At 38.7% G+C, this 72,089-nt stretch overlaps 4 protein-coding genes across 5 annotated transcripts; 1 reads left to right on the forward strand and 3 right to left on the reverse strand.

Annotated features, from left to right (window-relative positions):
- Window positions 1-9,232: 9,232 nt before the first annotated feature.
- On the reverse strand, window positions 9,233-9,565 carry LOC138888279 (secreted RxLR effector protein 161-like). Its single transcript, XM_070170113.1, has one exon. It carries the CDS (start codon window positions 9,563-9,565, stop codon window positions 9,233-9,235), a length of 333 nt encoding a protein of 110 aa, XP_070026214.1.
- Window positions 9,566-11,310: 1,745 nt separating this feature from the next.
- Window positions 11,311-15,704, reverse strand: LOC104213617 (uncharacterized). The gene is made up of 8 exons (XM_070170115.1): window positions 15,439-15,704; window positions 14,936-15,356; window positions 14,251-14,854; window positions 13,921-14,172; window positions 13,489-13,594; window positions 13,219-13,373; window positions 12,929-13,106; window positions 11,311-11,668 (listed from the first exon to the last, which is right to left on the reverse strand). Exons 1-8 carry the CDS (start codon window positions 15,702-15,704, stop codon window positions 11,311-11,313), a joined length of 2,340 nt encoding a protein of 779 aa, XP_070026216.1.
- Window positions 15,705-21,123: 5,419 nt separating this feature from the next.
- Window positions 21,124-22,233, forward strand: LOC138888280 (secreted RxLR effector protein 161-like). The gene is made up of 2 exons (XM_070170116.1): window positions 21,124-21,234; window positions 22,009-22,233. The coding sequence occupies exons 1-2, from the start codon at window positions 21,124-21,126 to the stop codon at window positions 22,231-22,233; spliced, it is 336 nt and encodes a 111-aa protein (XP_070026217.1).
- Window positions 22,234-29,142: 6,909 nt separating this feature from the next.
- LOC104213615 (probable cyclic nucleotide-gated ion channel 20, chloroplastic) lies at window positions 29,143-54,723 on the reverse strand. 2 transcript variants are annotated; one of them, XM_009763147.2, is made up of 13 exons: window positions 54,514-54,722; window positions 52,719-53,238; window positions 51,071-51,262; window positions 49,755-49,853; window positions 48,750-48,887; window positions 48,188-48,436; window positions 47,698-47,958; window positions 43,420-43,565; window positions 42,852-42,929; window positions 36,124-36,253; window positions 33,596-33,842; window positions 30,465-30,627; window positions 29,143-29,413 (listed from the first exon to the last, which is right to left on the reverse strand). In XM_009763147.2, exons 2-13 carry the CDS (start codon window positions 53,220-53,222, stop codon window positions 29,317-29,319), a joined length of 2,304 nt encoding a protein of 767 aa, XP_009761449.1. In that variant the 5' UTR covers window positions 53,223-53,238; window positions 54,514-54,722; the 3' UTR covers window positions 29,143-29,316. The 2 variants fall into 2 exon arrangements, with proteins under 2 accessions (XP_009761449.1, XP_009761450.1); XM_009763148.1 differs by lacking the exon at window positions 29,143-29,413 and adding an exon at window positions 29,693-30,347 and having other exon boundaries at window positions 54,514-54,723.
- Between the last annotated feature and the right edge of the window lie 17,366 nt (window positions 54,724-72,089).

Below are 72,089 nucleotides of genomic sequence, written 5' to 3' on the forward strand. Positions count from 1 at the left end.
CCCTGTTTCGTCTTCTTCCCCAACCTCCATCCTAATTTTGTATACCCCTCATATTTCGTCTTTACAACCCCCATAACTAAGAAGAAAAAGAAAAGGAAGAAGAAAAAAGGAGCTATTGGGTCTTGTAAAAATCATCATTATTGATCTTTTGAAAAAACTTGAAAATTTAATGGAGTCTTGTTGATTTTGGTGTTCCATGACCTAGAAAATTAGTTTGAATTCGTGATTATTGTTGAATAAAAATTTACTTAGGTGATTAATTTTGATAAAATTCAAAAAATACCATTAACAAGTTTGAAGCTTTAGGTTTGAGCTTGATTTTGTTATAAATCGGGCAGAGAGTTGAATCTATAGTTGGGGAAGAAGGTGCTTGTAGTGGAAGAGTTGGTGGTAGTATGGTGGTGGTGGAGAAGATGATGGGGTTGGGGAGATGAGGAGAGGGTGGGGTTTTTTTCTGTATTTTTTTCTTTGGGAAGATGAGGAGTGGGGGTGGGGTAGATTTTTTTTCCAGTTTTTTTAACGATTTATGACACGTGTCAGACGCTGATTGGCACGTGTAATAGCAATCTTTAAGCAGATGTGGTCAAACACTGAAGTGGTGTGTAATTGACACACCTTTAAAAGTTTTGGTGTGTAATATTATTCCATCTTTAACAGGTGTGTAAGAGGGATTTGGGGAAAAGATCGATGGGTAAAGTATGTATTTTGCCTTAATTTTAAAATTTGCTTCATTCTATTCCAATGGGCTCCGCCCGTGAGCTTTTTGATATTCCTTTTTTTCCCCTCCTTTTTAATGTCTCTTTCAGTCTATCTAATTTTCATAAAGCACTATATATCTCTTAGTAGTAATTAGCAATCTATAGATATCATTTTCTATATTACGGATTATAGATACTTTTTCTGTGGTTATAAGATGTATTTGACGTATTGAAGCTATTGTAATCATGAATACAATAGCAAAAATAGGCGTGAATCAGGGAAGTCCAACTAATCAGTTGTTGTATTCGAGTGTATTCGACTGTATTCATGGAGTGAAACATGGGATTACAGCTGGACAGATTATTATATTCGACTGTATTCACGACGTGAAACAGGGGATTATACTTTTTTTAAAATGGAAATTGAATCAATTAACATAATAGACTCCTAATATAACTCAAAAAACTCAATTATAACACACAAATTTTGTATTTTTCAGTTATAAAAAAGATTCTCAACCGAAAAATACTCCAAAAATATAGCAATCTTCAGAGAAATTATATAATACATATGAATACATAAATTATATTAATTAAAAAAACATATAAACACATTCATGGCATATAGCGAGACAATGAATACAATGAAATACATAGAATACAGCCGGATATATTGAAATACAATGAGAAAAAAAAATACTGAATACAATGAAATACATGGAATACAACGAGATACATTGAATTACAATGAAAAAAAAGATAGTGAATACAATGAAATACATAGAAATACAGCAAGATACATTGAAATGCTCTTAAAAAAAAGGTAACAAAATCTTCAAATTGCTCAACCCCAAACTTCAGACGACCTATTTTAGTCGATGATTTTCCGACGACCGATCGGATTCCGACCATGATTCCATAAGCAGCGATGAGAGAAAGAAGAAGAAAACTAGAAAAATCGCTGAAGAATAAATTGCTAGCCTTCGTAACGCAAAGAAGTTAAAGTCCCAGAACTGAATTTTGCTAGCACCCGCTGGTAACGAATCGGAAGAAATTGCTAGTACCCACTGAAGAAGAAATTTCCAAGAAGTTAATGTCCCAAAAAATTCCTTTAAGAAGAAGAGAAAAGATACTGGAAGAAGAAAACAATTAAAATCGGAAAGGAAGAAGAAGAAGAAGAAAAATACTGGAGTTGGCCATGGAGATTTCGTTGCCTTCATTAGGTTCAAGCCAGAGAGACAGCGTATTTTATGGCTTAAGGGTAGGAGGTGACCATAAATAGGTATTTGGCTATAAAAATCAAAAGGTAGTTATAGAACATAATTTTTTAAAATGATATTTATTTAAAATAAATAAGATATCAACCTTTGCTATAAAATATAATTTTTTCTCTCCTTTTTGCCGAATAAGAAAACGACAGCATAGTCTATCAACTGAAAAAGCAATACAGAAAATATAGAAGGATATTATTCGTAGAAACTTAGCCGCGGAAGTACACCCCAAGCAACAACAATAAAAATGAACAAATGACTCAAACAATATTATCGATGAGCACATAAGGTAATGGTACAATTCCACTGATCGGCTGCCAAAATGAATATTGTTACATTATTCCAATCTCCAATCAAGAAGAATGGAAGACCAAACAACAAACGCTCAAGCAAAATACAAAAGAGACTACTTCTTGCCTGTAGGAAGCGAATTGGCAATATTGCTCTTGTCGCCCTTCTTGTTCGTTTCTTTGTCTCTCTTTTCCTATCTATATCTCCGCCTTATCTGAAAATATTCTTCAACGTAGCAACTCCACAAATAGTCATTTTCAAGGATGCTATTTAAAGATTAACCAGTACTTATTTTTGTTTGACCAAAAAGTATGAAACTCTTTGTTAAACTAATTAAGTAAAAGGATAAGGGATTAATTCTAGTTAAAGATAATATCCCTAGATCTAAATTCAGTTTATATGGATAATGTGGAACCACTTTAAAGTAGATTTAATGCAATACATAATAAATGTTGTTGTTATTAATGTGATGAGAGCAAGTAATAAATAACAATAAATGACACTAAATGTAAATAAGGAGGAAGATTCACCCAATAATGAAAGAGGTAAATGATTCATTCTTCTAACAATGATGAATGAAAAGAAACTGAGAGAATATTATACACTTTCTCGGATCTGGTGGAAAGGACAATGGATTGACTATAAGGATCGAATCTCTCTCAGAAAATTGTTCTTTGTATTTATCTAGAGAGCTTACTTTTCAAAATTATTCTTATCAAATGGAATATTACATGCCTTTTGTCTTATCTCTCCTACTATATAGATGATATATTCCCAAAGAACCCTAAAAGGTACAAAAGAAATAATATTCAATGGAATATTCTCTTTGAAAGTTCCAAAGTTATACTAGCCGTTATTTCTACTCCTGCTACTCGACCTCGGCCCTGATGAGCCACTCAACGGCTTGTTCTTGTTAACCACTAATCGACCTCGGCCAAGCTGCCTATAATGAGTTATAATTCTCACGATAATCATCTCTTCGTGTCGAATTTTCTTGATCGCATTTTGACCTATACAGTTAGTCTCTGCGCTTATCGAGGTTGTCTTTTGGTCGACCTCAATGAGCGATCTTCATTAGTCGCAGTTTTGAGAAATTCGAATGGGGAGGTCGAGTAATGATAATCGTGGCCAAGATTATGAAGAGTCCGGTTCCGACATCGACCCTGAAAAGGTACGGATGTTTGACGGGGAGTTAACTTGGGTAGAGGTGAGAACGGAGGGATCTGCTCGTTCCATCGTCATTCCCTTGGACTACAACTTGTTGACGAACACAGAGAGCATAGTTCCTTCTTTGGTTCCTCTTTGAACTGGCGCCGAGAACATGACCTTATAGACGTTTAAGGATGCCGATCTATCGTTAGGCATATCCGGAATGGCTTTGAGGGTACGTTTTTTTACTATTTAAGTTTCCGTACCTTTTTCTCCTTTCCTTTTCATTATTCGTTTTTGCAGACTACTTTCTACTTCCTACCTGTTTATCAGACCCTCATTTTGGAGATTGAGTGCGCCCGCCGAGAAAATAAGAAGAGGGGTTTGTTCAAAATAATGGAGTCTAAGTATAAAGAGTACTGTGCCAAGCATTGTGAGTTGTGCCGCCGATTCAGCATGGATGGTAAATTCCAGTCTCTCAGGGACAAGCTGAAGTAGAAGGACGATGAGCTCATGAGGGTCATCGGCAGATGTAGCGAGCTTTAGGGAGCGCTTAGGTCCAAGGATGAAGAGCTCAAGGTGAGTAGGGGTCGCAGCCGAGTGTATCGATCTTCAGTCTCAAGTGGCATCCCTGCGGGCCGAGCTAGAGCAGAGCTCGATCAGAGCTAACGGCCTAAGTGACAAGTTGATAGAAAGAGTAGCAGAGTTGGAGAGGAACGAGGAAGCCAGATCAGTGTCTTTGGCAAAGGTAGCGGCATTAGAGGATACCATCTGTGTCCTCAAATCTGAGTGGGCGAATGATGCGAAAATGGCCATGCTCAGGGAGGCAAGGTTTGATGAACGGATTGATGGTCTCGAGAAAGAGATTTCAGACCTAAATGAGCAGATCGCCATTCTTGAGGCCGAAAAGGCGCAGCTACTGGCTCAACTGTCTTCATCTCATGTTTCCACTTATCCCGATGTTCCACGGGATTTACTAGTGTTGTGGGAAATCTAATACCACCAAAAGGTTCCCAAGAGATAGGCGACCAAACCCCAGAAAGATTCACCTGAAAAAACTCACTCACGCGCCCCCATGCGCCTACCAAAGATATGCCGGTAGCGACATGTCTGACCCATGCACCGACGCGTGAAGGCTGTTCTGGCCAGAATTTTAAAAAGTTTCTTTTGGATAGTGTCATTGCCTTGAAATTTTGAGCCTACCAATCCAATTTAAACTAAATTCCGACCACTTATATATTTTTCGATGTGAACAGTGATTTTTCCGTCGTGAATAGTGATTTCCGGATAATTTCTAATTTTTCTGGCATTAATAGTAATTTTTAGAAGGGTTTCCGATTTTTCGGGTGTGAACATTATAATGTCATTCGTATTAGAAGTCGTTGACTCAAAATCCGTTGGATCTAATGCATTAAATCCAATCCAGATGGTTTCTGATAGAATATATGAGTCCACCAAACTATATACAGACCAAGTCCTATATAGGTTTCCACAGATAACGCTAATGCAACATTAAGTAAATGGAATATGGAACTTTTACGTGGAAAAATCTCTGCTCAAGTAGATAAAAAATCACGACATACACTGGTAGGATTTCAACTTCACTATGAGCAAACTTTAGATTACAACATATGCAATCTAGGAATTAAACTCTTAATACCTCACTAACTTTTAATACACCTATTACAAGACACTTTACAACACACCTATTACAAAGACTTCAACTCATAACTAACTCTAGTCACGATACAAACACTGAAGGTTTATAGTTTACAAGGGGTTCCTAATTAAAGCTTAGATAAGCAAAGTAGGAATTAGAATGAAGAACAACTACAAAGTTACAACTCAACTAAGGACATACAAGAGACTTGTTGTAGGAACTGGTCCGTAGTAGTGTTGTACTTTGTTCTTGATGCCCTTGGGAATTGAATGCTTGATAGACGAATGGTTGGAGTGCTTAAATGAATTCACAAGTATTCAAGTGATGTTTTGTTGTAATGCTCTTTGTTAATACAACTTGGATGACATCACTTGACTGATGTAATCACTTGGCTGGTCAATGTGGAGTGATTGATGTATTGTACTGCACTGTTTGTGTGTACAGTGCAGGCAGTCACTTTCTAGCTGTAGATAGTTGACTTCATACTACTGTCAGTGAAACATAAGGGGATCAGGTCCATGTGTTGATTCTTTATCTTTTGAAGTCATAGCAACTCACATTAGCTCGAGTCTGTTGATTGAGTTGTGTACCACGTATGTCAGGTCTTTTATCTGGTTCTTTGACAGTAAGTTTATTAGATCATCAAAACATAAAGCTAAGGTACTCTAAACCCATCAATTTTCCCCTTTTTGATGATGACAAACTTAGAAATTGATAACCATATGCAGAGCAAAATAAACCAGATAAAGTAATAGGAACTTGTGAAGTTTCCCCTGACTTTATGTTTCCCCCTTAATCAGATCTCCTGCTTCAATTATGCCTTCAATTATATTTTCCTCTTTTGGCATCATTAAAAGTACACAAGCAAGCAATCAACATAAATAAGTATAGCCTAACTAACTCATGCCATATATGTGCACACCACATGATAGAAAAGAGAAACAGAGGAACATAAGCATTTATAGTAAAAGAGGTGAGTCTTCATTGATTTTATAAAACATAAGCCTTTGCTATTACAGCAAAGGCAAATTTGAACTGTTAACAGCGGGAGCAGTACAAGTGAATTCTATCCATACCACAAAAAAACAACTACCATTATGTCATCAAACAAAAGAGATAAAATGGAAATTGGTCACTGGTGCATTAGCCTAGGGGACACTAGAGAGAGAGGGCTTAGAAGCTGCTGCAAGAGTGTTGAGAACGAGATCAATTCGAGCATTTGTCAACATTTGCTCTGCGAGCAGTTTCTCCTTCAGATTCTCAACCTGTTGCTTGAGATCAACATTTTCTATGGTCAAACGAGCAACCTCTGCACTTGATGAACTGGAGGATCCTAGTGCCTCTTGAGCCTGACATAGCTGAGTCTCTAGAATGGCATTCCTCGCCTTCAACTTTCTAATCTTCTCAGTAGCACTGTCCTAGGCATTGATAAGTTGTGAGATTGTCGAAGTACTTCCTACCCCTCCACCTTTTTAACATATTCACATTCCTCTAGAGTAGTGTGCGAGAAGATCTACTTCTTGATCCCCATCTTGGGCTATCCCAAAGGCACATTAAAGAACTTGAAGACATGCGTGAGAAGAAATCCATAGGGAAGACCATGATTTCCATCTTTGAAAGTTGTCACCTTTTGTATGTGCTCAATTATTATGGCTGGCAGATTAACAAATCGAAAATCATCCAGTGCTTCCATTAGATACATATCAGACTTGGATGTGATAGACCTCCTCTCAGCGCGAGGTAGCAGGATCTTGTTTACCAACTCAAACAGGAGCTGATACATATGAAGCAAAGTTTTCTTATGCACTCGTTCCCCCCGCTAGACTGATCCCTCCTTTACTATAGCATGCCTAAAGTTAGAGCCCCAGACATCCTTAACAGAAGACATACCGTCAACAGGAACCTTAAGTATGTCTCCTAGCAGAGCAGAGTCCATGACAATGTCAACTCCATTTACCAATGCACAGATATGGTCAGATTCAATAGTAAATAGGTCGGCATAGAAACTTTGGACCTCATCCTCATAAACCTTGGGCACATCCACTTTGAACAGATGTCCCCACTGTTGAAATTCGACCATTTCAAGTATTTTCCTCATACTAGCCATATCAGATATTTCTAGGTCAAATGTGCAACCCCACAGAACCTTTTGGTATCTCAACCTTTCTTTACTAGACACATTTTCACGTTTCACTTTCTTTACAGAACCGAATTCCTTCACATTCTCCAATTTTCTTTTACCAGACTTCACACTACACTTACTCTTTCCACTTGATTTCACTAGAGTATCATCATTAGACAGTGACTCTTCAGCCACCACTTGCTTCAACTTGTCACTACTTTTCACTGACTTTTTACTAGGCATTCCTACAGCCTCCTCTGAAGCACTTTCAGCAGATTGTTTTTTTTCTGAGGTCTCTTGACTAAGGAACTTGGTTACTCTTCAGCTTCCTCATCCACTTCCACTACAGGAATGTTCTCGTCATAAACAATCTCTCCATCCTTCACCAGCCTCTTTTTCTTCTTCTAGCTACTCCTTTTACTCTTCTGCAGGGCAGACTCAAGAGCCTCATTTTTTTGCAACCTCATAATAGGTCGCTGAGGAGAGAGCTAAGGAGTGGCTACTGGCCTCCTTCTGGCAATGAACATATCTAGGGCAACATTATCCCGATCTTCTTTATCACTGGACCTCATAGTAGGAGCCACTACTTCAAAAGGCTTAGCATCAAAGTGAGGAGAAGGAGCAGGGTTGAAACTGACCTGGGAAGAAAATCCCTGACATGTTTCCTCAGGAAAGGTGTCAGGTCCTTCAAGAGGGGTCCCAGTAGTTTCTTCTGGTGCAGGTTGTTCAAAGAGCACCACCGTTCCTTCTCTCACCAACGACTGAGTCTCTTCCCCCTGAGACTCAGGCATAGTAGAGGTAACCTCATACACTATTCCTTTAGCAGATATGGCTAATATGTTTTCTATGGCCTCTCTTTCCTGAGATTCTATGGGTGCGACAAAATCCCATACTGGAGTACCTGTAGACTAATTAACACTAACCTCATAAACCTTTTCTACCTATGAAGTCTCACTTTGTTCTCCATCTTTGCTTTATTCTTTGAGAATCTTAGGCGATAGAGAAGAGAGACTATCAATTTTAAGGACTTCTCAGTTCTCAACACTTAGATGAAGAGTGTGTTCTGAGGGTGTGGTGAGAGAGATGGAGGGTGAAGGAGAATCAGGTTTAGGTGCTTCAATTTCAATAGTGGTGGAAAGGGAAATTTTGAGAGGTGTTTCTTTAAGAACGGAGGAGTTGGGGGTTTTCTCTTCAATGAAAGGGAGAATTGTTTGTTCTTCAGCCATGGAGGATGATCAGTTTGAAAATTTTGGAAGGGATGAGAAGGAGAGAGATAATCGTTCAAGGTCTGGAGATGAGAGAGTTTTAAAGAGGAAGAAGGCAGTTATGAAGAAGAGAGAAACGGGTTCTGAAATGGCGGTAGATATTTTGGGAAGATGCAACGTTTCAGAGGGAAGTGAAGGGATTTAAATGAAAAGACGTGACATACAGGGTCTAAAAAGGTTTATGATGTGGCACTCAATTTTTGTTTCTTTTTGAGGTATGTATGAGAAAATCACAAGACTACTAACATATGGTACAAGAACCAGGTTCTTGACCGGTCTTTCAAAAATTCTCAACCCTCTTTTACCATTCATGCAGTGCTTCTGCAGCTTCTATAATCATCATGTGTGTCTACCTGTAACGATATTGAAGTGAGTTTGACTTGGCCGAAAAACACTTTAGCTAACTTTACCTAAATGTGATTTTCATAGTTATGGTAGGAATCAAGTTCTCAATTAGGCTTTATTAGCCCCAATTCTAGCCTGTTTCTCTCAAAGTGTTCTATACTCAGGGCTTTGGTGAAGATATCTACAATTTGGTCCTCTTTGCTGCAGAACTTCATACAGATAAGCCCTTTTCCACATTATCTTTGAGAAAATGATGTCTCACATCAATGTACTTGGTCCTTTTATGTTGGACTAGATTTTTGGCCATATTGAGTGCACCTGTGTTATCACACAGAAGAGGCACACAATTAGTGTACACTCCAAAGTCTACTAGTTGATGTTTGATCCATAGGAGTTGAGCACAACATGAAGCTGCAGCAACATATTCTGCTTCAGCTGTTGAAAGCGCTACTGAATTGCTTCCTTGTCCCCCGTGAAATAAGACATGATCCTAGGAAGTGAGCCATTCCAGATGTGCTTTTCCTATCCACAAGATAACCTGCATAGTCAGCATCAGCATACCCAGTAAGATTAAAATTATCACCTAAAGGGTAGTATAGAACCAGGTCTTGTGTTCCCTTAAGATATCTCAGAATTCTTTTGTCAGCCTTCATATGAGATTCCTTGGGATTTGATTGAAATCTTGCACATAGTCCAACACTAAAGACAATATATGGCCTGATGGCAGTGAGATAGAGAAGAGACCCAATAATTCCTCTATCCATGTCTAGTCAAGTGGCAGTAGTAATGGGAGTGTCAATCACTTTTGATACTTCCATATCAAATCTCTTTAGAAGCTCATTGATGTATTTCTGCTGACTGATGAATGTACCCTTTGTGGACTGCTTCACTTGAAGACTCAAGAAGAAATTCAACTCACCCATCATGCTCATCTCAAACTCACTTCCCATGAGTTTTGCAAATTCCTCACATAGTGAATCAGTTGTTGCCCCAAAATGATATCATCAACATACACCTGAATGATGAGAAACTTTGTCATTAACATATACCTGAATCAGTTGTCAATTTTTCCTCTTGTAAAACCATTTTCTAAGAGAAACTTTGACAACCTTTCATACCAAGCTCGAGGAGCCTGCTTCAACCCATGCAGTGCCTTGTCCAATTTTAACACATGTTCAAGGTGTTCATGACATTCAAAACCTGAAGGTTGTTTTATATACACTTCTTCCTTGAGGAAGCCATTCAGAAATGCACTTTCGACATCCATTTGGAACAAAGTGAATTCCATATGTGATGCAAAGGCAATGAGGATTCTGATAGCATCCATGAGAGAAACCGGAGCAAAAGTCTCATCATAATCAATTCCTTCCTCTTAATTATAGCCTTGGACCACTAGCCTTGCCTTGTTCCTTGTAGTGTTTCCATGTTCATCGAGCTTATTCCTGAATACCCACATGGTTCCTGTGATGGTTTGATCTGAGGGTCTAGGTATCAAGTGCCATACATTCTTCCTTTCGAATTGATGCAGCTCATCTTGCATGGTTGCGATCCAGTCTGCATCTTTTAAGGCTTCCTTAATGTTTTTGGGTTCTATTTTGGAGAGAAATGTTGAGAAGACAAGTGAATTTCTGGATTTTGATCTGGTTTGGACTCCTAAATCCAGAGGAGTAATTATGTTGTCAAGAGATGAGAGCTTTTGTGTTTCTAGTTGGGCACTTGAGCTTCATTTGTAGAGGAGCTGAGTAATCCTGACTCATTCTCTTGTATCCTTCTTTCAACAACATGTGGAGTACTTTGAACTGCATCAACCACTCTTTCTTCAGCTTCTGTGGTTATAATTGTGGTACCTGGTTCTCTCCGGTTGATGAGGAAGAGATTGTATTGTCTTCACTAGTCTCTTTCACTTGACTCATCATATCTGCCTTTCCATTTGCCATATCAATAACTTGACCTGGAAGTAGCATAGATACTCCATCTTGATCATCCTTGTTGCTTTTCTACCAGGAGAAGTAGGACTCATCAAAGATTATGTGTACACTTTCCTCAACACACTGAGTCTACTTGTTGTAAACCTTGTAGGCTTTACTCTGAGAGGAATATCCCAAAAAGATCCCTTCATCACTCTTTGCATCAAAATTTCCAAGCTGATTCTTTCCATTATTGAGAACATAACATTTACACCCAAATGTTCTTAAGTGAGTCAGCTTGGACTTCCTTCCATTCAGCAACTCATAGAAAGTTTTGTTCAAGAAAGACCTGATCATGCACATGTTCACCAAGTAGCAGGTAGTGTTGAACTCTTCAGCCCAGAAGTTCTTAGCAATCCCATTATCGATCATCATTATTCTTGCCATTTCTTCAAGGGTTCTGTTCTTTCTTTCCACAACTCCATTTTACTGTGAGTTCTTGGGGCTGAGAAGTTATGGGTAATGCCATTCTCGTTGTAGAATTCGTCAAACTTAGCATTGTCGAATTCTATCCCATGATCTTATCTAATGCATGCTATTTTTCACTCCATCTTCACTTGAATTTTCTTCACAAAGGCTACAAAAACCTCAAAGGTCTCATCTTTTGTTCTAAGGAATAGAGTCCAAGTGAATCTGGAATAATCATCCACTATCACAAAAATATATCTTTTTCCTCCCCTGCTTTGCACTCTCATAGGACCACATAGATCCATATGAAGGTGATCAAGTGGTTTTGAGGTACTGACATCCTTCTTTGTCTTGAATGAGGATTTCACATGCTTCCCTCTGGCGTAGGCATCACAAACTTTGTGCTCCTTGAACTTTGACTTGGGCAGACCATGAACCAGGTCCTTCTGAACTAGCTTATTCAGTAGAGAGAAGCTTGTATGCCCCAGCCTTCTGTGTCACAGTTCAGCATCATCATCAACTGCTTTCAAGCAACTCAGATCACTGATCGCTGCCAACTCGACACTACACTAAGGTAGGAAGAGCGGGTCGCAATAGATTTTACCCGATATGAGGGTCGAGATCGATTTCCTCAGGGCGCTAGTAGTGGAGTTGGATTGTCTGTTTATCCTAGAGATGTGTTTGTGCTCCTAATTTCACTTCAAACACTTTTTGAGTTTTTGTATTTATAACTACTATTATAAAACTAAGGATTGAAGCTAAATTATTGTAAGAGAATATTGCCAAGTTGTAATTAATGGGAAGAAGGGCACTAGGGTCGTAGCATCACCTAGGTGGCTAATTGACGGGTAGATGTTACTAAGGATAGATTGACATATTTGGGGATTATACTATAACCGTTGCACAATTGCACCCACTCTCACACCTCTCGGTAGAGAGAGTGATTTTTCCCGGCCAATGAGACCAAACAACTAGGGTTCAAGTAGGGTGATTACTCTCTCGAGATTTAACCCATTAATTGGGACTACCATTTCTCATGGGTCCATCCCAATTCCTTGTTGGGTCAATTTTGGGGTCATAGACTTTCTTTCTCAAGAAGAGTTAAACCCACTAAGCTTGAATCAGTGTTTGCAACCACCAATTCTTGAATAAAAATATAAAATCAACCCAAATAGCAAACACCCAATATCAATCTAACCATAGATAGCAACACCCATCAATTACCCACACTAGGGTTGAGCCACAACCCTAGCTAATGGGTTTAGCTACTCATGCTAAATACAGAAATTGAAGAAATAGATGAACAACTAAACATAATAATTAATTACTAGAAGAAACTACAATAATCTATTGTTAATGTAAAGCAAAATATGCCAAAAAATGGCTACAACACCGAGTGCAGCTATCGTCTGAAGTTCCCCGATAAAAGAGAGCCCTAAAAAATAGTAAAATGTTCTATTTATACTAGGCTGGAAAAACTGGACAAAAATACCCCTGCCGGGTCAGTGCGGGCCGCACAAAATGGTCTGTGGCCGTACTGGCTCTTAGACTTCAACTGTTTGATAACTTGAATAGGGGGACGCGGACCGCGTGGAAGGGTACCGCAGCCGCGATGGCAACTGGCGCGGTCCGCGCAAGCGTGATCGTGGATCGCGTGACCAAAAGTGCACTTCTCTAAACCTCTGCTCCGCGGACCGCGTAAATGGTACCGCGGCCGCGAAGCCTGAATGCGGACCGCATAAATGGTACCACGGCCGAGTAGCTCTTAGCCTGATTTTTCCCTTCTCTGAACTTCCTAGTGCGGCCGCGGTTGCTTTTGCGCGATCCGCACTAGGCCCATTTTTCCTCCATTCACTTGGTCTTGATACTAGAGCAGGTTTCACTCCTTTTTGAGCCGATATTTGACCTTTTGTCAATTTGTCACTCAAACCTGCATTCAAGCACAATTTGTGAGCATTTTGGGACTAATTTGTAGCAATTTATAATCACATCATAGGTAAGTAGGGGGATAAAACACGTTAAAATCCGGACTTATCAATCACCACTTTGTAGGGACTCAAAATCAGCAACGTAGATATTCTTGTATCTTTTGACCACAAGTACCACTTCACCAGTTAATAGATTTGTAACTGTGCATATCTTTGACAAAAACTCCACCTTGTTTCCTTTATCACATATTTGAGAAACACTCAAGAGACTGTACTTAAGACCATTGACATAGTACATATTCTCAATTGAGTGAGAGAGTGATTTTTCAATCTTTCCAACTCCAAGAATGTACCCCTTTTTCCCATTACCAAAGGATACACTACCTCATTGTAGGGCTTTTAGTGAAAGAAACTCCATGGTATTCCCAGTCGTGTGCTTTGAGCATCCACTGTCCATGAATCATCGTTGACTGCTTCCTTTCACTGTTCCCTGCATAAGAAAATCAAGGGTTAGATTTAGGAATCCAAGCAAGTTTGGGTCCCTTTTAATAAACAAGAGGATGAATAAATCCTTTTCTAGTCCATGTAGGTAATATGCGCTTTTTATGGGTGGCACCTGGTCCTCTTTAGCAGTTACTCTTTTAGCAAGAACTTTATTTTTCTGAAGAGATTGAACCCTGCCTTGGCAATTTTCTTTGAAATGCTCATTTTTCCCTTAGTGGGTACACAACCAATTATCAGGTACAATAACATACTTGCTATGAGGGTCATAAGAGGTTATCTCCTTTTGAAACTATGTTCCCTGCCTGTTTCCACCATTGTTAACGTACATGGTTGTAATAGCATCCGAGGACCAGGTCCACTTAAGAGACTTCTCAAGGTCATTTTTTACTCTTTTCAAATCTGCTTGAAGTTGTCTATTTTTCTCAAGTTGAGCGCATAAACTAGTTTTTACAGCATTTAACTCGTTTTCAAGCTTGATATGTGCCTCACTAGCAACTTCTTTTCCTTTATCATAATTTCCAGGCCTACATTCTGCTTTGAGTTCATCTATTGTTTTCTTCAAGTCTATAATCACAACTAAGAGGTCATTTTTTTCTTACTCTAGGGCATCAACTTTCTCCACTAAGTCATTCTTTTCTTTACTGAAATTTTCGATGGTTTCTTTTAAGTCAACAGCTACTACTATCAAATCGTCTCTTTCATGTTCTACACTAGCAATTTTCTCAGTTAGAACCTCCTTTTCATTTTCTAGATTACATATGGTTTCCTTCAGATCAACCACACAAACTACCATGTCATCTCTAGTTTGTTCAGCATCTCCTAACTCTATGGTTAAGGCATCCTTATTATCTACAAGACTATGATATGCATCAATTAATACATTTGCTAATGACATGAGTTTCTTAGGAGAGTAGGATTTCAGATTTCTCTGAATATCCCTGAAATTTACCTCATCATTGTCATCATTTTCATCATTGTCTGACTGAGCCATCAAAGCAAATATTGAATCATATTCATTTGCTTCACTTTCAAAGGCCATCATAGAACTATCACCTGCATCATTTTCTTCTTCAGACTCACTGGAGGAATCTCCCCATGCTGCAAGAGCTTGCTTCATAACATTGTCAGCGACGTTCTTTCTTTTGAAGCGTTTGTCGGGAACCGGGTTCCTCTTGGCTGCTTTGTCAGAGTTGTACTCAAAATGTTCTTGCTTCAGGAGAGGGAAATCCTTGATGAAATGCTCTGGCTTTCCACATTTATGACAGAGGTCATAATTCTTTGGTTTGTTGGAACTGCCTCTCTTTGGTATGCCTCCATTTGTTCAGACCATTTTCTGAAACCTTTTGGTTAAGTAAGCCATATCACTGTCCTCCTCACTTGAGTCATTGCTTTTAACTTTGAGTACCAGGTTCTTTTCCTTCTTTGGTTCTCTTTCACTATCCTTCTTCTTCTTCATTTTGTAGGTTTTCAGATTTCCAATTAGCTCATCTATAGTTAGCGCATGCAAATCCTTTGCTTCAATAATGACATTCACTTTACTCTCCCATGAACTGTGCAAAACACTGAGAATTTTCCTCACGAGCTTGTTCCAAGGAATGATTTCACCAAATGAGTGTAACTCATTTATGATAGACGTGAATCTTGTGCGCATGTCTTGAATGGATTCATCGTCCTTCATTCTGAAGAGCTCATACTCAATGGTGAGCATGTCAATCTTAGATTGTTTTACTTGAGTGGTCCCTCGTGTGCTATTTGTAAAGCTTCTCATATTTCATTGGCAGATTGACAGGCTGAGATCCTGTTGTATTCATCAGGTCCTATGCCACACACCAAAATTTTCTTGGCACAAAGTTTTTCTCCACAACTTTCCTATCTGCATCATTGTATTCTTTCCTGGATTTTGGCATCGTCACTGGAGGGTCTCCGACCTTCTTTGTTGGGACATAAGGACCATCACAAATAACATCCCACAACTCAGAATCTTCTGCCATGATAAAGTCATGCATTCTTGTCTTCCACCACCCATAGTATTGCCCATTGAACCTGGGTGGTCTGTAGGTAGACTGACCCTCTTCAAAATTTGGTGGAGCAGCCATGAGAAGACTTTCTAGGTGTTAACCTGATAGAAAGAACCCGCTCTGATACCAATTGATAGAATATATGAGTCCACCAAGCTATAGAGAGACCAAGTCCTGTATAGGTTTCCACAGATAATGCTAATGCAACAGTAAGTAAATGGAACAGGGAACTTTTACGTGAAAAAATCCTTACTCAAGGGGATAAAAATAATGACCTACCCTGGTAGGATATCAACTTCACTATAAACAAACTTTATATTACAACCTATGCAATCTAGGAATTAAACTCTTAATCCCTCACTAACTTGTAATACAACTATTACAAGCCACTTTTCAATACACCTATTACAAAAACTTCAACTCATGACTAACTCTAGTCACAACACAAACACTGAAGGTTTATGGTTTACAAGGGATTCCTAATTAAAGCTTCTAGATAAGCAAAGTAGGAATTACAATGAAGAACAATTACAAAGTCACAACTCAACTAAGGACATACAAGAGACTTGTTGTAGGAACTTGTAACGACTCGACCGGTTGTTTTAAGAATTTATGCCCTGATTCCTTATTAACTGCATTCCCCGTGTTGTTTCTGCTATTATGAGTTTCTGGGAAGGTTTATTTGGAGTTTCGGAGAGTTTTGGGACACTTAGTCCCTAAAAGAGAGCTCAAACTTTAGAATTTGGACCGTAGTCGGAGCAGTGTGAAGACGACCTTGGAATAGAATTCTGTCAGTTTTGTTAGCTCCGTTGGGTGATTTCGGGATTAGGGGCATGTTCGGATTGTATTTTGGAGGTCCGTGGCTTATTTAGGCTTGAAATGCCGAAAGTTGAAATTTTGAAGTTTCCGGTTTGATAGTGAGATTTTGATCTAAGGGTCGGAATGGAATTTTGAAAGTTGGAGTAGCTCTGTAGTGTTAAATGTGATGTGTGTGTAAAACTCCTAGTCATTCTGACGAGGTTTGATAGACTTTTTAATCGAAAGCAGAAATTTGAAGTTTTGGAAATCCTTAGGCTTGGATTGGAGAGTGATTTGTGGTTCTAGCATTGTTTGATGTGCTTCGAGGGTTGGAACAAGTTTGTTTGATGTTTTAGGATTGGTTGGCAGGTTTGGTTGAGGTCCGGGGGGCCTCGGGTGAGTTTCGAGTGCTTAACGGAAGTTGAATTGGACTTAGGAGAAATATGAAGTTGGTTGAACCTGTCATAACCGCACCTTCGTGTATTGGACCACATGTGCAACACCACAGAAGCGGTTCAAGTATCGCAGATGCAGTTTGAGGCGAAATGGGATTTGACCGCAGATGCGGCCCAGGCACCGCAGAAGCGGTACTGCGAATACCAAGTCGCAGGTGAGGAAATCCCCATTTAATGAAAAGGGGCATCGAGGGGCAGAATCGAGGGTTTAGTCTCAAAACCTTAGAAATTGATTTGGGAGCTCGGGATTGGCAATTGTGAGAGAGATTTTCACCTAGGTGTTTTGGGTAAGTTGTTCTTACTCGGTTTTGATTAATTTCCACGAATCTATGCTTAAATTCATCCTTTAAATTCGAATTTGGGGTGAAAAAATTGGAGAAAAATTCGAAAAAGTTCTTAGACCTAATTTTGGAGTTTTGATCAAGCTTTTGATGTCGGATTGGAGTAATTTGTGTATATATAAACTCATGAGAGTGTGAGGATTCCGAATTTGTAAATTTTACCTGATTTTGAGACATGGGCCCGAGGGGCGTTTTGGTCATTTTTCCTAATTTTACGTATTAGCTTAGAATTTATTAGTGAAATCAGTTACTTGATGTTATATTTACATTATGCAATTGATTTAAATAGATTTGGACCATTTGGAGTCGAGAACTCATGGCAAGAACGTGGTTTCGGGTTGATTTTTGAGCTGGTTCGAGGTAAGTGGCTTGCCTAACCTTGTGTGGGGGAACTCCCCTTAGGATTTGGTATTGTTGATATTTGAAATACCTTGTACGTGAGGTGACGAGTGCATACTTGTGCTAATTGTTGAAAATCCTGTTTCCATTAAGTAACTATAACTGTGTTTCCTTTCCTGTTTATACTACTTGCAATTTAAGTCTGTTGTTAGCTTAGGGAAGCATGTCTAATTGACTTAATTGCTTTACTTGCTCAAACTGCCTTATTTGGATTATTTGCAGCATGCTAGGTTAGAAATATCTGTTTTGCCTTGGTATGAAATTTGAATTGAATTGAGTATTCTTCATGTTGCTGCTGTGTGTTTACTTTGGGACTACGGGATGGTATCCCGAGAGATCCCCCTGCCTGTTTACTTTGGGACTACGAATTTGTATTCCGGGCGATCCCCTGCACATATATATTGATTTGGACTGTAGTGCTGGATACCGAGAGACCCCAGCACATATATTGAGGATACTAAGAGATCCTCGGGATGCGAGCGATCCCCAACACATATATTGAGGATACTAAGAGATCCTCGGGATATCGAGAGATCCCAGCACACATATTGAGGATACTAAGAGATCCCCGGTTATTATCTCTGTGTTGAGATGTATTCCTTCTGTGATTATTTTGTCTCTGTTATAGTTGTTGTTGTTCTTATTACCCTGTGTTACTTCATACTATTAGCATTTAATTACATTGTCGTACTCTATATTGTTTTACCTCATTTTTAGCTATAATCAGTAGGGCCCTGACCTTCCTCGTCACTACTCGACCGAGGTTAGACTTGGCAGTTACTGAGTACTGTTGTGGTGTACTTATGCCCTTTCTGTGCATGTTTTTCATGTGCAGATCCAGGTACTTCGATTCGGCCTTACTACTTTTGAGGCGAGGCGATTTCCTAGAGACTTCGAGGTATATCTGCCACGTTCACGATCGAGGAGTCTCTTTCCATTCTCTCTTTCAGTATTAGCCCTTCTGTATTTACTTTTGTTTAGATATTCGGGAGTTAGACCCTCGTAGTTATTCAACAACTTGTGATTTCATGAGATTTCGGGTTTTGGGAAGTTGTTCAGTTTGAGAGACTATATTGTATATGCCGAGCGACATCTTTTAATATTCACTATGTTAATTCTATAGTTTTTATTTATTTTATCTGTTGTTTTTCCTTTTTCCGCAATTGTTAGGCTTACCCAGTCGTAGAGACTAGGTGTCGTCATGACAATTCACGGAGGGCGACTTGGGTCATGATAGAACTGGTTCGTAGTAGTGTTGTACTTTGTTCTTGATGCACTTGAGAATTGAATGCTTGATAGATGAACGGTTGGAGTGCTTGAATGAATTCACATGTGTTCAAGTGATGTTTTATTGAAATGCTCTTTTTTAATACAACTTGGATGACATCACTTGGTTGGTCAATAGGGAGTGACTGTTGTACTCTGCTGCACCGTTTGTGTGTATACTGCAGGAAGTCAATTTCTAGCTGTAGACAGTTGACTTCGTACTGCTATTAGAAAAACACAAGGGGATTAGGTCCCCATGTTGATTCTTTATCTTTTGAAGTCATAGCAACTCACATTAGCTCGAGTCTGTTGATTGAGTATTGTACCACGTGTGTCAGGTCCCTTATCTGGTCCATTGACAGTAAGTTTTTTAGATCATCAAAACATAAAGCTAAGGTACTATAAACCCATCAGTTTCTTTACTGGATTGTATTAAGTTCCTTCAGTACAAAGCATGTAAACAGACATCTTTAAGGATAACTTCCATTGTTCAAACAGATAGTAGCGTGACTTGTGTATCCCAATCTTCAACCTCTAAGTCTTGGGTCATTGATTCAGGTGCATCTAATCATATTTCTGATAACAAATCTCTTTTTACTAGTATTTCGTATTCTCAATCTCTTCCAACAGTCACAACGGCCAACGGGTCTCAAACCATGGCAACTGCAATAGGTCAAGAAAGTCCACTTTCTTCCTTACCTTTAGATTCAGTTTTTTATGTTCTCGGTAGTCTTTTTAATCTCATAGACGTTAGTTGCTTAGTCAAATCACTTAAATCTGCTGTTTTATTTCTTGATGACCTTGTTTTATACAGGAACACAGTATGTGACAGATCATTGGTATCAAACGTGAATCAGATGGACTTTATTACCTTATCCTTGCAAAATCACATGGACTCACACCTTGTCTTCCTTCAACAACTTGTCCCGTTACTAAATTACCAAATTTATTACATAAACGGTTGGGACATCCTAGTTTGTCAATATATCAGAAAATGGTACCTGACATATCTCACTTGTCCACTCTAGAGTGTGAGTCATGTCAGATCGGTAAGCATACCCGTTCCCATTTCCCGCGATGTCTTGATAATCGAGCAGAGTCACCCTTTACGTTAGTCCATTCAGATGTTTGGGGTCCTAGTCGGGTCAGTTATACCTTGGGATTCTGCTACTTTGTCAGTTTCATTGATGATTATTCCAGGTGCACTTGGATATTTTTGATGAAAAATTGACCCGAGTTGTTTTCTATTTTCAGACCTTCCACGCTGAAATTCAAAATCAATTTGGGGTTTCTATCTGCACATTTCGTTGCGATAATGCCCTAGAGTATTTGTCTTCCCCATTTCAGTAGTTTATGAACTCCTATGGGATTATTCATCAAACATCTTGTCCGTACACATCCCAACAAAATAGGATAGCTGAAAGAAAGAATAGACATTTTATTAAAACTGCTCATACCCTACTAACACAATCTCATGTTCCGCTGCATTTTTGAGGGGATACAATTCTTACTTCTTGATATCTTATCAATCTTATGCCATCTTCAGCTATCCAGAATCAAGTTCCATTCTCTATCTTGTTTCCCCACTTACCTTTGTTCTCTCTTCTACCCCGTATCTTTAGGAGTACGTGTTTTATTTATAACATTACTCCAGAAAAAGATAAGTTAGTTCCTCATGCGCTTAAATGCGTATTTCTGGGTTACTCAAGAACGCAAAAGGGATATCGATGTTATTCTCATGACCTCAAGCTGTATCTTATGCATGTTGATGTTATCTTCTTTGAAACCTAATCATACTTCACAGGTTCAGGTAATCACTTAGATATTTTTAAGGTGCTACCAGTTCCGTCTTTTGGAGATTCAGTCACTATCTCCCATTCATCTTCCTTCATAGCTCCAGTTGCAGCTCCACCACCTATAGATCCAGTTCAACCTTCTACAACTCCACCACTCTTGACTTATCATCGTCATCCGCGCCCAGCATCAGGCCTAGTTGATTCACGTCCTGCACCTGACCCTGCTCATACTGCATACTTGTCTCCTCTTAGTCAACTGATTGCACTATGAAAAGGTATACAGTCCACACTTAATCCTAATCCTCATTATGTCGGTTTAAGTTACCATCATCTATCATCATCCCATTGTGCATTTGTATCATCTTTGTCCTCTGTTTTCATCCCTAAGTCTACATGTGAAGCATTGTCTCATCCAGGATGGTGATAGGATATCACTGACGAGATGTCTGCTTTACATATGAGTGGTACTTGGGAGCTTGTTCCTCTTCCTTCGGGAAAATCGACTGTTGGTTGTCATTGGGTGTATGTAGTCAAAGTTGTTCCAGATGGCCAGGTTAATCAACTTAAGGCTCGTGTTGTTCCCAAGGGTATACTCAGATATTTGGACTCGATTACAGTGATACTTTCTCTTATGTGGCTAAAATAGCATTAGTCCGCCTTTTTCTATCCATGGTTGTTGTTCGTCATTGGACTCTCTATTAGTTGGACATTAAGAATGATTTTCTTTACAGTGACCTTGAGGATGAGGTTTATATGTAGCAACCACCTAGTTTTGTTGCTCAGGTGGAGTCTAGTGGCCTTCTATATCGGTTGCACCGGTCCCTCTATAGTCTAAAGCAGTCTCCTCGAGCCCGGTTTGGTAAGTTCAACACAATTATTCAGGAGTTTGGCATGACTCGTATTAAAGCTGATTACTCTATGTTTTATCGCCATGCTACTTCAAATATCTATATTTATCTAATCGTTTATGTTGATGATATTGTTATTACCGGCCATGATCAGGATGGTCTTAGTAAGTTGAAGCAACATCTCCTTCAGCACTTCTAGACTAAGTAACTGGGCAGATTAAAGTATTTTATGAGTATTGAGGTCACTCAGTCTAGCTCAGGTATTGCGATCTCACAACGCAAGTATGCTTTAGATATTCTTGAGGAGATAGGAATGACAGGTTGTAGACCTATTGATACTCCGATGGATCCGAATTCTAAACTTCTGCCAGGACAGGGGGAGCCTCTTAGCGATCTTACAAGATATAGGCAGTTGGTTGGTAAATTAAGTTATCTCACAGTGATTAGACCTGACATTTTCTTTCCTGTGAGTGTTTCAGTTTATGGATTCTCCTTATGATAGTCATTGGGATGCAGTTGTCCACATTTTTTTAGTACATAAAATTAGCTCAGGCAAAAGTTTATTGTTTGAGGATCGAGGCCATGAGCAGATAGTTGGATACTTAGATGCTGATTGGGCAGGATCATCTTCTGATAGACATTTTATGTCTGTATATTGTCTCTTAGTAAGAGGAAATTTGGTGTCTTGGAAGAGCAAGAAATAGAATGTGTTTGCTCGATCTAGTGCAGAAGCAGAATATTGAGCAATGGATATGGCGACATGTGAGCTAATTTGGATCAAACAATTGCTCAAGGAGTTGAAATTTAGTGAGATTAGTCAGATGGGACTTGTGCGTGATAATCAAGATACTCTTCATACTGCGTCAAATCTAGTGTTCCATGAGAGAACTAAACACATTGAGATTGACTGTCACTTTGTTAGAGAAAAGATACTCTCGGGAGATATTGCTACAAAGTTTGTGAAGTCGAATGATCAATTTGCAGATAGTCTCACCAAGTTCCTCAAGGTCCACATATTAACTACATATGTAACAAGCTCGGTACATATGATTTATATGCACCAGCTTGAAGGGGAGTGTTAAAATAGTTATGTGAATATATGTAATTAGTCCTAGTCCCTTATGTAATAGGAGTAGGTTATGTGTTATGTATACATATAAATATGGCTAATTGTAACATAGAATTAATTAATAATATTTTTCTCCCGTGCATTCTCACAGTCCCTATGGTCACCTAAAATAACAGTAAAGAAAGTAAATTCCTAGATACGAAAGTTCTAAATTTGACAATAGCCAATTTGTAAAAGTATGGGCCTGAAATAATAATAGAAGAAACTGTACACACTGTCTAGAGACACCACCCTTGAAAAAGTATGTGTTTTTGCAGGAGAGTTGAGCATGATGTGAATCAATAGGGAATTATTGTCCCCTAGGACCTCAAAACCCATCCTCTGCAGTATTTCTGATGGAAAATATTGCTATTATCGCATATGCGTGCTAGTTTCTAAAACCCTAAAACAACAAAGTTGCTTTAATGATCAGTACACAACTTTTTACTACCCCGGTGTTCAGATGCCATTACAATTATAACAAAGTGCAAAATAGGAGTAAATTTTGACAGGCAAAGTTTCTGAGCTCTAGTAGATCTTCACCAAGTAACCTTAATAGAGGAAATGATATGTTGCGTAGCTGGAGGTGATATTGATGTGGCATATTGTAACAGCCTAGCCCGCTAGTGAAATTGTCCACTTTGGACGTAGGCCCTCATGAGTTTAAAACGCGTTACTAGGGTCTAAGGCTTGTTAACTTATATACCCAGCATCTCTCTTGTGTTTTGTCGAGCACACACCCCCTCTTATGGACTCAACATCCTCCCTAAGCTTTGCCCCACCGCATGGGATTCACCTAGACTCACCACGAAGGTTTGCCCCACCTAACCAGAATTTGTCTAACACAAGAATGACTCTGATACCATCTGTAACAGCCCAGCCTGCTAGTGATATTGTCCGCTTTGGACCTAGGCCCTCACGAATTTAAAACGCGTCACTAGGGTCTAAGGCTTGTTAACTTATATACCCAGCACCCCTATTGTGTTTTGCCGATGTAAAACTCTGTCTAAATATTACGATACTATTGAGTAATCATTACATCAAAATTAGGGGGTGGTTAAAAGCTTAATTCAAGCTGGTTAGTTAGAAGCCGTTAAAAGTAATTAAAGGGGTAGCTTTCCAAAAGTTAGTTGTAATTAACTTTCCCGCCAAAAAATGTTCCCCTATATAGTTGATTTCCTCTATTGTAATTTTCAGTTTTTTGGATGTTAAATCAATAAAACTAGTCTTCTCTCTTCTCTTTCAATTAATTCAACTATTTGTTGAGCTTAGAGAATCTGTTCAAGGGTAATTCTTCTACTTTTACCCTTTAGGTTTCTCTTCCTTTCACTGTTCTAGCTCGAATTTGTTTGGGTTTGCATCATTGGTATCAGAGCACTCATTCCTTGGATTTGTGAATATGGGAGTTCATAACACTCGAATACACGAATTGAGGAAAGAAGTCGATAGTCTCAAAGGATCGATAGAAGCAGTTACATCATCTGTGTCAGAATTGCAGAAATCAGTGGACAACAGGGTAGCTCAGGCTATGGAGGAAGTTAGGAAGTTGCTGGTGGGAAATTTGGCTACAACTGGAGTTCAAAACCATGAGTTTCCTGTGGAGAACGAAAGGCTAGAGGTGGTAGGCCATCGTCCTAGAGGCCATCAACCTCTTAATCATGATTATCATACATATTTTCCTGTTTTTGATGGCGTAGGGTTGAAAGATTGGCTGTACAAATGTGAGTAGATCTTCGAATATGAGGAAACACCCGATGATTCTAAAGTGAGAGCAGTTTCTGCAAGCTTGAGGGCAGGGCACTACAATGGCACCAATCTTACATGAAGCACAGGGTAACTAGAGATTGGCCTCGATGGGGTGAGTATGTAGCTTGCTTGTATGCCAGATTTGGATCTAAGCTTTTCGATGATCCCATGGAAGATCTTAAGGATCTAAGGCAGGTAAGTTCAGTACAATACTTTGTTGATTTGTTTGATGAACTGCTGAATAGGGTGGAATTATCCGAAGAATATGTTGTTAGTTGTTTTATTAGAGGGTTGAAGCCAGAAATTGGCTTACCTATTAAGATGTTAGCACCTAGGTCTCTAGCTAAAGCCATTAGTTTATCTAGGATTCATGAGCAAACATTGGTAGTACAGAAACAAGTCTTCATGATTCCATCAAATCCCTCCTATTCAACTAAGAATACCCCAAGATTTTCATCTGTTAATTCCCAACCTTCCCAATCAAACACCACGATAACCCACAGATTTAGTCAACCCCTCAACAAAACTTCCAATTCCCAAACCTTATATGATAAACCTACCTATAAAAATGCCAAGAGACTGACATCTGCTGAAATGGAGGAAAAAAGAAGTAAAGGGCTTTGTTACAATTGTGATGAGAAATACAGTTTTGGTCATATGTGTAAAAATAGAAGGCAATTATTTTCTATGAAGGTGGAGGAGGGATTAGTAGAGGTGGAGCTGGAACAAGATGTGATGCTGGATCCAACAGAGTTATTGAGCATGATTGGTCAAGGATTAGAGACTGATGCTGAGGGATCCATTTTGTCTCATGTCTCAGTTCATGCTATGAATGGCTTACATGATTTTAGGACTATAAGAGTAACTGTGTCAATCAAGGGCAAGGCTGTGCAAGTCTTGATTGATACTAGCAGCACTCACAATTTCTTGGATCTCAACACTGTCAAGAAGTTGGGTTGTGTTCTGACTGCAATAGCTCCTTTTACAGTCTCAGTAGCTGATGGCAATAAGGTTCAGAGTCACTATGTTTGCAAGAAGTTGGTGTGGAAAATGCAGGGAGTCTTTTTTGATTCTGATATGCTAGTACTACCTATAGGTGGATGCAATATGGTCCTGGGCATTCAATGGTTGATAACCTTAGGGGATATTTTATGGAACTTTAGGAAGCTCAAAATGGAGTTTACTATCATGGGCAAGAAGATTTCTCTCAGAGAAATTCAGCCTCCTGCTGCCAAACTCATCCAAGTAGGGAGTATGGATAAGTTGCTGGCCAAACTAGGAGAGTTGTGTATAATCTCAGTATGGGTATTATCAGAAGGGAATTCTATGGATACTGCTGAACTATTCTCAGTGGGAGGTCAGTATCAAGATCAAGAAAAGTCCTCAGAACTTGACTTGATTCTACAGTCGGATCATGATAATTTTGAGGATCCTAAAGGACTACCACCTTCAAGAGAGCATGATCATAGAATTGTTCTAAAAGAAGGTACTGCTCCAATAAACAAAAGGCCATACAGGTACCCAGCTATTCAGAAGGATGAGATTGAGAAGATGGTAGATGAAATGTTGAATTCTGGAGTAATAAGGCATAGCACCAGTCCTTACTCTTCTCCTATTGTAATGGTGAAGAAAAATGATGGAACATGGAGAATGTGTATGGATTATAGGGAATTGAACAATAGCACTATAAAAGACAAGTTCCCAATTCCTGTTATTGAGGAATTACTAGATGAGTTACATGGAGCTAAGTATTTTTCAAAATTGGATTTAAGGTCAAGCTATCATCAAATCAGAATGTTTGAGCAGGACATTCCTAAAACAACATTTAGGACTCAACATGGGCATTACGAATTCATGGTAATGCCCTTTGGTTTGACTAATGCTCCAACCACTTTTCAGAGCCTTATGAACCAGATTTTCCATAGTTATCTCAGAAAATTCATTCTAGTTTTCTTTGATGACATCCTCATTTATAGCTCAAACTGGTTAGACCATATGATTCACTTGGAGGAGGCTTTTCAGTTATTAAGAAATCATGTGTTGTTTGTCAAGAAAAGCAAGTGTGCTTTTGGAGTTACACAGATAGACTATTTGGGCCATGTTATCAGTCAAGAAGGGGTAGCTATGGACCAACAAAAAGTGTCAGCAGTACTGAGTTGGTCTCAGCCAAACACACTAAAAGAACTGAGGGGTTTCCTTGGATTAACAGGATATTACAGGAGGTTTATCAAGGATTATAGGTTGATTGTCAGACCTTTACATGATCTACTTAAAAAGAGAAGTTTTGTATGGAATTCAGCAGCCACTGAAGTTTTTGAATCATTGAAGAAAGCCATTACTTCTGCTTCTGTGTTGGCATTACCTGATTTCTCTAAGGAATTTGTGGTAGAAACTGATGCTTCAGGGGCAGGTATTGGGGCAATACTGATGCAAGATAACAAGCCTATTCTGTTTATGAAAGAGAATTGCTAGCTTTGGTAACTGCAATTCAAAGGTGGAGACCATATCTGTTAGGCAGACATTTTGTGATCAAGACTGATCACCACAGTCTCAAGTATCTTTTGGAGCAAATAATCACTACTCCTAGTCAACAGAAGTGGTTGGTAAAGCTGCTAGGATATGATTACACTATATCTTACAAGAAAGGAAAGGAAAATGTAGGAGCAGATGCACTTTCAAGGAAGGAGGAAGCTATCCAACTATTTAGCATTTTTGGGGTCTCTTCTCAACTACTGGAGTCTGTTAAGCTTAGTTGGGAGCAAGATCCACAATTGCAAAAACTGGTTCAAAGTATTGAGTCTTCCTCTAATCATAAACCATACTACTCTTTCACTGGGGGCATACTAAGTAGAAAAGAAAAGATGATGGTAGGGGATGACCAGTCATTGAGGAAACAACTACTGAACTTCTATCATAACAGTTCTATGGGAGGTCACTCTGGGATCACTGCTACCTACAAGAGAATTAAACAGGATTTCTATTGGAAGAAGCTGAAGCAAGATGTTTACAAGTATATAAGGGAGTGTGACACTTGTCAAAGGTGCAAGGGTGAGAATGTGGCATACCCTGGCCTACTCCAACCTTTGCCAATCCTAGAAAAGGTGTGGCAGGATATCTCTATGGACTTTAAAGAAGGTTTACCTAAAGCTGCAGAGCAAAGAGGTTATCTTTGTGGTAGTAGACAGATTGAGCAAAGGTGCTCATTTCATGGCATTAAAACACCCCTACTCAGCCTTAGAAGTAGCTCAGATCTTCATGGATGGGGTGTTTAAATTACATGGGATGCCCAAAACTATAATTTCAGACAGGGATAAGGTTTTCACCAGCAGATTTTGGCAGGAGCTATTCAGATTATAGAAGGTTTCACTTTTGACTTCATCTACCTATCATCCTCAAACAGATGGACAGACTGGAGTTGTTAATAGGTGTGTGGAGTGCTATTTGAGGTGCATGACATTTGAAAAACATGAGGATTGGCCATTATGGTTGCCCCTAGCTGCATGGTGGTATAATACCACCTATCATTTAGCCACAAACATGACCCCTTATGAAGCAGTATATGGCCAGAAACCTCCTCCACTTCTTCCATATATGCCCTTTGACTCTCAGTTAGAGGTAGTTGACATGAGTTTACGGGCCAGGGAAGCCACCTTGAGGGCTCTCAAGCAACAACTAGAGAAGGCTCAGCACAGAATGAAGGTACATGCAGACAAAAACAGAACAGAAAGGTCCTATAATGTAGGTGATTGGGTTTTTATCAAACTTCAACCATATAGGCAGCTTTCTCTGAAAGATCATGCTTATCAGAAGTTATCTGCCAAATATTTTGGTCCATTCCAAATTCTATCTAGGGTAGGATCTGTTGCTTATACTCTAGACCTATCTCCTCACTCCAAAATTCATCCCACTTTCCATATTTCCTTGTTGAAGAAGAAGCTAGGCAATCATACTGCCTCTGCAGCATTACTTGTGGTGCACTCTGATTCCGGTCATGTTCTATTAGAGCCTGAAGCTATTATGGACAGGAGACTTGCTAAGAAGAATGGGAAGGCAATCACATAGATACTGGTTAAGTGGCTGAATGCACCACCTGAGGACAATACTTGCGAAGAATTGCAATCTTTCAAGTTGAAGTTTCCACGGTTCAATCCTTGAGGACAAGGATTCTTGAAAAAGGGGGTATTGTATGATCCCATTGAGTAGTCATTACATCAACATTAGGGGGTGGTTAAAAGCTTAATTCAAGCTAGTTAGTTAGAAGCCGTTAAAAGTAGTTAAAGGGGTAGCTTTCCAAAAGTTAGTTGTAACTAACTTTCCCGCTAAAAATGTTCCCCTATATAGTTGATTTCCTCTATTGTAATTTTCAGTCTTTTGGATGTTAAATCAATAAAACTAGTCTTCTCTCTTCTCTTTCAATTACATTCAACTATTAGTTGAGCTTAGAGAATCTGTTCAAAGGTAATTCTTCTAGTTTTACGCTTTAGGTTTCTCTTCCTTTCATTGTTCTAGCTCGAATTTGTTTGGGTTTGCATCACTACAGTCTGGGATGTTACACATATAGATGAGCTGGGCAAGTGTTGTACTTCAAATATTCAATAAGTTCCTGAAGATATTCGAACTTCTGTATGGCTCTCTAGTCTACGCAATTTGTTCATTCATCAAGTGTATTACATCACATCATCCATCTTCACACACCACTGAAGAAAACAGATTATTTTTTTCATCAACATATTTTTTTAAACATTATAAACCATTCATCTGGGGTTAATATATTGGTTATTTAAATACAAAGTTTCATTCCTATTCTGATTACAACTACTATATATTACATACAAAACGTAGAAATAGATATACAGACAAACAATTTGTACATTTTTAAAAGTTTATTCAGAAGAACTAATGAATTATACTAAAGTAGTTTAAGATTGATATATTAGTATCGGGGGCTGGAAGAGTCTGCTCGGCTTTGACGTTTCTTCTTGCATCTCCAGGCAAGTTGTACCGGCTGCCGGCCATATGGAGATCCATACCTGAAATATCCCTTCTTTATATATTTTACATGCTACTATAAAGACTATCAGCTATTTATTAAATAGTGTCCAAGCTGAAAGATGGCAAAAAAGATAAGAGCATCAAACAACAAGAAAACAAAAATATAGAGAATAGCATCATAAATCTTCTTCCTCCAATTTAAAGCTTTACATCTAACTCCAGCCACTGGTTAGTCCATGATACCAGCAAATCCATTGCAATCTCGCCTCAACCTCCCCCTCCCCCCCCCCACCCCCCCCAAAAAAAAAAAACCCACCAATAATAAAAACATCACTCAAAGCAAAAGATGAACATAGAAGAGAGCAAAAAACTTTCATAAGGTAATGCTTCCAGCCTATGATATATCAGAAAAGGGAAATGCGGAGCAGAAACAAAGAGACGAGAAATAAGGGAAACAGGGCATTCTGTTATGAGGAAGAAGAGGGGCAGAAGTATAACGTTCTGGATTGTCCACAAGGATAGCTTAAAAAGATAACATAGCATTCCACAAATTTTTGAACAACTAAGATGATAACTTCCTCCAGTTGGTGTCGAGTCTCCACATCAGCTAAGGGATGGGGGAATTGGTCTCTTTATATGGCTTGGCAATCCTCACCTCGTGAACTAGCTTTTGGGGTTGAGTTAGTCCCAACGTCCATTTCTTTATCAGTTGGAGAGAATACAATTATACTAGACTAAGTGTCGTTCTAGTTCTGCAGAATGATAAAGATTATGGCTTTGTTGGTGGTCAGGAATGAAAGTAGAAAGAAACCGGAATGGGTTTTAATCAGTGACATTAGCTTGAGTAAAGGCTTAATGACTTGGAATCACCACCTAACTTTAAAACATATACATGTAAATCTGGCATGATCATCTCCAGAGAGGCCCTTCTAGTTGATCTTCTCATATCTTGTCTGCTTTACAAATCTGACACTACAGGTAGAGCCATGAAAAATCATGCCACATTATTTTGTTTATCACCACGTATCGAGTGTTTTCAACAAAACAAATAGATGGATTGGAGATTCAGTAGCTATAAATTTAAATTACCTTATGGCACCTTGAACAGGTGGACTCCTCGAGAATCTTGCGAAAAGATTGGTGACTTCTTTAAGATCTGCAGCTCGTAATATAAAGGCTTCAACATTTGTTAGGCACCTAACTAGTCTGTTGCTCAGCAATCTGTGTCCTGGAATTCTGATCTTTTTTCCATCTGCAAGGACAAAATGAAAAGCGACGATAGGAAATCATTACAATATGTATTTCAAATTCACAACTCTACCTCTTCCAAGACTGGAAAAATTACTTGGAGATTATCAAAGTGTTAGACAGCCCATCCGATAAACTGGTAGACTAAAGGCAGCAATGTTTTAAGTTTTTACCACTCTTCATATGGTTTTCAATTATATTCAATAAAAATTGCGTAAGCTTAACTTCATTAAACAGGGGTCACCTCTGTGATTACACTGATTGATAGTTCACAGCAAATACTTATCTGAAAATCAAAACCATCAAATGTAGACATATAAACGACATACTTATTGACCCTGACATTCTTATGACACTGAATGTCCATCCTCTCAACACCAAAAATTTCGACAAAATCCAACTTTTGACATTTCCAGTTTATCTAGTCTGATGTAACATGTAAGAGAGCCAAACCTTGGTGAACCATATATGATATAAAGCTTCCAAATGATAAAACAAAAAAGAAAGGTGGGGAAGAGGGGGGGGGGTAGTCAATTTTCTAGTTTGTATATCGGCTTTATATCAAGCACAAGACAAGAAAAGCATCAATCCAGGGACGTTTGCATTATAATTATGTCGTATAAACTTCATAGTCTACACATTTGTCCTAGTATAAGACCAAAATAAGAACAAGAAAAAAGAGTTGTTTCATAAGGACGGACAAAATCCATAAGTCCTGCAAGACACTGATAAGTTGGATTTGTACCAATTTATTCTCGACTTTACTTGCACTTGTTATGTCTTTGAGTGATAATTATTGCCAAATCTTATGACTTTTGTATGGTTTCAGGAAATAATGTGCTGACAAGGTGGAAGAGTCCAAAAGATGGAAAAAACACCACCACCAACCACAACTATGCCTCAGTCCCAAATAAGTTAGAGAAAAGTCACTCAAAAAGACTGGACACAAAATGAGAAGCAAAGCACAAGGCGACTTGCAGTCTGCAGGTGATAAGTGTGGAGCACATAACATAGCCGGCAAGACTGGTCAAGATGAGAATCCAGTGGCCGCAATACCAGAGTCACCAGGCCATTTCTGCGGAACACTCGAAGACATCATGCGGACCGCAGCATCTTGTGCCGTCCGCATTTTCTCCCGAAGGGCATTCTTGGGAACATTTGGTAAGAAGTTGCCCTAAACTATAAATAGGTAGTATTAGGTCATTTTGAATATCTGCTAGAGCAAGCTTGAGGGAGCACTTTCAACCTCTCTACACCATGGAATGAAGAATTAGAGCTACACTTTTGAGAGATTTATTTACTTTTATCTCCTTTTTTTTTAATAACCATGGCGTCCGGGACAACTTGCATGCACCTCAACTAATTCCACGGAATACTTGTCACCTCCCACCAGCAACATATATCAGGTAACTCCGTCCAGCAAGGCTTAGACATATGAGAAGAAATCACCTAATGTTTTTGCCTCTACTGGGATTTGAACCTAAGACCTCATGGTTCTAACTCACTTTATTGACCACTAGGCCACACCCTTCAGTGCAACCTTTATCTCCTTTCTTTATTTCCTCATTTTGTATTGATAAATTTGGTATAAATTTTGTGGGTTGGACAACCTTGATGGGAGCTATGGTGCTCGGACTCTCTGAAAATGTCGTTGCGTGTGTGCCGGATCCTCCAAAAGTAATGAATTTTTGGAGGATCCGATATGGGTACGGCAGCAGTTTGGAGAGTCCGCGCAACATAGGTTGGGAGGCATTGTTGATTTGGGTTTTGATTAGCTTAATTTCCACCTTGTGTATTTATTGACTTCTTGATTATTGATGAGTGGGTCTTTTGATTATTTGATTATTCTGGCTTTATATTGATTCCAAAGGGAGTAGCTAACCCTAAGACATCCTCAAATTGCCTTGATTTGCCTTGGGAAAGGGAATTAGGGTTGAGTTTGGAGTTATCAACAAGAATTTTAGGTTACTTAAGGTATTAATTAAACCTAGTCTATTGATAGAGGTTAGGGATAACTCATTCATGCTTGTAGACAAAATTGGAATGTGCTTGATGCAACTTGGTTAGGGACAATTAACCGAGTTAGACTAGCTAATTTATTTGGAAACAATTAGTAGGTAACCAAGAATCTATTAGATGTTTGGAAATACTAATGGGCAATTGATATCCAAGGCTAATGACATTGACCTAGGTTTGATTAGTAAGGTTTAATTAAGACACTTGGATGGAATTGAGCTAGTTGAGACTCCAAGTCCCAATCCCATGTTCTCCCTTGCTTGTGAGCCATTACTTACTTTCCCTTTTAATCTTAAAACATTTCCACATTTGATATCTCAAACAACAATGATTAATTGCAAATTTGGTGTTTCTCATGGAACAGTACTCTATCCGTTCACTTTATTGTTTGAAATGATGAGTACGCTTGCTAGGCAAGACATGGCAATGCTTCAGCTTATGGAGGACAAGGCCCTTTATAGGAGGTTTTGGAGGACGAGAATTTGGGTAGAAGGTCAGATAGTCGAGCGTTTTCCATGTCCATAACAGTAGTATTAGTGTTAGTCTTGTATTTTCTTAGTCGTAGATTTTTGTTACTAGTTGTTGTTTCTTTGCTTCAATCTTTTTATAACTTGATAGCTCATGTTACTGCTTGTTGCTATTGCTTCGTTTTTCATCTTTCTTTGAGCCAAGGGTCCATCAGAAACAACCTCCCTATCTTCTCTAGGTAGGGTAAGGTCTGCGTACACGCTACCCTCCCCAGTCCTCACTTGTGGGACTCAACTGAGTTTGTTGTTGTTGTTGCTGCTGCTAGTGCAATTAGTTGCCTCAAAAGCTTTGTCAAGTTTTTTCTTCTTACACTGTTCCAATGAACATTGTCTTATCTAATAACCATAAATTTAGAGCCAACATTATATCATGCATATATACCAAAAATTAATGCACCCACAAGACAATCTTTAAATATCTGTAATCACCTCTGTTTATAGAAGAATGCTCAAGGCACCATGTGAGGAGTTCTTCCCCACAGGCATCCCCTTCAGACAAGGAGGCCACATTTCCATCTTCTCCAATGCTTTCCATCTTACCCCGAATTATGAAAACCATCTTGTCAACCAGACCACCACGGTATAAAACTTTGCTTCCTGCTATGTATGTTTTCAGTCTCAATCTCTCACAGATAGCATCTAAGATGGGTTCATCGAGAAGTGCAAATATCTGGACCTGCAAATCAATAACATAATGTGAAAGGCATGACCGAAGTATCCAAAAATATATGTTCAGTATAAAGAGCCATTTACTACCAGTAGCATGAAGTTGTTGAAGGAAGAGATCAAATATTATCTGTTTTAATAAATGGACAAATTAAAATTTGCATGGCTAAAATAATGTGTATTTTAATGTGTCAGAATTCCCACATAAGTTGTGGATGGGAGATTTGGTCTCATTCTATGGTCTTGGACAATCCTCCCCTCAAGAGCTAGCTTAGTTGAGCTAAGCCTTAGATCCATTTCTTTATCGTAATGCGCATAACAAAATCAGTCCTTAACCCTTGCACCTCCACACAATCACCACATTCATACCTTATCCCTATCCCCAGCCACCCATACCCAAACTTGCTCTATAAAGACCCCTACTGATCATTCTCCCAAACTGCCATCTATTTGTTCCTTCTAAATTTGTTGCATCTACCTAATTGGGTAGTGTTCTTTTGTTCCCAATTTCCCTCACAACAAAAATTGATCCTAACTGTTTATTCCAATTCCCACACCATGTGCCACCTAGAGAATCGGCCAATTGGGTTTCTACATAATAGATTCATCCAGTACATTTTCTGAAAGCCTTTCCTTCGATAACATGGCAGGTGCTAAAGAAAATGAATATGAAAACAACAACCTTGCAAAGCTCCTTTAAGTGAGCAAAGAACATACACAATTACCAAACAATACCAAAAGTAAAAACAAGAACAAGTCCAATTAAACTGCCAGAGTCCAGAGACCAAAATCCAAAGGAAGTGATGCTAAGCAAAAAAGAATATTCAGGCAGCACTCCGGTCTCCTCTCTTGTGCTTGTTTTCATCATTAGTCTTAGTCCTTTTGTGCTTGTTTTCACCAGTACTCTTAGTCCTTTTCAAACTTGATTCACCAAATTTCCAGGTTTCCCTCTTCTTTCAGATCTAAGCTATTCTTCAAGGTTTTGTATCTTTGTGACGAGTAAAATCACTGAAATTCCCCAGGTTTTTGGGGTTCTTGTGTTCTCTCCACATTGCATCAACTAGTTCGCTCTCATTGCTCTTCAAAGATATGATAGCAGAAATTCTTCTTGAGAAACAGAAGGAAAACCGAAAAGCATTGCATTGTCTCCCTAGCATCACACCATCACCTCCCTTAGATCTCACATCAAAAGCATTCTTTGTGCCAGTACAATGTTATCCTTCCAAAGCACATCTCAAGGAATGCATCTTCCTTCCCTCTTCCTTCACCACCTTTACCCATCCTTCCTACTAAGAATAAAATGTGATTGCATGTTATGTGGTTCTTCTATACTAATATACCTGGGTCGTACAGTTCTCGCCAAAATAGCACCATTAATCGCAGACTAGAGTAAATGTGCAGGACAAAGGATCTATTTGAATTTTTTTGAAATAGTGGTGAAAACACCATTATCTCAGACTTGAGATGATATGTGCAAACCAGAGGATTTATTAAGGATGAACATAATTTACAAACAATTATGTATTTATATGTGCAAATAACAATGATCGTAATGATATGAACAACAAGAACAATAAGAATAAAAATGGTGATACAGATAATGATTATTACAATCTTAATCTTAATGACAAATATAAAATCATAATTGTGATACGAATAATTTTTTGATGAAGCATATTAATGACAACAATCAACACAATCATAGTGAAAGGTATGAAGCAGTATTGGTGCTTTCATGTTCAATTTATAGATTTGGTGTAAAAAAAATAACATCAGTGTGTATAGAGGGATGAGATAATTTGATAAACGAGTTGTGGTTAAGCCATATATCCATTTTGTACATGCTTGTCACTATTATTGATGAAGGAATTTTTACTTCTCTGGGAAAAAAAGATCATCACAATCATAACATAATTCAAAGTGACCTAAGATAGTTCAGACTTCAGAGCACATATCATGTCAGACTTGCTGAGAAGGCAAGCTTTGATGGAAGGACAAAGTTTCCCTGATGTTACAAGTTCCAAGCTTCCAATCAACGAATCTCTTCCATGCTGGGGAAGGTTAAACAACTTAAATCTAACCCAAACCAGGAAGCCCCTTTTTCCCTGTCAGTTCAATTTGGTTAAACTAGATTAACAAAAAGTTGAAATGTTTCACAATCTAAACCTTGATTGGCTAGACTCAATGATTCCATCACAATATATGTCTGCAAGTGAGCTCGTCTATGAAAAGCATGAGAAATAAGAGAATAAAGAGAAAAATGATCCAAATGATAGTCCAGTGAAATTCACCTTTTTGATGAATCTAAAAAGATGTCTCCTAATATCTCTTTGAACATCTTCGGGAAGATTCTCTAGTAGCATTTCTTCGTTGACCCCTCTGGTAGCTGCCCAATTATATCTCTCAGCCTCTAGAACTCGCCTACAAGGGAGAGGATCATGCCTTTAGGTTTCCTTGTAGTGCAGTAATGAGAAAGATTTCAATAAAAGCTCATTTCTAGGACGCATGGTAGTTTCTCATTTTGGATACATTGATCATATTGCTGATGCTTTAATTCGCAAGAATAAAAGAAATACAATGACAGCCTCTTCTATATTTCTTGAACAATTAATAGGAAGCTTCAGCGTGGTCCATTTAGGAAAATGCCCTCGCATTACAGCTCTCCTAGAATCAATCTATCTCGGGGTCTTTCACTTAGAAGTAGAGATACAGTCGTTACTCAATTTCCAAAAGTACAATAGTTTTGTCCATATAATTTTTGATATTCTTACTATCATTAGAGAGTTAATAGCTATCCAAGACTCGGAGGTGGAAAGGGTAGTCCAATTTTTACAAAATCATTTGTAAGCTTTTGACTGAAAGATTTGAAGGTGATGCACAAGTTGGTTGATAGACATCAGATGGATTTCACTGAGGGGAGGCAGATCATAGGTGCTTGCCTTATAGCTAATGAGTGTGCAGATACCAGATTAAAAAGTAAATAGCCTGGAATTCCATGCAAGTTGGTATTGAAAATGCATATGACCGTGTGAACTGGGATTTCCAACTGCACTGTCCTTAAGGGCATGGGATTTGGAAGGGAATGGATCAAATGGATATTCTTTTGTATCAGCACGGTAAGATTTTTCCTATGCGCTTCTTCCCTTCACAAAGTGGTATTAGATAAGGAGATCCTTTCTCTTTTTTCCTGTTCCTACTGGTCATGAAGTTCAGCAGAATGAAAAGAATAGCCAGTCATAATGGTTGGATAAAGGGTTTTAAAGTAGCTAGCAGTAAGACCCACAATATGGAAATCTCACATTTGTGTATGCTGATTATACATTAGTATTATATGATGGCATGGAACAAATAAGGCATTTAAGGCCGATAGCAACTGGTTTTAAAGTAAAATATGTAGATTTTGAGAACAAGAAAAGACTTCTCGTATTTCTGTGTGTGTTTACATCCTATGAGCAATGCTAATTAAAGAAATAAAATAAATATATATAATCAAATAAAATCAAATATACTAAATATAATCAAATCTCTTGAAATTATGTTGATCAACAATCTCCTAAATATAATCAAATCTCGTTGAATCATGCTAATCAACAGTCTCCCTCAAGTTGGTGCAAAGATGTCGCACATGCCCAACTTGCAACTCAATATATGGAAAGTTCGCTTGTTGAGACCTTTGGTAAACACATCAGCTAGTTGTTTTTTCGATGGCACATGAAATAAACTCAAGACACCAGTTTTTCTTTGATGAAGTGTCAATCAATTTCCACATGCTTTGTTCGGTCATGGTGGACTGGATTATGAGTTATATTGATGGCAGCCTTATTGTCACAGTACAAGGAAAGTTTTCCTTTTTCAAACATTCTCAATTCCTCTAGTAGCTTTTGTAGCCAAAGCAGTTCGCAAAAATCCTAGGCCATAGCTCTATATTCTATCTCCGCACTTGATCTAGCAACTACACTTTGCTTCTTGCTTCTCCAAGTAACCAAGTTTCCTCATACGAGCATACAATAACCGGATGTAGATCATCTTGTCATCTAGAGATCCAGCCAATTCGCGTCTGTAAAGGATTCTATTTGGAAGAAAGGTAGACCTTTCCCTGGAGTAGACTTCAGATACCGCAAAATGCAAAAGACCGCTTGAATATGAGGATCTCGAGGATCATGCATGAACTGACTCACCAGGCTAAATAAATAGGCTATGTTTGGTCTAGTGTGGGAGAGATAAATGAGTCTTCCAACCAACCTCTGATATCTCTCCTTATTAACTGACTCTCCAACTACGCTTTGTAACTTGTGATGCTTTCAATAGGCGATTCTGCGGGTCTGCAACCTGCCATACGAGTTTCTCTCAAAAGATCCAGAATATACTTCCTTTGAAGATTAAATATTCCTCTTTTTGATCTAGCAACCTCAATTCCCAATAAGTGCTGCAATTTTCCTAGATTTTTGATCTCAAATTCATGTGTCACCAACTTCTTCAATCGGACCATCTCCTATTTGTCATCTCCTTGCATTACTATGCCATCAACATAAACTATGAGAAGAGTGAGTTTACTCGTTTGATGTCATAAGAAGAGGGTGTGATCAGCATTACTTTGTTGGTAATCGAAGGAGATTATTGGTTTGCAGAATCTGTCAAACCAAGCTTTGGGGGATTGCTTCAATCTGCATACATTTCCTTGACATTCTTCACATCAAAGTGTTGCAAGACCCAATCAAGATTAATTGCACAAGACAAAAGAATTCTAATAGTGTTCATCTTAGCAATATAGGCAAATGTCTCTTAATAATCCACTCCATAAGTCTTAGTGAATCCCTTAGCCAGTAATCTTACTTTGAGTTTTTCAATTGAGCCATCAGCTTTGTTCTTCGTAGTGAAGACCTATTTGCAGCCAACCAACTTCTTGTCGGTGGTGAAGTGGCAAGTTCCCAAGTGTCATTTTTTGACAAGGCCTTCATTTCTTCAATCATAACTTGCTTCCATTTGGAATCTGCAAAAGATGTCCTCCAATTTTGAGGAAGACATAGAAGAAATAGACAAGGCAAAGGCTCTATAGGAAGGAGACAAAGAATTATAGAAGACAAAATTAGATAAAGGGTGTTTGGTGGTGCAAGATCTAACTCGTTTTCTGTGAGCAATAAGCACATCTAACTCATTAGGAAATGTAGATAACTCACCAATAAAAGAAGGTTCAGCTTTAGTAGATTGCATGATGGCTTCTTCTGCTTTATTTCTTCTTGAGTAAGTTTTCAAATCAGGCCTATCCAAACGCCATTCAAATCAGGCCTATTCAAACGCCCAATAGTCTCCCCCTGAATTCTCTCTAATTTCACTTTCCCATATGACAATGTCATCAAGAGGTCCAGTAATGGAACAAGATAGAATCACCTCTTCCTCCTTACTGCTCTCCCCATGAAGAGGTGATGAGGTAATACTAAATAGAGCTCAGATTCTCAAAAGGCAACATCCATGCTAACAAAAGATCTCCTAGATGAAGGATGATAACATTTGTAACCTTTCTGTGCGGGAGAATACCCGATGCAAGCACACTTTATAGCTATAGGATCAAGTTTCCCAGAATTCCTAGTATGGACAAAGCAAACACACCCAAACACCTTTGGAGGAACAATATATTCATTCTTACCCTTTAAAACTTCCAGAGGACTTTGAAAATTGAGGGTTTAAAGTGGCGTTCTGTTGATAAGATAGGTAGTCACTAGAATAACATCCCCAGTAAGGTTTTGGTAGATGCATGGTGAACATAAGAGATCCTGCTACTTCTATCAAATGTCTATTTTTTCTTTCAATGACCCCAATTTGTGTACTAGTGTAAGGACAACTAGTCTGATAGACAATCACATTAGACTCCAATAAGCACTAAATCTTTTATCCATGTATTCGCTGCCATTGTTAGTTCTCAAGATTTTTATTTTGGTATCAAATTGAGTACAAATCATCTTATGAAATGACTGAAAACAAGATAAAACTTCACTTTTGGCTTTTAACAAATACACCAAAGTCATCCTAGTGCAGCAATCAATGAAAGTGACAAACCATCGACTACTAGTCAAAGAAACAGTTTAGGTAAGACCCCATACATCAGAATGAATAGTCATAAACAGAATTCTGCTTCTATTATCACTCACGGGATAAGAGTTCCTAGTATGCTTGACATATTTACATGCATCACAGAACAAAAATTCAAATTGAGTCCTTGAAAACAAATCGGGATATAACTTCTTCAAAACAAAGGATGATGGGTGTCTTAACCGTCTATGTCACCGTATTATTTCTTGGTTGATATTTTTATGTCCCTAAAAAGGCTTGACCAGAGTTTTGAATTCCATCTAATATATAAAAGTCATCACGCAATCTACCACTGCCAAACTTTTCCTTGTTTGAAATCCTGAAAAATACAATGATCGAGAAATAACTCGATTTGACAGTTTAGAACTTTGCTGATGGCACTAACAGATAAAAGATTGACAGAGAACTCAGGGACATGGAGCACGAATGATAGTTTAATATTAGGAATACAAATGACAGAACATGTTCTAGAGATAGGTGTTAAAGAACCATTAGCTATTTTAACATTTATCTCCTTTGAAACATGGAGAATAGTTTTGAATGCCTTTAGAAGAGCTTGTCACATGTCTATTTGCACCAGAATCAACAATCCAAGAATTAAGGTGAGCAGCAAAGGTAGTACCTCATTGCACATAATTGGATGTGGCAACATTAGCAAAGTCAAGTTTGGCTAGGAGGCGACGAAAAAGTTGAATTTCATCCGAAGACAAGATTTCTCCAGAAACTGCCTCCTTGAATGTCTCCATATCTTCTGCCCAATCAGAAGGAAATCTAAAGAAATTGCTCAAAAATAATCCTCCTCGACAGAACCTTAAACTCTGGTGAACGAAAAAATCAAAACTGGTAGGGACAGGCTCGGAATGTTCCAGCTATCCCAACAGAAAAGAACGACCAGAAGGAGTTTGTGTTGCGGACGACCACCAAGAGAGAGAAAACTCGGACCTCTTTGAAAAAACGGAACCCTAGTGCTGCGAGGGAGATAACTCACCTCAAAAAGGCTGCAATGGCTCTAATACCATGTAGATTTTGAGAAGAAGAAAAACCTTCTTGTATTTCTATGTGTGTTTACATAGCTGAGCAAGGGAATTAATACAAAGCTCCTACTGCTAATTATAAATCTATACAATCAATCCAGCTATCAAATCAAATCAAACAAAAACAAATCTCCTAAATACAATCAAATCTCCTGAAATCATGCTAATCAACAATCTCCTAAATATAATCAAATTTCATTTAATCATGCTAATCAACACAGTATGGCCTAAAAGTAAATTGGAGAAAAAGTTTTATGTTTTCTGTGAACCCATTGCAGACTGTTTCAATACTTGTTGGTATACTAGACTGCCAAGTTGATTCTCCACCAACTAGCTATTTGGGTCTTCCCTTGGGTATAAATCGCATGAAATATGGAAAGGAATGATAGAAAGATCCAAGATGTGAGAAAAGATTAGCATGATGGAAACGTCAATCTCTTTCTGGGCGATCAACTAATTCTGATCAACAGTGTGTTGCACTCAATGCCAACTTATGTGATGTAACTATTCCCCTTACCGGCCAATGTGGAGAAAAGACTGGATATTGTGAGGAGAAACTTCCTCACAATATGGAACACTACAGAGAACTCAATGGGTGTAATACTTGGGATGCAGATGGAGTTACATAAGATTACAGAGAGCTCCAATAGGTGTAACACTTAGGATGCAGGACAAAAGAAGGGAAACAAGACAAGTGCACATTGAAATAAGTGGGGAAGGAAGAATGAACTTTATGTCCTTGAAACTCACAAGGGCATGAAAACCTTTCTCTGTTAATTCTCAAAATTCAACTCTAATTAAGTTAAACAATAAAAGTGTATTTGGACATCCAACTATAAGACTCACTAGCCAGAGAGGACTATCAAGGATATGATTATAAGTTAGTAAGGACTATTAACTTAGTTAGATATTTAGACAAGAAACAACCATGCAACATCTCATAAAACTAAAATTTACATCAAACAATTGTCGAGTTTCCACATTGGGTGGGGTGTGGGTACTTGGTCTCCTTATATAGTATTGGGCAATCCTCAACTTAAGAGCTAGCTTTTTTGGTTGAGTTAGTCCCAAGATCCATTTTCTTATCATCCCATCAAAGCCAAGCAATTCCAATTCACGGTTTACCAGATGTTAGGCCCCAATCTTATATCACCCACGCTCTAGATGTCCCATCCTGGGCATGCGCATGCACGCGTGCCGGAGGGAGGTGTTACGGGTTGAGTTCCCTCATCCTGTAGATGTGGATATTTGGTCTCTTTATATGGTATTAAGCAATTCTCACCTCATAAGCTAACTTTTGGGGTTGAGTTAGGCCAAAGATCCATTTTCTTATAAAAAAATCAATTAGAAATAGACTTAATTTGAGCTTCCTGCACCGGCAACCCACATGACTAAACATACAGAACATAAAGCCAGATTGAGCTAAATAAATAGAATCTTAATAATTCTTTAACTGTGATATCCTAGACAGTGGAATGCAGAGTCGAAACAGAAACTTTTAAGTATTTCAATTCAAGCTTTGACTGGGGTCCAGAACAAATGAAGTATGAAGATAGCATGGGCGGAGCTAGGGAGTGCAAGGGGGTTCATCTGAAACCCTTAGACGGAAAATTACATTATATATACAAGGTTAAACTTATTTTTTATGTATATATAATAGATATTGAAACCCCTTGGAAGCTTCGTGTGTGTACTTTTTTATATTTTGAATCCCCTTGGTGAAAATCCTGGCTCCACAACGGGAAAATAGGTGTAAGATATGATGATGCATAGCAGATCAGGCATGCCCTCAAATACCCAAGCCAGGGATGCAATCAATCTATACAGGTAAATTAAGGAGAAGAAGAACTTCAGATAATAGAAGTTAGATGTCAAGAAACAAGAGCATCAAAGGCTACCTTCTTAGTTCTTCTGGAAAGCGCCTATGGCTCATCCATTGTCCAACATCACGACGCCTGAGAGACATTTCTAACCTCCTGCAGAGAAAAATAATGCTCATCAACAGTTGCCCAAAAAGTGGTGCACAATCAAGACAAAGGACATACTAACAAATCAAACAATTACATTCAAGTAAGAGAACGTTAACCATATTATACAATAAGACTGGTGAACAATGTATTAAAATTTCCACACAACCAAATAGTTTTGTTATCCAAAAATGTTCCTCCAAGCATTTCCTTCTTCAATTTCCCTCACATAACTAATCTTTTTTTTGAGAAGAGGCAAAGACTTCATGTTTCAGTTAAGAGATATTGTTACAAAATACTTATGTATAACTCTTGTGGCAGATTAATATAGTTACACTCCCTCACAATATATTTCTTCTGCTAACTAGTAGCATTTCCGGAACAGAAAAACTGAATAGAAAACATGTTTATCCACAATCATTAAATACATTTCATTAAAAATAGGCCTCCTTGGCATACACAAAAACTGATCTAGTTTATTTAGAATAGTAAAATGTACCTGCGATTTAGAGACTGCTGAAAGCTCTGCATATTTCCAATCAGGAGTGCAAAAAGTAGGAGTCCCGTTCCGATGATAGCAATTGTGAAAACAACTTCCAACAGAAAATAACTCGGGACTTGATTGCCAGCCAGTGTACTAATTTGCTTTGTAAATACACCATTTAAAAATTATGGGTCGAAAAATATAATTTCCACATTAAGTGACACTAGTAACTTAGTGAATGCAATGTACAAAGCTCCTGGGTTGGCTCATGATCGGATGAAATTGCATTGATATTATTCTGCCAAGAGATGCTCAATCAAAGATGGGTTTTTAATGCTTGCGTAAATTTCTGACTTGATTACTTTAATTATGTAGGAGAGAAGAAAAATTACAACATTGAGCAAAAAAGAAGAGTATAAGCAGAAGAGCACACTGCTGCAGCACTATGAGTTTAGCTGCTGCGGCACAGGAAGAAACTAGGAAGAAAAAGGTTTTATTTTCAGCACTGCAGCACTGAAGAATTGCCACAGCACATCAATGACCCTGTATCAAAATTCAACACCAAAGCAGCATAAAGTCGCCAAGAAAGCCGTTCCACAACTTGCACCAAATTTTTCAAATTTTATCATATAAAGTCCTCAGACTTCTTGGCAACTTTCTTCCCCCTTGAGGAACATGCATTTCAACTTCCATAATATAAGGTCCTCAGACTTCTTGGGAACTTTACAGGGAGGAAGGTCTGAGAACAAAGCTTTCTGTTCTAGTTCTTCATTTCTTTTTCTTTCCCTCTTTTTGAATTCTTCATGATTCTTTGTAACACTACAATGGTAAGTGTTAACACTATTTAGGTTGGGAATAAATGAATCCTTTTGCTTAAATCTAAGGTTTAACTAATAGATCTTCACTTTTGCTTTCATGAAATGGTATATCTATGCTTGTCAAACTTGTTATATGCAATATCTATGTTAAATGTGGTGAGAACCCAAAGTATGTTGATGGAGTCGTGTTGAAACAAGATCTTCAGTGTGGCATGCAAGTTTTAAGATCTAAACTGAAATGGCGTCTTTGAACCAAGAGTATCTAGAATAGGCAATTCAGCGAAAAGGACATTGCATATATAGGACGGTTACCATTTTAAGAAAGCTAGTGTGATGGTGCTTCTTGCGTTGTGAAGGATCTATGGATATAAATTACCAAGGAGAACTTATAAGCTTAGAAAATTCATAATTACCAATTGTACCTCAAAAGGACAATCTTACTTCAGAGAAATAATTAAATGCAGTTCATGCTTATTAACCATAGATTTGAGCATTAGATGAAACAGATTTCAGAACATTATTTATCATTGATAAACTTCTTAACCCTGACTCAGTTTCATCTCAAGTGTGAGTAAACTATTTCACTTGTCGTAGATCCACCTTTTCACTACCAAATCGATCTCTCAGATAATGCATATAACAACATTGCTTTGATTGTGTGTGTATACATACATACATATCTGTCTCTATATATAAAGATATATATAAGGGAAAAAGGTCAAATTTGTCCCTCTACTTTAGAAAATTATCCACGTTTATCCCTAATTCTACTATTGGTCCAAATTTATATATATGGGAAAAAGGCCAAATTTGTCCCTCTACTTTAGAAAATTATCCACATTTATCCCTAATTTTACTATTGGTCCAAATTCGTCCCTACCGTTAAGAAAGTAGACAAACATATCCCCAACCCCTAACAGTTGTCCATTGTGGCAAGGGACCCAGTCAATAAAAAATGCCACGTAATTATTTTTTTATTTTTTTTCTTTCTCCTTTTCCCTACAATCAGAATCTATCCCCTTTCTCTCCCTTGCCCTCTACCATTATTTACCTTCCCTTTCACCCCACCCATCTCCATGGATGGCAAAACCACATAGAACCATTACTTGTCAAACAAAAATACTACCGTAATCAATTAAAAAATGGGCAAAATCACAGCCCATACATTTACCTTCTCCATTGACACTTGAAAACAACTAGAACCCTTTTTCTTTCACTATTTTCAGATTTCCAAAGCTCCATTCTTCCGTTTTTTATACTAATCTAGACATATCGGTAACACCGAGAAAAGAAAAAAACAAGAATCAAAAGAAAAAAGTGATAGAAAAAATTGGAAAGTTTTAATTTTGTAATCTAAAAATGCAGGTAAGAGACTAAAAAGGAAAATTTGGTGTTAAGATAATGGTGAGTGAATATGGTGTATTAATACTACACAGTTTATTAGCAAGCAAGCAATTTTAATTATTGAGTCCTTTTTTGTTTTAGCAAACAGTGAAGGCCAGCGATTTTAACAAATGAAGACGAAGGAAGGTTGAAAATGGTGGTGGAAGGTTGTCTCAGTGTGGTTTCAAGGCAGAGGACGATGGTTCAACCCTTCAAGGCGCCGCCACAAAGTACTAAATACCCAGTTCTTTCATGGGTTTAGTGGTTTAGGTTGATGTAACGGTGGAGGGCAAGGGATTAAGATGTTAGGTAGAAGAAGAGAAAAGAAAATTTAGAATTAATTATGTGGCATTTTTTATTGAGTGGGTCCCTTGCCACAGTGGACAGCCGTTAGGGTTGGGGATATGTTTGTCTACTTTCTTAATGGTAGGGACGAATTTGGACCGATAGTAGAATTAGGGATAAACGTGGATAATATGTTAAAGTAGAGGGACAAATTTAACCTTTTTCTCTATATAAAACCTAATTCTTGTGGGATCCACATCTTATTTAGATTATATTACTTGTAATGGCTAGTGTGTGCTCAAATCGCATCAACTTATCAAAGCTTGTTTTCTGGTATGAGAAACAGAGGAAAAAGACTAGTTGTTTTTCGGCTTGATGAGTAAACTTTTTCAAAACTTGTATAATGTGGAGCTCCAGAATTTCACTTCTTGAAGGGAGCCTTGGAGCAACAATAAAGTTGTCTCCATGTGACCGATCATGGGTTCGAACTGTGGAATCAGCCATTGCTGCTTGTATTAGGGTAGGATGCCTACATCACACCCCAAGCCCTTGGGTGTAGCCCTTTCCCGACCCTGCGTGAACACGGATGCTTCGTGCACTGGGCTGCTTATGATATGAAATTGTTCTTCAGCCTTGCAGTCTCAAATTCTCTTTGGTGAACTTTTCTTACATCCAACAAAAAAGAGAAAAAAAGTATACCCAAAATGCATGATGAAACTATGATTCCTTACACTGACACGAAGAAGAGACTAGAGAATCATGCACATCAGTATCAAAGTCAAGAAGTCAAATTAAGATATTGAAAACTCCTCAAAGACATCAAATTTATATAAGACGTAAAAAAGATTTTAAAAAAAGAAGAAGATAGGAGCATAATGAAACCACAAACACACACGAAATAGAATTATAAAATACTAATCATATCGGCTCGACTCCTGGTCTTACGTTTGGAAAATAGGGAAAGATAAAGAAAGGAAGGTAATTTCCCATCCCTTGTTTGATTTAAGGAAGTAAGTGGAAAGTGAGCTATAATTCCAGTTTGGGCCCAACAATTTCTGCACGCTTTACAAATGCTTTGGCACAAACTAAGAAACAATCACTCCAATGCGTAAATGGTTGAAAGTTCACATTGTCATCATCTTTGGTAAAATTAAATCCACCATGAATAATGATAAACAGAGGCAGATCCAGGATTATAACTTGATGGGTTTGACCTCTAAGGTTCTTAGCAATGAACTCATCATACTTCTAAAATTATGGGTTTAGATTAATATTTGTTGAAAATTTTGTGGGTTTTCATATAAAATCCATACTCCGCGTCGAAAATGCGAGATTTAGATGAACCTGGTGCCAAAGCATATCCGACCCTGATCATAAACAGCTCTACCGTAGTTTTTAGCAGATACACCCAATTTAGGTTTAATAATACATAGGTAATTTTATATTCCCTTCCTTCCTTGCCCTAGTTTATAAATATAGGGTAAAGGTATGACAATATCTGAACAGCTTATCATGCAATGCGGATCTAATCTAGAAGTCCCTACAAAACAACGAACCTTTTGCCTACCATAGAACTTGACCAAAACGTTGGGGGACACCTACGTTGTATTCCCAAAAAAAAAAAGTTAATAATTTTTTATTAAAGAAGTAGTCTTACTTAAATCTGGTGTCATATAGAAATATCAATAGCTCTGCAGCAAAACATACATAGATCCACTAGAGCATGTATACAAATTACATTTTTTTAACAGCTGGTATAGAAATAAGCAGATTATGTCCCACAATCATAAAGGCTGGGTAAATATACCTGGAAGCCCCAAAAGAATGAGTACACATATCTTGTGACAACATTCTGTTTGGTGGTGAGATCAACAGCTTGTTTATAGATCCCAAAGTCAAAACTACCTTCAGTAAAACAAGCAACTGCATCAGTATTGTTCTTCCACTGGTCCCATGTAATATCTGACCGAAACTTTGTGTAATCGGTGCCATGACCACAGTCTATGAACTCCATACACCTTTCTATGTTTGAGCTACGACAAGCACCTTGAAGGCATAGATTAACCCTCTAGAGATGGAGGAAAAAAGTTTAATCAGAGTATGTTTTGAAAACAAGGACAAGGAAACTTGTTGAAAGCACTTAATGATTTTCAATATATTTGTTTTATGCATGCCCTAAAACCCCTCTACCCGCAGAAGTCTACTAAGAAGTAGAAGTAATGGCTTCATAAACAATGATATAATTAAACTGAAGTAAGGAACAGAAAAACTAAGTACTGTGAAGAACAAGTTTTCACCTGTAAACCAAAAAGATACCACAATGAGCCCACTATATTGCTTGATACAACAATTATGAGAAGATTTATGACAAAAGTTGCCCATATTGACTCAAATATAAAACCACTTGGAGACTGGCCAGCAACCAAATAATAAATCCTGTACAACCTAGAATTGTACTGGAGTAGTATAGCTGCCCACAGTAGATTCTTCGTGTAATTTACCCCAGATGATCCAATAGACTTGGGTAAAACCAACAAAATGATGATCTGCACATAGCGGATATGTTAATTATACCTCAAAACCAACAAGTGGCAGAGAAGGCAACAAGGGAATTAACTTTACTAACAGCTGAACTCCTATGTTCAGGTTGGGTACAATAAAGTCAACATAAGGTTGTCCTACTACAATCAGCTAAAAAGTTGGTGTCATTGCGTTCATGGTGTACATAGAAGCACTTAGATATGCGAGAGAATTAACTTTTCATTACTAATTCTATCAGTATTGGCTCCTAGCATGTCTAATTATGGAGTACACAGAAATGTAGGTTAGAGAAACATAAGACAGGGAAGACACATTTACCTGAGGAAGTGGTAGTACGACAAAAAAGTCAACAACAAAGTATCCAGAAAGATAATTTATAGCAATCATTTTAGGGTGGTCAACCAGGTCACCTGCTCCCACCACCCTAGATTCAGGAACAACATAAGCTAAGCGGAACTGCAAAAAAATTGACATCATGTACCCGCACATTATAGAAATAATAAATAAGATGAACGAAAGTGAGTGTCAAACACTTGTCTCTATGCAGAAAAGTGGAAGTAACTAAAGTAAGGTCAACCAGCTTTTGATCTATTAACTATTTAGTTGTCACATTGAATTGACTAAGCATTAAATGGGATGCAGTAGAACTGCCAATATATATTTCTGGAATAGCTTTAATCTGCAGAAGAATAAAAATGTCATTATGGAGAAACAATATAGTACAATAACAATAACAACAAAAACAACAACGACCCAATAAAATCCTACAAGTGGGGTCTGGAGAGGGTACTGTGTATGCAGACCTTACCCCTACCCTGATGGGGCAGAGAGGTTATTTCCGATAGACTCTCGCTCAAGAAAACGAAAAAGACGAGAAAAGACAATATATCAGTACCGTCAACAGAAACCATAGAAATAATAACAACAACATAAGAATGAGAAAACACATGACATGCAATAACAATAACCAGTAAACAAGGCCCGGTGCTATGAAGAACAAAAGGATAGTGTGAACACAACATTAACCACTAGCCGTCTAAGATCAACCCTATCAAACTAGCCTCACCCCCGGTTCGAAGTAGAAAAAAGCTCGACTACCTCCTAACCTACAACCCTAATACTCGACCTCCATACCTTCCTATAATAGATAAATATTATAAAACCAACAACGAAATAACCAAAAAGCCAGTTATGCAGCCAGATCAGGAAAAGAAGAGTGCCAGATGACAACTCACATGGTGCACAAAGAATATTGCACAGGTAAATTGGTGTTGCTAATCAGAAAGAAAAAAGGATTCTGTAGAGAGAAATGGGAAATGTTACCTGAAGAAGAATGTGCATTAAGTAAATGATATCAGTGATGCTCCTCAAAATCACAATAATTTTTGTCATTTGCCAATTTAGCACTATGCATTTGTTCCCCTAGAATCATAACAAGAAGATGAATCTTTTAGAGAAAATTAATTCAATTGTAAACCTTGTTTATCATCTATAGAAGATTCTGGCACTATGAAAAAATTTCCAATGAGCAAGATAGAATAAAAATTCCCATGATACCTAATAAAAACAGACATTTTAGATTCAAGATTCATCGAAAGAAAGGAATATCTTGTCTGAACAATTATTTAAAGGAGTGATAGGTCTGAAGATCACAACATGCCTACAAAAGCATCTGACTTCTGCTTTAACAGTTTAAACTCTTAGCCTGAAATGCATAAAACCTCCGAGAATAACTTCAGTTCTAGAGATAATGGTCATTAATCTCAGGCATAAGAAAGTGGCTCTATGTTCTTGAGCTCAAAGTGGCTTAGAATGAAATAGATTTTCCATAGCATGATCTTGTCTAAGTATTGGAATGACAAACCTGTGTTACATAGCTAGTCAATACTGTTCATTTATTTCAGAGCAAACCTTTTGTAGTCTTTTATAATTGATAGGTCGTCTGCATGATAGTTAAAAGGGCAGTTCGGTGCATAAAGTATCTCGCATTCACGCAGGGTTCGGGAAAGGGGCGCACCCCAAAAGGTGTGACAGAGACAGCCTACCTGATGCAAGCATTAGTGGCTGCTTCCACCGCTCGAACCCGTGACTTATAGGTCACACGGAGACAACTTTACTATTGCTCTAATGAAAGTTATGTTCTTTATTATGCATGGTAATTGGAGTTATGATTCCTTCACAGTTTCTAGAATAGGAAGCTCATATAAAGCAACAATACAGAAAGGAAACTCTAATTTCAGTATGCACAAGGTGATGAGTGATCATTTTACATATTTGTATATGCCTGTCATGCTCACAAAAATTTCAGAAGGACAAACTTTCATTATATTAAATAATTCTGGTTCTGCAAAAGCTATCATTTCCTCACCAATCTATTCACTTCCTGCTTGAGAGAAACGAATTTGCACATCTTAGATAGTAGTATAACTTAATGGGTGAGAGACAGAATGACTTGATTCTTTCATATCCAGGTAAAAGCATGGCATATTATGTGCACTTTGGAAATATACTGCATGTACCTAGATCTAAGTAGCACAAGCTAAGTGACAGATTTTACACAAAAATATGTATGCCTTATCCTACATAACCAAATATAGAAGGAAAAGTAATTTTACTTTCATAGAACTACAAAAGAATACCTGTTGGACATTAAGCAAAAAGAAGAACAGGGGATCTATAAATAATGCAAATAGGCATGAGATGACAAAAAATTTGTTCCACTTCTGGACAATCTTCGCATGAGGATTCATGACACCAGGAATATATGGATACAAGAAAGAACAAGTTCTCTTCGCCCATCCTTTTGTATCTCCATACAGCATATTATGGAACTGTAGATAAGAACAATAAGAGCAAAACACGAGAATTTAGACAGCTTAACATCCAGTGCATCCTTTGAAATTCATAGGAAATGAGATAATACATCTAACAGCAACATCGGGATACCTCTAACAAAGCAAATCCAGAAAATTCAAAAAAAAAAAAAAAAGAATAAGAAGAAATAGGTGATGTAAATTCTCTACTTTTTGGTATACTTCTTGTACACGAGAGTTTTTTCTCCCTTTTGATTAATACAATTTACCTTATCAAAAAAAAAAAAAAAAAGAAGAAGAAGAAATAGGCCATAACACCATTGAAGCCTTCAGCGTGCACAGGCCCATGGAGTATTTAAGCTTAAAGTTTGCATCAATTGCCATGAGAACAGGACAACTCTATTCATCTCTTTCATTTCCTTTTCAGGAAATGACATGGAACACCATCTGCCAGAGCCTTAACTAACTTTGAGGAGGCAACCATTTTTACTCAAGACTTGCCATAACTATGGGGCGATGGAAAAAGTCTAGTTCATCCTCCCGAATGAAACAATGAAAGCATAATTGGAAGCAGCTTTAGACCACTTTTTTGGACAACAGATCTTATGCTACAGTATACTATTCATCTTTATCTACATAGAATACACACTCCCTTCTCATCCTTATAACATCTTGAGAATAATTGCAGGAAGTTGCTAGAACATCTTCCATTTCTATTTTCACCATTCGCACTACGCCAGAAAGACTATAATTAGCACAAACAAAGACATAATGGGTGGATGGGTGGAAGGGTGGAGTATTTTAATATTGGACTGTAAATCAGCGCTACCATATAATCATCCTTGTCAACTGTTAACAAAGCGACAAATATACTTACAATTGAACTTGCACTACAGTTTTTTTTATAACGTAAAGGTTGTCATTAAGTAAAGTACCAAGATGGTACACAAAAATACATGGCCAGAAGGATAAAAAATAGCCTATTATGTAATCCTCCCTAGAATATCTAGAAATCCAAGTATTGTTTCACATTTTCCAGTATACTACTCTTACACCAAAAACTTGCAAAATGTTTAAGCTGATGAATACAGACTAAAAATCTTATTTGAGATATGGACAAGGTCATTCGAATAAGGGATATTGGAACTGGGAACCACAAAGCTCTTTTAATTGCAAGAACCATAACCGAGAATAACACCAAAGTTTGAGCATTATGGATTCAAAAGTATATCATCAACTTGAATGCAAAAATAGGGAAACTTGATTGGACATGCACAGTTGTTTACAAAACAATAAAAACCCAACAAAAAGCGAAACTTCCTATGTGGCCAAAGGTGAAATTTTGACTATGCGAGATGATAAACCTTTGAAAATAGTGTGCAAGGTAGATAAAGCTAGAATGGGGGCTCTAAAAAAACACATCGCAGCAACATAGCTAGGAAGGCATACATTTAACTTGAGCAAAGTGCAATACCTGGTGATCAAACATATCTGCAGACTTCGAACTTTTTTTTTGTGCTTTCAAATGGTTATCAGTTGGGCATGTTGTGCAGTAAGGATCACTGCACATGCCCAGTTGACCGGACTTCAATAGATGTTCATTTTTTCCAGTGTAGTCATTATTAGTCCAACCATTTTGTTCTCCACTGCCAATTGAAGGATATTTTTCTGTTGTTGGCAGAGTTGGTTTGTGCACTACTGCAGTGGGAGTGGGCCGAGAGCTATTCTCAGGCTTGTGACTAATATATAATGGCCCGCTCATATGAACCAATGAAGTTCGTCCCTCACTTCTCAAAGGACCGGTATAGCCTACAAAACTACTATCATTTCCAAAGGAATCCATAGAGCTCATTGGCATTGATAAGGATGCACTCCTTGTCCTGTACGTAAAACGTTGATCTTGAAAGCCATCAATTTCATTAGACTGCGGATATGATGATGATAACATCGGCATCTCATCTATTTCAGAAGTTCCCATCCCTCAGATACTCAACCTACAAGAGGAAATTAGCAGCATTTTAATGAAGAAAAGCTTTTGTCATGAAGCTTGAAAGCTTAAAGAACAGAAGGTGCAAAATGACTTCACAAGTCTTTGTCAACAGAAACTACAAAATCCAACAAAGAAATAAAAGTTTGATGAGCACTCGAAACAAATTTCTGAAGTAAGCTGGATTAGTTAATGCAACTTAATAAAGCAAATTAGCAAATTTCCAGGACCTCAGGAGGAAAGCAGAAAACCACCATCCAAAGTGAACCAAAGTTTTCAGACAATAGCATATTGAGACAACTGTAAAAGCTGTATACGCAACAGAGATGAATAAGTAGTTGTGAGTGTGCATTCATCTCCTGAGACATATAGATCTGTATACTTCTGTTCAAATACTTCCAGTACTGGGAATTCATTATAATGCATTAAAATAGTAGTTTTCTTTAGAGGAAAAGGCTTGTATCAACAGAAAACCATAAGTTAGATTCATTATGAAATAAGTTATTATTCTTCTTAGTACTGTCACTCTAACTTCGCTTTCACTTCCAATACTATAAAAATGGATATCTAGCAGCTAAGCAGTGGCAGAACCAGAAATTTTGTACAAGGGGATTCAAAAAACGAAAAACGATATTACAGTTGGGATTTAAACCTATGGCCTAAAGCAACTTTTGAACCCCCTTCACTACAATACTTGAATTTTCCTTCATGTGAAGAGGATTCAACAGCTCACATATAACCAAAAAAAAGTTATTTTAACCCTATTTGCACACTGTAATTTTCAGACAACCCCCTTCACTCTACTTAGTTCCACCACTGCAGCTAATTAATTTAAATCTCCCTTCAGGTAGAAATTATATTCACATAGCTATTAGAGCATTTAATTTCAGGGTATGATATTATGAAACTTAAGAGACATAATTTGAGAGTATAATTATTTTGTCAAATTCATTATCTTCCAATCATATCCTCGTGTAATTTTTCTTGTAACATTAAAACATAGATATGTCAAGTTGTTTAGTTGTCTTTTGTTTTGCTCTCATAGAAATTTTAAGAAAAACTTTTTTGATCAATAACATGCTTCACTGAGGCTAATTTTACCTGTCGACATGCATTCCCAATAAAAATTAAAGAAAAAAGATTGACAAACATCAGAAAACATTTCACCTTCAACTGTAAGAAAAGGAATAGAGAAATATAATACCAAGAACCTCAAAGAAACGTGTCGAACAAGTAAAACCAAGTAAAGAAAAGCTATCTCTACTAAAGCAAGAAAGTAAACCTGATAGTTCCAGCTGAATTATGGGTTCAATGGGAAAAATCTGCTTCTTGTACTGGGAATTTCAGCAGAGAGACAGAGGAGAGAGTAGAGGAGTTGGTAGTAAATTACGAAAGAAAAGGAGCCGTAGAGAGGGAAAAGAAAAGGGACAACTTCAGAAGAGAGCGTTGAATTCATTTAATGTTTCCTTTCCTACTTTGGTCGTCCTCGACGACTCCGTGGTTTCACCGAAAATATAGATTTGTTGGAATTCTTTTTAGTTATTTGTCAAAATTGTACTAATTTTTTATACGGAAAAGTGCCTAAAATGTCCAACTATTACATTTGGTCTAATAATGACCTCATTCACTTATTTGGCCGAGGTGTTTCTGGATCACACATGCCCTTTAAATTAACATCCTACTTCAACTTTTAAATCAAAATTATTTTTAATGACGTGGTATGATATTATTAGTTGATTTAAAACCTACCCCAAATATATCCAACTCATCCACCCGTTTGAACCCGACCTGACCCAACGTATACATAACCCACTAAACCCTATAATCCATCAGCCAAATACGACTGAAGATCCCCCCATACAACTGAAACACCTCGGAAATTTAGGGTTCATGTTCTTCTTCTTCCCTTTGCCAATTCTGAAAATCAGAGTTCTTACATATTCTTCATCTAGGAAGATTGGCTTCAAAGAAGATGTAGATGGTGTAAACGTGCCTACTAATCTGCCTTATTCACCAAAGAAGCTCACTTGGATAGGTGTCACACCTCCTTTTTACTATACTCCGGAAGGGTGTATAAGGGAGTTTATCCAATTAAAGGACAATCGAAACAGGATTTATTATTAAAGAATCAGAGTCGCCACCTGGGATATTTATGGTGTCCCAAGTTACCGGTTTGAATCCCGAGTCAAGAAAAAGATTGACTCTGTTTTACAGTCCGCGAACCAGAAATCCGGGTAAGGAATTCTGTTAACTCGGAAGAAGGTGTTAGGCATTCCCGAGTTCCGTGGTTCTAGCACGGTCGCTCAACTGTTATATTCGGCTTAATTATCTGATTTTAAAACATTTTTGAACCTATGTAGAATTTTAACTTTTAATCGCTTTTATTTAATTAATTAAAGGAAGATTGCAACGTTATTTAAAATATGTTTTGAACCACGTCACATAAATGCACCCGCAGTCCGCAACACATTTTATCCAACGTTGAGATTTGGATTTGGGTCACATAAATGCGCACCCGAGTTTAGGAAAGTAGCATTATTAAAATAACGCGTCTAAAGCAACTACGTGTTTTTAGCTTTGCGAGGGCCATGAAAATGTGCTAAATGGTACGTCTCGAATTCTAAGGACTTTAAAAGATATGATTAAGTGAGGGCCACGCATTTGAGATTTTGATTGGTGCGGCGCGCCTCGATTCTATTTTAAAAGTGAAGGTATTTAAACTAAAGCTCGGAGGGCCACAAACTACTTGTTTTATCTAATATGGCGCACCTCAATTATTTAGAGTAAATTGATTATTTGAGCAATTAAAGAGTCAGAATTGTACTACTGCATGGGTTAATTCAAGAAAGACTAAAGCTGAAAGTTTTAACATAAAAGTTTGGGCTAGGCGTGAGGCCCAACAGCTTTCCATGGTTGCGCCAACTAGTAATTCATAAAGCTAATTGCACTGGCCGACTAATGAGGCCGGCAAATTTAATTCAAGTGGACTCATGGTCCAAGGCCCACATAATCGTCCAAATCCGGGCCCAATAACATTGACCAAAACACAACAACAAATGCACATGAAACCAGTATTATGGTCTGCCTCAAATAGTCATTTTTTAGAAAGAAAAAAAAACTGAACATTGTGCAAAACACTAGATTTCAACGCATGAGATGAAATATAAAGCCCAGTCACAAACTTGACAACAGCAAATGAGTGAAACATTGAATTGACTAACTAATTTTGGTAACTTGCCAAACCACAAACTCATTATTTGAGTCCTAGTTTCAAGACCATAAATGCATCCCTCGAATTCCAAAACAAATGATGAAAGACTAAGATATAAAAACTCAGGTTCTAAAACAAAACAAAAAAACTAAGCTAAGCCTGAAAACAAACTTAAACTGGATCTTAAAGAAAACCAAGAAACATGTCCAAATTCCTGATGTAAGCGAGCAGTCATGCATACGAATCAAGTACACACACTATAGTATTGTCCCTCAGCCCGACTTGCATAGGAGATCCATATTACAACAGACTTGATAACTTATCTAGTACACATTTAAAAGTCCAGAACAACATGAATCATGCCATATTTATACAGTTTTGAATCCAAATCTTAAACAAAGATGAGCAACACATAATAACTACATCCCAAAGGCTTCATCCAATTTGGCAACCAACATATGATGTACTGAATATCAGTTTTTCAGTTATATATTTAAAAACAAGAGACAAGAATCGAAAGTAAAACAAAAGAGCTAACTATGACCACAGATGCTATGGCTATTAATCACAGCTCTTGACTTCCATTTTCAATTCCCAAGTCCAACTTTTACATTAAGTAAAGTGTAGAAACATGTACCTGGAATAATGGAAACAAAAATGAGGTTCAGCAGATGAAAAAGTAGCAGCAACACAGCAGGGTTCAAACCAGCAACCAATTTCGAAAAGAAAGTGAGGTGAAAACAATCCTAAAGCACTACTAAAGGAGACCTTCAACCCAAAAACCTTTGCAACCAAAACTCAGTCCATTTTAAACCCACATGAACCAGAAAACTGCCTCAGCAATTCAAAGAAACCTCAAAATTCAAGGCAAACTTAATAGAACAGTAAATTTTGATATTTTTCAGCCGTTTTGAGTTTTTTTCTGGATTTCTATCTCTTAATCCCTCCAAAAATCCCCTTCAGCTTTCCTTCAGTGCCTTTATAGGCAAACTACTAGGGCAGCTGAAAAATGGTTCATTTTGCCTTTTATCCCCTTTATAATTTTGTTTTTATTTAACAGTCCTTCAATTTTTGACTTGCTTGCCAAGCAAGTTTATTTTTAGCTTTCTAGAAACTTCTTAAACAGTTACTAAAATATTTCCCATATCAATTACCTAAACTGCCCCCCCCCTATACCCTTGTTATTTCTGAATTTCACCTTTAGCCAATCAAATGGGCATGGGTCAATTTGACCCAACGACCTAACCCCAAACTCGGGCTTGCATTAGCGAGCTGAGTAGCTCTTGGGCCTCTGATCCTTGGAGCCCAAATTAGTTCAAATGACCACAGGTCACAAATGGGTAAGCCAAAGAAAAGGGCCAGGGGACTGAGTCCAAAGAACTCAGGTAGTTCCACAAAGCAAGCAAACAAGTTTAATTCACTATCATCAATTCTGAGCTAAACAAACGGATTCAAACAAAATACCTCACATGCTACTTGACAATTTTAATACTAACTTATGAAAACAAAACGAAATAATTTTAATTTTTCCACAAACAAAACGAATTAACTCAAAAGCTATTGCATACGAAATTAAGCTTCTGAGCAACAGAAACATAAAAAAATGAAAAGAAAAGAAAAAAAATAGAAATGGAGGAGAAACAGGAGAAACTGAATTCAATAACGAGGAATACGAGAGAGGACGGAAAGAATACCTCTAAAATCATGAACAAAACCGATAAACCCTAGCAAACTCCGATTTGATTCGAAACAAGTATTAACCTTATGTTCTCAATGAAAACAAACGGTCAATACCCGTTTCAAACCTTATCACTTAAGGCAACTTGAAGGCTTGAGGGATTCACTTCTTCTTTGTTTTCAGATTCAAGGATAGACTAATTTGGTGAGAGTTTAGAGAGAAATGGTGGTGGATTGGGGTTGAGGAAAGGGTGGTGGTTGCATGGATGAGATTTGGGGTCGATTGGAGGTGGCGCCGCCACCGGAGAACATCGTGGCAGCGCTAGGGTTTCATGTTTTTGATCTAAGAATTGTAGGATTCTATCCAGATTCGAGGCGTGAGGAGTGGAGGTTTTGGAAAGAGGAGGGTAAGGCGGTGATCTAGTGTAAATTTGGGGACGATTGGACATCGACCACCGCCGTAGGCAATTTCCGGCGGGCGGCGGGCGGTGGCTTAGGGCGGAGCTCGGCAGGGCTTTGAAGAGTTGAAGGAGATGACTGGGGGTAGGGGTTGTTTGGACATATATGCATTAAGTAACTCCCTAGTTCCCAGTCGTCCGATCAAGTAACATAGATGGCTCATATCTATTTGGCCTAAACTGGGTCGTTTTGGGTGGTAACGGGTGGACCGGGTATTGGGCGGGTCAGGGCTTCAATTTGGACGGGTATGGGGGTGGACCAGCTTGGGCCTGGCGAATTAACCTAGATATGGCCCAAAATCCAGCTCTCTTCTTTTTCAATTCTTTTCAATTTCTCTTATTTCTATTTTAATTCCTTTTCTTCCCCCTTTTTTTTCAAAATTAAACTAAAAATCGAAGTTAAAACCTAAAACCAAATTAACCTGAAAAATACTAATTAAACCTAAAATAAAAATTATCATATTTAATTAAAACAAACTAAAAGAAAACCTACTCAAAATCAAAGTTAAAATCAAAAGGTGCAAATTAAACTATTTTTGTGATTTTTTCCTTTTTTTATAAAATAACTTAATTACTAATTAATCTTAAAATGCTAAATTAAATCCTAGATGCAAATTCACATATATATTTGTATTTTTCATAATTTAAACAAAATTAACATGCGCAGACAAAATGCAAAACAATTAACAAAAATGCTACAAAAATATACGAAATTGCAAATAATGGAAAATTTTATTTTGTTTTGAATTTGTGGGAGTAATTAATATAGGGCAAAAATTACGTGCTCACAGCTGCCCCTCTTTGCTCGGAAACACAAAGAGTTTTCGTGCAAAGATAAAGTGAGTGCATACGAGCGATTTTTGCCCATTTGAATACTCCATGGGAAGCACTTTTGAAAGAGTTGACTGCACCCTGCTTCTGAGGTTGCCTACATATCCTTGGATAAAAATGAATCAGGTCAGTGTAGTTCAAGAATGACTGGTAGCTGGGACTACCATGGGGCTGTGATTTCACTGTTGCTGCTACTACTGCTTACTGAACCCCTTATTATACCATGTCAAAAATAAAAAGAAGCTAGACTAGACTATGATCTATGCATTACAAAAATCCTATATCTTCAAACTTGCTCTTGCAGCTCTTATTGCCATGCTGACTTGTATTCTCCCGGTGAAATTCCTTTGTTGTAGACTTGAATTATAATCTGAGATGTTTTCCCTTTCTCCAGGTGGACGCCTGACTGCTGAGCTTGAATTGTATTCCCATTCTCTCCAGGTGGGCGCCTGATTGCTGAAACTTGAACTGTATTCTCTTTCTTCCCAAGTGGGCTACTGATTGCCAAAACTTGAATTGTATTCCCTTGTTCTCCAGGTGGGCTCCTGATTGCCAAAACTTGCACTGTATTCCCTTGTTCTCCAGGTGGGCTCCTGATTGCCGAAAACTTGAATTATATTCCCTCGTTCTCTAGGTGGGTGCCTAATTGCCAAAACTTGAATTGTATTCCCTTGTTCTCCAGATAGGCTCCTGATTGCCGAAAACTTGAATTATATTCCCTCGTTCTCCAGGTGGGCTCCTGATTACCGATACTTGAATTATATTCCCTTATTCTCCAGGTGGGCCCCTGATTACCAAAACTTGAATTGTATTCCCTTGTTCTCCAGGTGGACTCCTGATTACCAAAACTTGAATTGTATTCCCTTGTTCTCCAGATGGGCTCCTGATTTCAACAAAAATAGACAAAACAAGGAAAATTTTCTGCCCCAGTTTGGTAGTTGGGTACATATGTGAGTGTTAAACTGAATCATGTTACCAAATATTCTAAGAATTTGAAAGCTAGATCCCATTTTCCAGGAGGGTCCTGACAACTCTTAGTTGAATGACAATTTTAAAAGCTGCATTATGTTTTAAAGGTATGACTTCTGCTAAGTCCGGTTATCTAAGAGGGTCTTAAAACTACCGTCCATTATCAAGGAGGGTCCTTGCAACTCTTAATTAAACGACGATTTTAAATCTAAGTTATACCTTGGAGGTATTACTTCCATTATATCTTGTTATCCAAGAAAATATTAAGGCTACGTCCCATTATCCAGGAGGGACCTGACGACTCTTAACTAACGACAATTTTAACACTAAGCTATATCTTCTAAAGGTACAACTTTCATCACATTCTGTTATCTAAGCAGACCTTAAAGCTACGTCCCATTATCCAGGAGGGTCCTGACAATCCAAAGTCAAATTTCATCCTAAGAGTGACAATTCCTTATGGCTGAATTATACTACCCTATAGCAAAATTTACGTTACACATTGTTATCTAATGGCAATCTTAAAGCTAAGTCCCATTATTCAGGAGGGTCCTGAAAACTCCTAATTGAATCCTATCTCAAACATACAAACTTTGAAACCTACTTATGTTCCTTTGGGGTATATTTATATGAGATCTTGCTACTCATGATTGTTTTGAATTTTAAACTAGGTCCCATTATCCAGGAGGGTCCTGCAAACTTCAAATGAAATCCTATTATCCAGGCGGGTCTTGAAAACTTCGAATGAAATCCCATTATCCAGGTGGGTTCTGAAAACTTCAAATGAAATCCCATTATCTAGGCGGGTCCTGAGAACTTCGAATGAAATCTCATTATCCAGGCGGGTCCTGAAAACTTCAAATGAAATCTTATTATCCAGGCGGGTCCTAAAAACTTCAAATCCCATTATCTAGGCAGGTCCTGAAAACTTCGAATGAAATCCCATTATCCAGGCGGGTCCTGAAAACTTCGAATAAAATCCCATTATCCAGGCGGGTCCTGAGAGTTTACGGGCAAACATGTCTGGTGCTTGCCTTTTCTTATGGAGGATTTCCCCGAAACGATCGAAACTTTCCGCCCCTGTTTTAATCAAAGAAAAGTCTTGTCAGTTTAAAATGTGGTAGTTAGTTTGTGGCATTCTTGCTAAAAGTATCCCCGCTGTCGTGCTTTGTTTTGACTGACTTCCCCTGAACTGGCCAAGAACCACTTAACTTCCCGACTGACTTTCAAACCCTATGACCTTGGATGACTCGAGTGTCTTATACCCAAACCGTTGTGTTACATCTTTGACCCATCTGTTTGAACCTCTACATTTCCCACGAAATTACCAAACCGTTTCACCGATAGAACTTCCACTTACCTTTATACCCCATTTCACATCATACTACATCTAGCAATGCCTTGGCCGCCCTGCGCCTTGTGCAACTTTTGGAAGTTGGTAGTAAGCTTTGAAATTCCTTCTTATTTGCTTTAACAGAACTGACATTGGGAACATCTTAGAGAAATAAACCCAAAAGACATGAAATGCAATGGCTTTTAGAGTTAAGGATAAGAAAAATCCAAAACTAGAAGACTATCTGAAGGGGAAAAAGAAAAGAGACTTATCTGAGTGGAGCAGCTGGCACCAATGATCATGACATGCATTTTGGATTAATCGGTCCAATCTGTCCAACCAATCAACTTTCAGTTGCCATACTTTGTTGCCCCGGAGTTTCCATAATCTGATTTCTTCACCAAAATTTTGACCTTGTTCGACCTGCAGTGCCCTAAAGAGTTTTTACCAACAAGCCTCTCTCATTTGTTCATCTCTCAACTCATTTTCTCCTTACGATGCCCTGAAGGTTTTCACCAATAAGGCTCTCTCATTTTTTGATTATTTTTTCCTGCTTGGACCAAAGCATTGCCCCTAATATGAATCACCTCTACTTGCTCGATTTGGCTTCTCTTGAAGACTGATCAAAAGGTTTTTCTTTGGACCGTAATGTGGGCTTTTGCATAGGGTTAGAAAGAAGGGGTGTCAAAGGCTCAAAATAATTCAAATGAGTTCAAAATTACAACTTTTGAAATCAAATTTCTTGCAACAACCACAGTTTCTGCCCCAGATTCTTTGCTTGAGGACTTTTGGATTTTTGTTTGATAGGACCGAACCGTGAGGCTGCCTACGTATCCTTAAAAGGAATCAGGTCGAACGTAGTTCATGTCAAAGGAATTACTTTGTTGTTGTGATTTCTTTTCCTTTTCTTCCTCTTTCTCCTCTTTTCTTTTCTTTCTTCTTTTCTCTTTTGTTGTTTTGTTCTTTTTTTCTTTTTTTCTTTTTTTTTCTTTACTTGTCTTTCACGCTTGCGTTTCTGATCTTTTCTACTGATTCCGAAAGAGGGCTATGAAAGAAAATAAATAAGGCTCAAAGGGGTAACAAAGGATAAAGTATTTAGATAGCGGAACAAAATGCCTTCGTCATTCCGATCTTCAAAATATGCCAATTACAAACAAACACAATTTAACCGAAGTGATCATACATAATATCTTTTGACCGCATCAGAATTAATGGCCATTTCTACACATTTGCCTTCCACGTCTGTTAAATACAATGCACCATTGGAAAACACTCTCGTCACGATGAACGGCCCCTACCAGTTTGGGGCGAACTTGCCTCTTGCTTCAGCCTGATGGGGAAGGATACATTTCAATACTAACTGACCCACTTCAAACCTCCGTGGATGCACCTTCTTATTATATGCTCTTGCCATTCTCTGTTGATACAACTGGCCATGACACACTACTGCTAATCTTTTCTCATCAATTAAACTCAACTATTCCAAGCGAGTTTTGACCCACTCATCATCATCAATTTTGGCCTCAATGACAATCCGAATGGACGAGATTTCAATTTCCGCAGGTATCACCGCCTCAGTGCCATATACCAATAAATAAGGAGTTGCCCCTACTGAAGTGCGAACAGTAGTGCGATAACCCAGCAATGCAAAAGGCATCTTCTCATGCCATTGCTTGGAACCTTCCACCATTTTCCGAAGTATCTTCTTTATATTCTTGTTGGCCGCTTCAACTGCTCTGTTTGCCTTGGGGCGGTAAAGGGGTGGAATTACGATGCATAATCTTGAATTGCTGACATACCTCTTTCATCAGATGACTATTGAGATTAGCCCCATTGTCTGTAATGATCACCTTTGGTATCCCAAACCGACAAATGATATTTGAGTGCACGAAATCAACCGCCACTTTCTTGGTTACGGACTTGAATGTTTTAGCCTCTACCTACTTGGTGAAATAGTCGATGGTCACTAGAATGAACCTGTGCCCATTTGATGTTGATGGCTCAATTGGCCCAATGACATCCATGCCCCACACGGCAAAAGGCCATGGTGCAGACATTGTGTGCAATTCAGATGGTGGAGAATGAATCAAATCTCCATGCACTTGGCACTGATGACACTTGCGCACGAAACTGATACAATCTCGCTCCATAGTGAGCCAATAATAACCTGCTCGGAGGATCTTCTTTGCCAATACATACCAGCTCATATGCGGTCCACAGACTCCAGAATGTACATCGGACATGATAGTTGTGGCCTGTCTAGCATCTATGCATCTTAACAATCCAAGATCTGGAGTCCTTTTGTACAAAACCCCTCTACTAAAGAAAAATCCACTAGCTAACCGCTGAATTGTTCTCTTTTGATCACCTGTGGCTTGTACCGGATACACCCCGATCCTGATATATTCCTTAATATCATGAAACCAAGGATCACCATCAAGTTCTTCTTCTACCACATTACAGTAAGCATGCTGATCATGGACCTGAATATGCAACGGGTCAACATTAGCCTTATCCGGATGATGTAGCATTGACGCCAAGGTAGCATCAGCAACTTCGTTATAGATCCTTGGAATGTGCCTGAACCCTACTGATCGAAACCCTTGACAAAGATCATGCAAATATTGCCGGTATGGTATGAGTTTTAGATCTCGTGTTTCCCATTCCCCTTGAATCTAATGCACCAGAAGGTCCGAGTCCCCTAAGACCAAAACTTCATGGACACCCATGTCTGCATCTAACCTCAAACCCAAAATGCATGCCTCGTATTCAGCCATGTTATTAGTACAGTAGACGCGAAGCTGAGCCGTAACAGGGTAGTGATGTCCTGTTTCAGAAATCAACACCGCTCATATCCCAACGCCTTTCATATTAGCAGCTCCATCAAAGAAGAGTTTCCAACCTGACTCTCCAACTTGTTCCAACTCATCAATATGCATTACCTCTTCATCAGGGAAGTAAGTCTTCAAAGGCTCATATTCTTCATCCCCTGGGTTCTCAGCCAAATGATCGGCCAACTCCTGGGCTTTTATCGCGGTCACATAGACGATGTCAAATTCTGTGAGCAAGATCTGCCACTTTGCGAGCCTCCATGTGGGCATAGGCTTCTGAAAGATATACTTTAATGGATCCAAACGCGAGATGAGGTAAGTAGTGTAAGATGACAAATAATGCTTCAACTTCTGTGTCACTCAAGTTAGGGCGCACCATGTCCTCTCAAGGTGAGTGTACTTAACCTCGTAAGATGTGAACTTCTTGCTAAGATAATAGATGGCCTGATCTTTCCTGCCAGTGATGTCATGCTGACCCAGCACACAACCAAACAAATTGTCCAAAACCATCAAATATAGAATCAAAGGTCTCCCTGGTTCTGGTGGCACCAACATAGGTGGGTTTGACAAATACCCTTTTATCTTATCAAATGCTTCTTGACACTCATCCGTCCACTTGACTGCAGCATCGTTTTTCAACAGTTTGAAGATAGGCTCACAAGTTGTCGTAAGCTGAGCAATAAACCTGCTAATGTAATTCAACCTCCCTAATAAACTCATCATCTCAGTCTTGTTCCTTGGAGGTGGCAATTCTTGGATAGCTTTAATCTTTGACGGGTCCAATTCAATACCTCGGCAGTTGACTATGAATCCCAACAATTTTCTGGATGGCACACCGAATGCGCATTTTGCAAGATTGAGCTTAAGGTTGTACCTGCGAAGCTTTTGGAAGAATTTCCTCAAATCTGTGACGTGATCAGACTACTTTCTAGACTTTATGATTACATCATCCACATAAATCTCAATCTCCTTATGTATCATGTCATGAAATATGATTTTCATTGCTCTTATGTAAGCTGCCCCAGCATTTTTCAACCTGAAAGGCATGACCCTGTAGCAGTATGTTCCCCATGGTGTGATGAATTTCGTCTTCTCTGCATCTTCCTCATCCATTAAGATCTAATGATAACTCGCATAACAGTCCACAAAAGACCCAAGCTTATGTTTGGCGCAATTGTCAATCAGAATGTGGATATTTGGCAGTAGGAAGTTGTCATTGGGACTCACTTTATTGAGATCACAGTAATCAACACACACCCTGGTCTTGCCATCCTTCTTTGGCACATGTACTACATTGGCTAACCAAGTGGGATACTGAGTGACCCAAATGACTTTTGCATCAAACTACTTAGTGACCTCTTCTTTGATTTTCACACTCATATCCGTCTTAAATTTCATCAGCTTCTGCTTGACAGGAGGTAATGCCGTGTCGGTGGGCAATTTGTGAACCACCAAGTCAGTGCTTAAACCCGACATGTCATCATATGACCATGCAAAGACGTCTTTGTACTCAAGTAATGCTTTAATTATCTCTTCCCTGAGTTGAGGTTCAAGATGGACACTTATTTTAGTTTCTCTGATATTATCTGGGTCCCCTAAATTGATTGCTTCTGTATCACTCAGGTTAGGCTTGGGTTTTTCTTCAAAATGGCTTAGTTCTTTACTAATCTCTTCAAAGGCCTCATCCTCGTCGTATTCTGAATCATTATCACACTCTATTTATTGAATTACTATTTCCGAATTAGATTGGCTTTTAAGACTGGGTCAAAGATTCCTCATCATGTCATGTTATTGAAACCAGCATAAAAAGAGTTGTACAGGGAAGAAAAGAAGACAAAAATAAAACTGTCACGAATGAGGAAAATGGAAATTGCATTTCATTGAAATTGAAAGATAACAAGGTTTATACATCCAAACGGATGGAACATAGAATCTGAATTATAACCCTGGAATAATCCAGATAAACTGAAAGAAAATCAAAGCAAACTACCGAAACTCCTTCCTGGTGGGGAGATGAATAGCTTCCTAATTGTTAATCCTTGCACTGGGCTCAACAAATTGCACATCTGCCTCGCTAGAACCCTTTCCAACTGCCACCATGTTCACCTCGTTGAATAATTTCTCAAACCTTTCAAGCAACTCCTTATCAGGACCAACCACAGAATTGGGAACTGTTGTTGCTGGGTGTTTCTCGGTGACGGGCCTAACAAATGATCTGGAGAGACGTGGTATGGGATTTGGGAGGACCCATGCCCTCTGTTTCAGCTTTCTGGCTATTTTTATGTCCATAACTGTGGGCTTGAACCCCAAACCAAATGTATCCAAGTTTTTGGGGAGAGACACTGGTTGTACGATACCTTGCAGAGATGCACTCAAACCCTTGCCTGGGACAAAAACATTTTTCAACATTTTAACGGCTACCATGACTGCTGCAGCGGCTACCCTCGGCACTAGAATGCACTTCCCTTCTGGAATTTTCTCTACCGATACCGTCAGAAACCTAATAAACCCATGGCCCCTTGTCGTCTTCAAACTTTATGAATGGAACAATCGCATCACTATGGGCACACAAATTATCCTCGCCGTGCACAACAATTTCCTGTCTATCCCATTCAAACTTGACCATTTGATGAAGAGTAGATGGGACCACTTTTGCAGCATGAATCCAAGGCCGATCCAACAGCAGATTGTAAGAAATAGCTACATCGAGCACCTGGAACTCCATGGTAAATTCAACAAGCGCTATTGTAAGCTCAAGCACCATGTCCCCGACTGAATCTTTCCCTCCACCGTCGAATCCCCGAATGCAGATACTATTCTTGTGAATTCTTTCATCATCCACCTTCAATTTGTTCAAAGTGGAGAGAGGGCAAATGTTCGCACTAGAACCATTGTCGACCAGTACTCGGGTAACCACGAAATCTTCGTATTTCACCGTGAGATAGAGGGCTCTATTGTGCTCAGTACCCTCCATGGGCAACTCATCATCAAAAAAAGTAACTCTGTTTACCTCAAATATCTTGTTAGTTATCTTTTCCAGGTGGTTTACTGAGATTTTGTCAGGAACGTAGGCCTCATTCAGGATCTTCATCAAAGCCCGACGGTGCTCGTCTGAATGGATCAATAATGACAATAGGGAGATCTGAGCCGGTGTCTTCCTCAACTGCTCCACAATGGAATAGTCCTGTATTTTCATCTTTCTCAAGAATTCATCTGTTTCTTCTTCGGTCATAGCTTTCTTCACTAGCACTGGGTTGTCTTTGGAGCTTTTAGCTTTTCTCAACTCTTCGGGGGCAAAGCATCTCCCCGATCGAGTCAAACCATGGGTCTCACAAACTTCTTCTTTAATTTCTTTCCCCTTGTAAGTCACTGTCACTCGTTCATAATTCCACGGGACCGGCTGTTGTTGACTATCGGTAATTGAGTTACCGGCTTGATAATGATAGGGTCTATGCATGCACCTTCCACAATTATAATAGTCTTGTTCTCCACTCCTGGCACAACCACTTTGGCTACTTCTTGTTTTATTGCCACATCACTTGGGGTCCCTTTTTGGCTACTGCAGATGGTTCACTGTTTGCCTCGCTCAACTGGATCACTGATTTCTCACTTGTTAGCTTTCTAACCGGCCTAAGTTCACTGGCCCGGATCATCATGACGGTCTATGAAGGCTTCTTGGGTTCCCCTCCCCTATGCACTATCTCGATCATATTTGTCTCAGGATGGGCTGACAACGGATTATGGTTGATATTGGGTGCCTCTGGAGCTTGGACCTCAATCCGATTAGTATCAATGAGCTCTTGAATAGTTATTTTCAATTGCCAACACTTCTCTGTATCGTGCTCCGGAGCACCAGAACAATATTCACAACTCACAGAATGATCAAGGTTCCTCGGGGGAGGATTTGACAGTTTTGGCTCGATCGGACTCAGCATACCCAATTGTCGTAACCTGTGGAACAAACTGGTATATGATTCTCCCAATGGAGTGAAAGTTTTCTTCTTTTGCAACCTCTCGTTCTTAAACGCTTGGTTGGGCCAGAAACCTGATCCAGGAGGGTTTCGGTGGGCTCTTAGGGGTGGATAGGCATTTTGTGGAGCTGGGTATATATTTTGTGGGACTGGCGCACGCCATTATGCGTGGGCCGGAGGTTGTCTGTATGTTTGGGCATGGTGGACAGAAAAATGGGGGGTCTGGTGGTGGATAATAGTGTTGTGGTGGGCTATATGGGGTATGAGGGTAGGTTTGGTGGTGGGGTCAAGGTTGGTTAGAGTAATACGATAGACCCCTAGGTCCGAACCAAGCTCCTGAATCAATCGTTGCTATATCCTCTTTCTTCTTCTTTCCAATTACTCCCCCAGTTCCACTTTGAATGGCCTGGGTGGTTGCCTTAATAGCCGAATAACTCATGATTTTGTTTGTCTTGAGCCCTTCTTCTACCATACTGCCCATTTTTACCACTTCATTGAAGGACTTTCCTACAGCTGATACCAGATGACCATAATAAGTAGGTTCTAAGGTCTGCAGAAAATAATTCACCATTTCACTTTCTTTCATTAGAGTGGTCAACCCTTGCTGCCTGCTCTCTCCACCTAAAACCATATTCCCTGAAACTTTCATTGTGCTTTTTCTCAAGTTTTATCAAAGACAGACGATCCAGAATAATCTCGAGATTATACTGGAAGTGGCAAGCAAATGCCTGGGCTAGATCATCCCATGTGTACCATCTTCCGTGATCCTGCCGAGTATACCATTCTAGCGCTGATCCACTCAGACTTTGACTGAAATACGCCATTAGCAGCTCATCTTTCCCGCTAGCTCCCCTCATTTTGCTACAAAAACCTCTCAAATGTGTCACTGGATCACCGTGCCCATCATACAAATCAAAATTGGGCATCTTAAACCCTGCCGACAATTGAACATTTGGAAATAGACATAGATCTTTGTAAGTCACACTTACTTGACCTTCCAACCTCTGCATGTTCCTGAATGACTGTTCCAGGCTTTTAACTTTCCTAAACATCTCCTCCTGTTCGGGATTTTTAGATGGTTTTTCAGTTTCCGCAGGGAGTTCAAAATGAGAAGTGTAGGAATAGGGTTCGGGAACCTTGAAAGTGGGCTCCGGGGGGTTCGTGAGTCTGGAACAGAGGCTCACTAGAGGATCGGTGTAATGCAGCAGGTGGAGGTGCCACAAAAATAGGAGTGACTAGTGGAGGAGGGTACGGGACTTGTTTGGGTGGCGGAGCTTGTGATGTATGGGAAGTGGTTCCATAGCACTGTTGGTAGAAGGGAAAGGCCGGAGATGAGTTCATAGTGGGAGGTTCCGGGGTCTGAGCCAATGACGGGATAAAAGCAGGGTTGGCGGGGTAAACTGGCAGTGGGTGCCTTTTTGCCCATGCTTGGTACATTTCAGTCATCTGCTGATTCAGCTTATACAACTCATCTTTCAGATTAACCTCTGATTCTTCCACCTCTTTTGATGGATCGACAATACTTGCCTCAAGTTCCTGGTTGGCCATGTTTAGCTTGTTTTTGGACCGGGTGTTGTAGGAGTGAGTTGCCAAAATGCCAATCAAACTAACCACCTACCTGATTGTTTTTCATCAATAACAAACTTGTTAGCAATTAGGGCTTTAACAGATAGACAACCATACATTTGAGGAGTGAATGCACCTAAGCAGTTAACCGTTTCTATTATGCATTTGATCGGTTGCTTGCGTCATTCCGGCTTTTCCTTATTTCCATTTGCAACTTCTCTTTTCTCTCTTTTTTCCTCTTCTCTTTTTCTTTTCTCTCTTTTTTATCTTTTCCTTTCTTTTCCTTCCTTTGCTTGATTTCCTTTTTATTCTCTCATTTCCCTCTTGTTTTGTCATTGTTTCCTTCTCACGGCTTCTTCCTTTTCTTTTCGCTCTTATTTTTCTCTCCTTTTCTTTTCCTCATCTTTTTACTTATCACTTTTTTCTTTCTTTTGGGTTATGGTCGAATCCTATGGAGATTGTCTGTGTATCATGACCTCGCATGAATCAGATCGAGCGTAGTTCTAGAGATAAATGTAAAAATAAGTAATAAAATATTTTGGGATTTTCAAATTTTTAAAAAGAAAGAAAATGCTTTGATTACAACGACTCAAAAACTAACGGACTCAAAAGAAACTAACAGACTTTGATGAAAATATGGAAATAAGAACTTAAAAGCAAACTAACAGACTCCAACAAAAGACGAAAACACACACTCGAAAATGGACTAACAGATTCCAATGAAAATCATGAATATATCAATGCATCAACTGCTCCTGAGGCCCGCGGGACATCATTCGGTCTAGCCACTGGTCTACATGCTAACTCCCCTTGGAGGTGGTAGAGATCTTCCATTATCTGGCGAGCAAAGGTCATCGCGGTGGCAAAGAACATGGATCTAGTCATATCCTTACAACTACTGCATTTCATTGCGATGTAGTCGGCGATCCTTCTGACTCTCTCTCTTATGACACCCTTTCTTGCAACAAACGCCCAATCTGCTGGGCCCTGGCTTCCAAAGTTTGTTCGGATACATGATTCTGTTCTTGAAGTTGTTGCAAATCTCTCTTTAAATGTGCCATTGTTGCGTAACAGTGTTCCCTTTCTGCCTTAAAGTCTCTTTTAATTGCTTAACCAAGCGCTCTCGTTCCTCCACATTTTTAGCTAGCTTTGTTCAAGCCCTTGCTAATTCGCCCTCTGCCTTGTTCAAATTGAAGCCATACTCACTCACCTTATGCCTAAGGTTCTTTATAAGCTTTTCATCTTTTGCACTTCTGGCGGGATTTTCAGATGCTATTTTCATTTCCCGAATTTGGGCTCGAAGGGCCTCATTTTCTTTGGCTAGCCTTTTCTTTTCACCCTCATCCGCCGCGGCTTGCAAACCATTCTCGAATTGGAGATCCCTGACTCGCTTTTCCAGTTTTCCTATTGTAGCCCTGTACTCATTCTCCTTGGCTAACCAAACCCATTGTTCTTGCGACGCCTCAACGAATCCCTGAATGTGAGGCTTCTTGGCAGGTCTTTCAGGTTCAGCCCTTGAGGCGTTCTTCTTTCTATACCAGGAAAGGTAGGCGGGTGAGACCTCGCCTCTAGATAGGTCATGCACTCGAGTGTTCATTGTTAAATACTGGCATTCGTTCCAAATAGAACAAATTGTTTCTTCATGAAATTGGCCATCGGAACTAACCTCGACTTCATAAACACTAAGATCTTCATCTGGGTGCATCACTTGACACCTTCCCAACTGTCTCATCACCTGGTAAGGAGCGTAGGGATGAATACTTCGCAGACCCATTAGGAGGAAGTAAGGACCAGTGGAGGGCATATACACAATTTCTTCAACAGGAAGCCAACCCAGTGTCCATTCTATTTGTCCCACAATGATGGAACGAAGGCGGGATACCCAATCTCTAAACCCCTATGGCAGCTTGAACCCTAAAATCCTTGTGTCAAACTCTTCAATGCAACTTTTCTCTATGGATCCGTAACTCATATACTGAGGTCGATGACACAGGTGCTCGATCATCCACAT

Source organism: Nicotiana sylvestris, chromosome 3, assembly GCF_000393655.2.
Source record: "Nicotiana sylvestris chromosome 3, ASM39365v2, whole genome shotgun sequence".
Lineage (NCBI taxonomy): Eukaryota > Viridiplantae > Streptophyta > Magnoliopsida > Solanales > Solanaceae > Nicotiana > Nicotiana sylvestris.

Bases quoted from the DNA above. Each gene is read 5' to 3' on its own strand.
- LOC104213617 (XM_070170115.1), bottom strand. From the start codon at position 15,704: ATGGCTGCTCCACCAAATTTTGAAGAGGGTCAGTCTACCTACAGACCA. The intron at 13,595-13,920 runs GTGGAAACAGGC...TTTCTTATGCAG, and splicing joins AACCATGTACGTTAACAATG to GGAACAGTGAAAGGAAGCAG. The intron at 13,374-13,488 runs GTAGTGTATCCT...TCTTAAGTACAG, and splicing joins ACTAAAAGCCCTACAATGAG to TCTCTTGAGTGTTTCTCAAA.
- LOC138888279 (XM_070170113.1), bottom strand. From the start codon at position 9,565: ATGGATAGAGGAATTATTGGGTCTCTTCTCTATCTCACTGCCATCAGG.
- LOC138888280 (XM_070170116.1), top strand. From the start codon at position 21,124: ATGTCTGCTTTACATATGAGTGGTACTTGGGAGCTTGTTCCTCTTCCT. The intron at 21,235-22,008 runs GTTAATCAACTT...TGAGTGTTTCAG, and splicing joins AAGTTGTTCCAGATGGCCAG to TTTATGGATTCTCCTTATGA.
- LOC104213615 (XM_009763147.2), bottom strand. From the start codon at position 53,222: ATGGGAACTTCTGAAATAGATGAGATGCCGATGTTATCATCATCATAT. The intron at 51,263-52,718 runs GTATTGCACTTT...TCTTATCTACAG, and splicing joins CAGATATGTTTGATCACCAG to TTCCATAATATGCTGTATGG. The intron at 30,628-33,595 runs GTGATTACAGAT...TTGTCCTTGCAG, and splicing joins GCATTCTTCTATAAACAGAG to ATGGAAAAAAGATCAGAATT.